General features: G+C 32.6%; 3 protein-coding genes across 3 annotated transcripts in view; 2 read left to right on the plus strand and 1 right to left on the minus strand.

Annotated features, from left to right (window-relative positions):
* The window catches only part of Elp4 (Elongator complex protein 4), a 9,414-nt gene extending 2,409 nt beyond the window's left edge, over nt 1-7,005 (plus strand). Inside the window, exons 3-4 of the mRNA XM_065512487.1 lie at nt 6,466-6,700; nt 6,825-7,005. Coding sequence (XP_065368559.1) covers nt 6,466-6,700; nt 6,825-6,928 — 339 coding nt within the window. The 3' untranslated portion in view covers nt 6,929-7,005. The remainder of the gene's footprint in view (nt 1-6,465; nt 6,701-6,824) is intronic.
* Nucleotides 7,006-26,931: 19,926 nt separating this feature from the next.
* Tsp68C (Tetraspanin 68C) lies at nt 26,932-39,146 on the plus strand. The gene is made up of 2 exons (XM_065511458.1): nt 26,932-27,052; nt 37,920-39,146. The coding sequence occupies exons 1-2, from the start codon at nt 26,996-26,998 to the stop codon at nt 38,943-38,945; spliced, it is 1,083 nt and encodes a 360-aa protein (XP_065367530.1). The 5' UTR covers nt 26,932-26,995; the 3' UTR covers nt 38,946-39,146.
* Nucleotides 39,147-45,343: 6,197 nt separating this feature from the next.
* Nucleotides 45,344-56,028, minus strand: Fancm (FA complementation group M). Its single transcript, XM_065513566.1, has 5 exons — nt 54,640-56,028; nt 52,843-52,954; nt 49,709-52,785; nt 45,990-46,210; nt 45,344-45,923 (listed from the first exon to the last, which is right to left on the minus strand). The coding sequence occupies exons 1-5, from the start codon at nt 55,996-55,998 to the stop codon at nt 45,599-45,601; spliced, it is 5,094 nt and encodes a 1,697-aa protein (XP_065369638.1). The 5' UTR covers nt 55,999-56,028; the 3' UTR covers nt 45,344-45,598.
* Nucleotides 56,029-72,089: the final 16,061 nt, after the last annotated feature.

Consider the following 72,089-nt stretch of genomic DNA (forward strand, 5'->3'; position numbering starts at 1 on the left):
TATGAAATACTTTTTCACTTACTATTCTTTATATCGCAAGTAGAAAGTGTTTTTCATTCGTTTTATAGATTGATAATGCAGATATTTACTGACAAACAGAAAATTTCGAAAATAAATTCGAATTTCCGAAATTATTTGAAAAATTATCTAGTATAACAAATAAATTAGAAAACATGTTCTGAAAATTATATTGTACAATGTCTGCATAAAGAAGTGGCCACTATACTTTTAAATGAAAGAACGTATGTTAACATTTTATACATGAAATTAATGGTAATTTATTAAGCTTTCAAAAAATATAACTGTAGGTTTATGTGTCTTTATTGCGAATAAACGTTCTGGATTTTCTTCTTATGCCTCCCATTAATAGCTGCACAACTTTTCTTCCCACTTCTTCCGTTATTCCAGCATATTTATTCCACTTTGTTCTCATCAAAATCTGGTTATTTACTGTACCTGCACTCTTTTTTACTTTACGTTTAACAATTGCCCAATATATCTCGATTGGACGAAGATTTGGGCAATTTGTTTAATTGATGTGTTTTGGTATAACATCAATATTATTCTCATTATACCCCTTCATAGTTGTATTTGAGTAATGACAACTTGTCATTGAGTAATGGCAACTTGACTAAAACTTTGTATCAGATGTGTGATATCTTATAAATGACAGCAATCGCTTTTCCAAACTCTATTTTTATATATAATTCTGAAAAACATGTCTGAAAAGCTTGGCTCTTAAAACCGCTGCTGCGGATTGCCTGCCAAATTAATATTTTTTTTTTTCAATTTTACGTATTCATATTTAACACAACCTCGAGCTACCGAGACGTAAAAATTTTGACCTGATATCTGCCGAAAATCAGATTTTGGCTATTTTTTAACCCGACAAGTCGTATTTTCTAGATATTTGTGCACAATTTTATCTCTAGCTTCATTTTCCATTGTTTCTACACTTTTTAAATCTAAACATAATGACATACAATTCATTGTAGAATAATGGTAGATTTGTTGTTAAAAACGTATGGAAATATTTTTCCGTTGTTATGATTACTAAAGTGCGTACGGATTTTAAGTGGCCACTTCTTTAGCAGGCTAACTTTAAAACTCTGTCATTATTCTTTGGCCAATTTGCCACATTATGTTGCATTTTATATATTTTTATACCCTACACCACCATAGTGGGGAGGGTATTATGCGTTTGTGCAGATGTTTGTAACGCCCAAAAATATTAATCTAACACCCACCTTAAAGTATACCTATCGACTTAGATAATTCCCAAACTTGAAAAATGAAATAACTACCAAAGGGTAAAATGAAATTACTTCCAATAATCGGCGGTTTCATAATTTTAAAAATATTACTCCCTAAAAAGCGAAATAACTCCCAATGAATTAAATCCCAATAGAAATGAAATAATTCCCAATCCGAAGCAAGCATTGCAGGCATATGGCGTAGCGCAAAGTTTTACTCCTCTGGGATGTGTCAAAAACTGGCTTCACTCAGAAAAGATTTTTGCATTGCAGGCCTTCAGCCGGGCGCTAAAGTTTTCTCCTCTGGGGTGTATCAAAACTGGCTTCGCTCTGAAAAGTTTTTTGCATTGCCGCCCTTCGGCCGGACTCTAAAGTTTTCTCCTCCGGGGTGTATCAAAATCTGGCTTCGCTCAGAAAAGATTTCTTTCATTGCAGAAAGGTTTTATAATATTTCAGAAAGCCGATTTTCATTTCGCACCAGATTAAGAAATCGTTGCAACCTGACAAAGGCCGGCAATGCAAAAAACTTTTCTGAGCGAAGCTAGTTTTTGATACACCCCAGAGGAGAAAACAAAACAGAGAAAACAAACAAAAATGAAATAACTCCCAATACGGTGAAATAACTCCTAATTCCCAAAATAAAATGAAATAAAACCCAACAAAAAATGCATTGGGAGTTGTTTCATTGGGAACTATTGCATTATTAAATAACTCCCAACAAAAAATTATGAAATAACTTCCTATGCGTTAGGAGTTGTTTCATAATGAAATAAGTCCTAAGTTGTATGAAAAATTTGTTGGGTGTTATTTCATCTTTTCGTGGGGAGTTATTTCATTTGGGAGCTATTTCACGGTACCGATTAAATATATCCCCTTGTTGTATCTATGTGGAAATGTTTTCTGTTAGTAGGATATAAATTTTGATTTTTCCGACTGAAAGGGATTATTATGTACTTCGATTCGAAAAATGTTCGAAATACAATGCATGTATTTAACACTCAAATTCGAATGATTTTCTTTTCGAAGTGAATTACAAAAAAGCCCCCAGTATTTTGTTCGAATAGTTTTACTGTTAAAATTTAATTAAGTCGGTCTTAATTCCATTTTTGTATACAAATTGTAAAAAAATCTTTTCAACTTTATTTGGTGAAAAAAATTGGATTCCAACTAGTTTTCTTTGTACTTGAAAATTTCAAGATGGAATCTGGCACTGGAGTTTATGTAGTAGATGAGGACATCAAAGTGTCATAAAGACACGGACTTGATAAGGGCTCCCGGGAATGAAGTAGTGAAAAATGGGCAAAATCCCCGGGAATGTTTTCATGAGAATTCCCGGGATATAAACCCTAAGTTAGTACTATAAGAAGTACACTTTCAATGGGATGTCCATAAGATCCATTGTGATAACCTTTAGAAATAGAACTAGATGTGAAGAGAAGAAATTAAATTGTAAATAAAAGACAGACGTAAAGTGTTATAAAGATAAACAAAGTGAGAACCTAGTCTATAAAAGGACAGGAAATAAGTATATACTGGGATTCTCAGAGTCCCGTTACCTAAAATAGCAACCCCTGAATAGGCTTACCTAGTAGATCATATATAGCTATATCCCCAGTTCATCATGGAATCTTTCCCCTAGCCATGTTTGCCTGAGACCCTGTAATCTAGTATAGTTACAAAGAATATATGAAACAAATTAATTTATTAATGAAGGCCCAATTGAGCAGTGACCGGTTATTACTCCTACTAAAGACGTGAGACTTTTCCTATCCAACCCAATTAATATTCTGGTTGTCTTTGCATCCAACTTTGAGAAAATAGCCCTGTGTATAGTTCCAATAACGCTTCTAGAGTCCTCTTACAGTTCAACTCTATGCTCGAGTTTACCATATGAGATTTCAAAACTGACTAGCTGCCTGACTAGCTACATAAATTGTAACTAAAGAGCCCTCTGTGACGTGTGCCCTTATTAAGTCCGCAGCTTGCCAGGGGCGAATTACCGCATTCGATATCGAGTAAATTCGATCGTAATTTTCTTATTTGAGATTACGGCATTCGATATCGAGCATGAAATTTAGTACATTTAGTTATAATTACGATATCGAAATTATTTTTCGATACTAATGTGGTAATTCGGCCCAGATCGCGAGGATCTCTGCCTCGGAGTCTCTATGATGCATTGATGTCCTCATCTACTACATAAACTCCGACTCCAGTGCAAGATTCCATCTTAGAGCCATCAGTGAAAACTTTAAACTGCTGCCGAAATCCAACCCATTTGTCCCTACTTGGAAACACAATTGGGGGTGAAATACCGAAATCTAAAGTAGGGATACTATCCTGACCAATTAGAACTACCTCATACAAAATTTTTGTGTGACCTACCCGCTGTGGTCTTACTATAGAAGACTCAGGGAGTCTAAGCAAGTTCCTAGCCGCACTTGCCATATAGTTTTCAATTTGCCTAAGGTGTGCTAAAAAAAACAGGTATTAAAAATAAAATTTCTAATATTGGTCTATAACTGCTGGATATTCTAGAATCCATTTCTCTTTTTTGTATAGCAAAAACTCTAGCAGAGTTTAAACACCCATAATAAACAATAAAAAAGTTTGGTATTTTTTCAAAAAAATTTTAAAAATTCCTTCGAAGCCCTCACCTCCATAAATTTAAGTTTTACTTCTAAAAAGTTATAAGAAATTCGCGGTTCGGACTTTCGATTATTAGAATTTGTAGATAATTAATTCGTCGATTGTTTTACTTACATTTTTCTCCATATTATACTTGATATTTGCTGTTATTTCTCCCACAATCATTTCAATAGTAAATTCACAAACTTAACCATTTAAAGATCGTTTTTATTTTATAGAACTGAGATAGTGATTTAAAAGACAACATTTTAGGTTAGTGGTTGAGAGAAACAGAAATTAAAATAACACAAGTAACAAAGACGAGTTATTTATATATTTTTAATGTAAAGCTCAGTTTTTAGTCTTTATTTGCGAACTTGAAAAATAAATGCCAAAAATTCATTTTCAATATTGGCTATCATAAGTAAATTCGTATGCACGCTTCTTTGTGGTGAATACAAAGTCAATAAAAATTTTGAAAACCTATAAGAGATTTAGTGCGAAATGTAATTCATGGCGACATGAAATAACACCTAATGAAATAAAGCCCAATTAGGAAAATGAAATAAGTCCCAATAAATTAAAACCCAAAAAAATTAAATAACTCCCATATGAAAAAAAATTGCCGCGATTTTTGTTACAAACTATTTCTCGTCTACGGCGCTATCCTTTTTTCCATTACAAAACTTGTCTCTGTAAAGTAGTAAAGCTTCTTTTCGTAGTACATGTAGAGCACTGTATTTCTGTATAATGATTTTTTAAGTATAATTGTTGTTCAGTAATAAAATACAACAATTTTCTATTTCTACGGCGACTACTCATAATTTCGTATTCCATTAATAAAAATTAGTTTGATGTCACGAGTTCAAAGGTTTTATTTTAAAAACAACAAAAACAAACTGCGAAGCGTTTTGCTTGTCTGCAGATACACCCAGAGTCTCAGGCGGGAATCGAACCCGCAACCATAGAATAAACAGATAGAACGGAAGGAGAGAGTAATATATATGGAAAAATTACTCTCTTTTCACACATACGGGTGATACAATAAGAAAATACATGCAATACATTCTCATGAATTAGGTTTTTGACAACAGACTAAGGTTTTTGGCTCTCAGTTACCTATCTAGTTGTTGTCTATGACCGTAACCCTCAGATTGATAGCCCAACACTCTATCGTCTAGTAGTCCAATTCTAATGCTATTAAGCTGCATCAAGAATATTTTAAGTCGATCCTAACGGTTTCTAGTTGTAACACAAGTTTTAAAACTCTTAAATCATTTTTATGAAAAAGAAATAAGGCCCAAATAAAATGAAATAAAGCCCAACAATTTTTTATATGAAGTAAACTCCAATTGTTTTTTCTTTTTGAATTTACTTCATTTGGGAGTTATTTCATAATGAAATAATTCCCAAATTAAAAATGAATTAATTCCCCAAAAAATGAAATAAAGCCCAATTTTAAATTTTTCCAATTTTATTGGAACTTATTTAATTTTCCTAATTGGGCGTTATTTCATGTCGCCGTAATTCATGGCCCTGAATAAACCGTGGATTCCAAACAAGAATAAAAGAAAATGTGGATCAACACAGTCCTCTAGAAAACATGTCGGTTTTAAATCTAAAAAAGTAACTTCATACCGGCTCCGCCGAATCTTATATACCCTTCACCAAATTATACTTCAAAATACAAATTTTAAATATTTTTGGGTAAACAAAATGTATTTTTTTTCCAAAGTTGTTTTTTCATTTTTTTGAAAATTATTTAAATTTTAAAATTTAAAAAAAAATTTAAAATTTAAAAAAAAAAAATTTTAATTTAAAAATTTTTTTTAATTTAAAAAAATAAAATTTTTTGGTGAAAAAAAATTCGGGTTAAAAAATATTTTTTCCGATTTTGACCCATTGTAGGTCCAACTTACTATGGTCTTATATACGTCGTTGCAAAAGGTCTTTGAAATATCTATCATTGGATATCCATATTTTCTATATTAATGACTTAGTAATCCAGATATAGGTCAAAAATAGGTAACAAATCGAGGTCCATTTGTGGACCAATTTTGCTGATTTTAAATAAGAAACTTCTCGAAAGCATGTCTGACAGAATTAATGAAGATTTGGATCCCGAAGATATCTGGGGTCTTCAGAAAATTGATTTCAATAGACAGACAGAAAGACAGAATCGACTCCGCTATCTATAAGGATCCAGAATATACATATTTACTTTATAGGGTCGAAAAATTATATTGTGGAAATTACAAACGGAATGACAAACTTATTCTCACGAAGGTGATAAAATAAAAAAATAAAAATAAATAGCGGTTTTCAATACAAATTTGAAATTCGAACATGAAATCTGTCTAAACTCAAAATTTTTAACAAAATCGCGTTAATCTAAATAAAAATAATTTTTTCTATACATATTTTAAATTCCCTGTAACAATAATATTCGAAAATATAGAGCAATAATTTAAAAAAATTCTAAATTCTTCAAATTATTTAAATAAATTACTGAAATTCATATATAAGAAATCTTATTATATAAACACTGCTATTTTTATAATTATTTAAAATTTCTTTATTATAGGATGATACATTGGTTGCGAAAATACGTAATTTAGTCGATTATGCCATTGAATTGGAATCATTTGCCGGTTCGGATAAAGAAACAAATCCAGCTTTCAAAGAATACAATGGCCTATTTCAATTGCGTAAAATTGCAGCCATTAATACACTAAGTGCCTACATGCCGGAAACAACTGATTTGGCATTTAAATTGAAACGCAAAAAGTTTGTCATTGAAAAATTACATTTGCCACCGGGTAAGTAGTGCACAAGCAAGCATTCTTTCTATATACACAATACATACTAGATATAAAATACAATAATTTATTACTTATTAGCATATAAATATAATTTAAACAATGTTTTTGTTTACTTATCTAGAATTACAAGATGATTCAAACGCTGCTGCTAAACAAGATGTGAAACCAACACTTAGTTGTGGCAGTAATACAAGTCCAAATTTGAATACTTCTTTGGATTTTTAAAACACCAATAACATTAAAAAAAAGTACAAGTTTTCAAAAAACAGTTAAATTTACACAAAACAAACAAACAAACAAACCAACAACAGTTAACATTTAATAACAATAGACAGTTTTCAATATTTTCTTTATATAAAATACAAAATAATTGAAATTAAAAACAAGTCGTCCTTACCAAAACCAACTACTTTAATTTACAAAATAAACTCAACTCTACAAATCTAGCAGCCAGGCAATAACAAGGAAAATTCTAACTCTAACATCTAAATATATCTTAGAATATTTTTTAAAAATAAATTCTAAATTTCTCTTTTTTTAAATTTTTTTATATTTATAATTTTCATTAGAGTTTAATTGAAAAAAAATAACGTTAAAATGTTTAATTATGCAAAACAATAAATATATCTATCAATTTTTTAATGTATGTATATTATAAAGTGTGTTCATACTATTAAAAAACCTTTAAAAATAAACAAAAAAAAATATTTGTACAAATTAGAAAAGCTGTATTTTATAGTTTTATTTTTATTAGTTATTATATGCCGAAAAATTGTGGTTTACTGGCTTAAAATGTTGGAATTTGTTTAAGGCTTTAAATTGTTATGGTTGAAAGATTTAAAGTGTTTAATTTGCTTGTTATTGTGTTGTTTATGGTCAATATTAAAAAAAAATCATGCTAAAAATTGTTGTTAACAAAAAAACTGACCATAAACAATACAAAATTTATTAGCCATTTTTATAAGCTATATGTTGTTATTTTTGAAATTAACGCAGGTTATTCCACCCTTAAATAATTAATTACAAAAAATTAATGGTTTCACTGTTGTTTTTTTTACAAAAAAATGAACTTTCTAGCCGAGTTTATGAATAATCATTGAAGTTTCAAATTCATAGAAACTTGTGTATTCATTAGAGGGATGAAATGTTTTTCGGATTATTGCAATTAAATCGAATAATGGGCCTTTTCGGAAATGCATCACTGCACTGCATTTGATGCGCATCTATGATTAGTTTGCGATGCTGATGCAAATCAGCTGATGCTGTTTCACAGACAATGCATCAGCAATTTTTGTGATGCTTGTTTGATGGTTTTTTTGCGCATCATCTGATTATCTGTTGCTTTTTAGAACTCAAGACATTTGCAGTGTTACCAACTTTTGCATTTTAGAACGTACTGCGCATCAGATGCAGCGCAGTGATGCATTTCCGAAAAGGCCCAATCTTAACACGGCTGTTAAATTTTGAAATGCTTTCTCAAAAAGACAATTTGCATTTCTACTTTGTTATGCTGAGTTTATGAATAAACATTGATGTAAGGGGCTATTTCAAATTCATAGAAACATTAGGGTGACGAAATGTTTTTCCGATTATTGCAACTTGATATAATAGTCCAACTCTGAAAATTTGAGTTAAATGGAATAATCTTAAGATGTGCCACATAAGATGTGCTTTGAAATTTTGATATGCTTTTACAAAAAGACAATTTGAATTTCGACTTCGTTATACTGATGTGTTTCGTTGCCGGTAAGATCTTCGTGTCCTCTTGAAGATTGTGCTGTGAGGAATTGATTCCTTTTTCATCATTCTAACAAAATTTCAAAGGCATGAATGGTTTATTGACTTCAACGTTCAGTTTCAGCCTTACTTTCTTCATTCAGGTGATAAAAGGGTGTATTATTTTGCAGGTGATTATTTCATATTACATGCAATGAATAAATTACATACAGTGGTCGACATAAGTCTACGTACGACCGCATTTTTGCCACTTTGTGAGAGAAAACCCAGTAAGTAAACTTGTAAAACTATTCATAAAAAACATTGACAAAAGTCTACATACGACCACATCATGTCCTGTTTTTATTTGAATAGTAACAGATAAGCAATGCAATTTATTAAGTCGACAGATCAAGAAATATTCAGTTACTTTGAAAACACTGGTACAGTTAAAAACAAGCCGCGAAGTGGTCGCCCAAAGAAACTACATCGTAGAGATGTAATCTTCATTTTGAAAGAAGTCAATAAAATCCCAAAAGTAAATACCACAAAATTGGCCGAAGAACTCGTAACAAGATCAGAAGATATTATTTATTCACGAACAATTCAAAGAACCTTAAATAATAATGGTAATTAAAGCAGAAATCCTCGTAAATTAGCGAACGGATCGCAAACTTCGTTTGGAATTCGCCCAAAATCACTTTGAAAAGGACATGGAATTCTGGAAGCGAGTTTTGTTCACTGATGAGTTGAAGTAGTTGGAAGTGTTGGGAGAGATAAAGTATGGCGCAAAACAAATACAGCAATGGATCCGAAAAACTTACTTGCTACAGTTAAGCATGGTGGTGGCAGTGTGATGGTTTGGGGTACTGTCGCTGCTTCTGGAGTGGGAAAGTTAGTGATTATTGAGGGTAATATGGATCGTTATCAGTACAAATCCATTTTGGAAAAAAATTTGATATTTTAACTCTTGGATAACGTTGGATATTTCAGCAAGATAACGATCCGAAACATACGTCTCAAACTGTCAAAGATTGGCTACTCTACCATGCCCCATGACAATTGTACACCCACCTCAAAGCCCGGACTTAAATGTTATTGAGCGCGTGTGGGAAATTCTACAACGGAAGATCCGGAAACATCTTATTTCTTGTGAACCAATGTTAAAGGAGAAGCTTACAGAAGAATGGCAAAATATAACGTCCGCAGAACTGGAAAATTTAGTTACTTCGATGCCCAGACGCTTGTATTAAATATTGAATTTAATGAAATAATGAATTTGTCAACATATTTTTTTAATTTTTTGTGAATAACAGTTTAAATTAATTATAAATTTAGCGATATTTTTTTGTTATATTAATAAAAATGCATTTGAAATTAAACTGCATCATTACTTTTTCTTATTATGGTTTAGAAATCCGAGAGTTACGAAAATAATGGTCGTATTTACTTCGATTTTATTTAATCCAATGAAAGTAGTCATGAGAGTTAAAATCAGGTTAACTTGCGGACCTATTAAAATCAACCAAAATTAGAAATTAATCGTTCGGACACAATCTTTTTATTAGATTTTCCGTCTAAACCGAATCTAATATTCGGTCAACAAATCATTATTTGGCCTAATCCAAAACAAACCGAAATTTTTCAAATGTTTTATTCAATGGAAATGTTTTTTAAAATAACAGTTTTTACAGAATGCTGGGCATTTTACAATAACATATAAGTTAGATTCAAATTATAATTTTATGGCGATTTTTTAAAACGAAAACATCAATATTCTATATTTTTTTTTGAGAATTTCTTATGATGGTGCTATTATTTTGACTGCACAAAATCTGGGTAATTTTCAAAAATACCATATAATTGATTGAAAGGTTAATATTTCTTAAAGAAAACTTTACTCATAGAAGAAATAGAGATTAATTAATGATCTTATACATATTATATTTAATTTAAATTACTATGGAAATAAAAATATTTCCCATGTTAATTGCTTTAAGGTTCTGTGGTGCTATTATTTTGACCGCCACTGTATGTATACGGAAGTCATGTCACGAAATGATCGGTACATAATTAGTCATAGCTTCCATATAAGGCCAACTTCCGGAAATCATTCACGAAAATAAATTATTGAAATTACTCAATCGGCCTTTACCGACCATACTTTCTTACTTGTTTTAGTATGTAACATCGCCATATTGCATTCCACAATTTTAAATTTGTTAATTTTTAATAAATTTTCAATTAATTTAATCAATTAGCAAATTCATTTCATTTTGTATGCGTTTTTTCGTATGACATGCCGCCATATTAGGTCGGCCATTTTGAATTTGCTAATTCTGATATCGAATTCGTAATCAGCGACCCAAAAACCCCCATATACCAATTTTTTGGTAATTTTCTACATTTTTCGACTTTTGGCCGCACAAAGGGACCTGCCATTGCACCCCACACAATCACCGAGTCACCACCGAATATAAAACAACGTTCAGATTATGCCAAAAAATATATATGTAAATAAATCAGACGACTTCTGGAAAACAGTTATTTTAACTGATGAAAGTAAATTTAATATTTTTGGGTCGGAAGGAAGACGTTTTGTGTGGCGAACAGAAAACACCGCGTTGAAATTGAAGCATCTAAAAGCACCAGTGAAACTTGGTGGTGGTTCGGTGATGGTGTAGGGTGCAATGGCAGCTGGAGGTGTGGGAAATCTCATGTTTGTGGAAACGACGATGGACAAATTTAGTTATTTGAATATTTTAAAATAAAATTTTTTAAGCTAGTACCACAAGACGACTATCATTTCTTGCACGACAATGGCCTGACCTCAAAGAAATATGGATCCATGATGTCGCCAACCCAAAATCCACACCAAACAGTAACTTTTTCGGGATGCATCATGTAGATTGTTATCGTCCCACATTCGACAATTTTGTTTATTTACGTACCTATTCAACAAGAAATGGTATTCATCGCTGAAGATGATTTTTTGTTGAAAAACGAACATTACAGCCATTTTGATAATACAATTTTATCATTTACACGTGTTGTTGAACTAAATATACGTCCATGGAGATTTGGACAAATAAGATAAATAAACGCCATTAATTGTCAAAGTTCGGAATTCCCTATTTTAAGACCTTTTATTATGAAGAAACTGGCTGGGAAAGGAGCATATGGATTGAAGAATAATGTTCTGAACTTGCTTGATCATCACTATAAAAAATATATTGAAATCCTTAAAAATTGCGATGGGTGTACGAGTACTTCCCTTAAAAAAACTTCAAATCAAACTTGTTAAGAAGCACAAATTTCTCTCGAATCCATATAAGGCAAAATTCACTTTTAAATTAAGTAATGACTAGACATGGACTCTGCATACACAAACATGCAATGTCTGTCCACAAAACAGCAACGGTATTTATTTCCTAAGAACAGTTTTAATTTCCAAAATGAGTCGTCATTATGTGCGGACACTGACGTTTGACACCAACACGAAGTGTGTGGGTGCATCATTAATGTACGACTAACGACTCCAACAACAAGCAATAACAATAACAAAATGCCCCATATCAAATAAATAAATAAAATAATAATACATAAAGAATATGTATGTTTTTGTTCATTAATTGTGTAAATGAAATTCTACTTCCGAATACTTTTTCTATAATCGTGCACAAGCATTCGTACACTCTCTCCCCACATTACTACGATCATCTATTGTATCGGTTTGCAGTTTGTGTACTCAATTTTAAGTTGCATGTTCAGTTGTAGCTACGAGTTTAATTGTAACAAAAGACCGCTGCCAATGTTTGACCCCAATGATTGTTGTTTGGAGCATGGAGTGTATTCGTATCGCATAAAGTCAGATCGTTACGCTTTGACGGCGAACATTTCAGTTGTTGTTGAGTTGTAGGCGAAAAAATTAAACAAAAAGCACCTCATGAATCATGGAATTTAGAGCAAAACGATTTCATTTGTTCTTTTAATACACTTTAAATAAATATGTGTTTATTATTTATATTAAATTTAACAATCAGTCATCACGAAAGATGTTTAAAGGTCAAAGGTGAAATTCAAACAAAAGTTAAAGCCATCTCTCTTGGAATTATTTGAGAAGATGAAGAGAATAGGTTTCGTTTTCCACAAACTTATTTTGATAAATAAACTTTATAAATTCAGAGTCGTAGGAGAGGGGCTCGAATTGAAGGGGAAATTGTGATTTAAAACAATCATAACTTGTATTCGTCCATATTTCTTAAGTGTTTAAAAGTAGGTATAAGTCTCATTAGGATCGAAGTGATTTAAGCTTTTTTTTTACCGCAACTTGACATAAAAATTAAATCTGAAAATTTTCGTGCAATGACCTTCGTCTCGTACAGCTCGCTTGGGTCTAATGATCATTCCCTTTGAGGTACCTGAAGAGAATATGAAAACAGAAAGAAAAGAGAAATAGAAGTAGAAGATAAGGGAAGTCTACATATTGAGTCAGAGTGAAATTTGCCAGAGAAGAGTATAAATGGGAGGAGAGTGAGAAGAAGAGGTTAAGAATGAAGTTCGGTTTTATCAACCACCTGCTTTCCCTAATAAAGGCATCTATGCAGCTTTGTTCCTTCACAGATAACCCGGAGAGGGTACTAAAGGCTCGCTCTCCTAAAAGACTGGCACGTAACGTAGATCACCCAGTACCGGACAATTACAAAAGCGGTGTAGGATGGTCTCTTCCTCTTCCTCAATCTGACAACTTCTGAAGTAACCCAAGTCTTGCAGCATGGGAACCGAAAGTGCAATGCCCGGTGATCATCGCCACCATATTGCTAAGTCGTATTCGTTGTAGTCGAAGTAGATACGACGTTCGTTTACAGTCCAACACAGGCCATATCATCCCGTTTCTTGCAAATTGACAACGGAATCAGCAATATAATTGCCTTCATTGTCCCTGTGTTCACGTACCAATGTGAGAACAACTATCGAATGTCTGGCCATCTCATTTAAGCATGTCCGGCATTCCTGGACCATATCCGATGTTGTATAAACATGGAGATACGTATATCTCTACCAGATACACTGTAATATCTGAGCCAGTTGGCCGCAGTAGCCGGTAACACACGTCCTGGTTGGCTGAATTTAATTTATATCATCTCAATATCGTGGAGGTGAAGTCAGTTTTTCGGAGTCATCGATATTGTTTAAAATTTCTTGACATTAACATGAAATCTTGTTGATTAGCCGGTATCGATTGGTTCAAAGAAATTTAAGATTTTAATTGGCGATGATCCTGGATCTATATAAAGAGTGGTTCTGATAGAAGTGCAAACATTTGTATTTAAATATGTAATAAAATCAATAAAACTCTATTCTATTCTATTCCAGTAAGCACCAAAGTCCCAAAAATTCAAGCACTTTGTTGGAATTTGTCTTGAATGCAAAAGTAATTATACTTTAAACATGAAAAATATTTGAAAATTTATTTATTTTTCAAACAAAAAACATATGGCTTGAATTTATGTTTCCTTTTTACTGGAGAATGCTATTGAAATAAAGTGTAATACAACTGTAATTCAATTGCTTGACTATAATTCAAGGCTTCAATTACACTTGCTTTCAACTTGAATTCCAGTAAAAATGCTTATTGGGATTTGATGTATTATCCCAATAAGCACACAAAAACCTAAAATTCAAGTGGTTAAATTTTTACTGGAATTCAATTTTAATTTCAGCTCTTTTTTCAAGTATTTTTCAAGTAACATATGTTTGAAAATTTTTTTCAAACTTTTTTTTTATTGTCAATACATATAATAAAATATAAATATGAATATGTAAATTCAATTTTAATACTAATTTTAATAATAGTAAAAAAGGACCAAAATATAATAAAAAGAGGACCAAAATAATAAATAATAAGTGTTCTAGATATAAAGTTAAAGTAAGTTCATAATAAAATGGTGAAAAAAGCTAAATCAGACTCCAAAAAAATTGTTGCATTGTTTACTCAACATACGGAATACAACCAATCAATACAGCAGTCAACGGTTCCAGAAAACGTGAGTAGTACATCAACAGATAAATCTTATAATCAGGAAAGCAATTATCATGAAAAGATTGACAATGAAAGTAGTCAAAGTAATGAGGAACTGAAAAATAAATTGGCTAAATGGGCAATTTCTTTCAATATACCCAATAGTGCTCTTAATTATCTTCTAAATATTTTAAGAGATCACATTGATGGGTTGCCCTTGGACTCACGCTCCTACGGAGATTTGGGTTCGTATAGTGCTTTCCCATTTGAAAACTTTTTGCAACAAATAAAAAAAAATTGAGAAAACATCATCAAATTGGCAGCCAATTATATAAAAGAATCGTAGAAGAAAGTGTATGCCATTTAAACCAAGATCTTACAACACCAAAAAAAATTACAAAATCCAAAACAAGTAAAAAATACATAAACAAAGACGGCTTGTTATTTTCCTCAGATCGACCAAACAATATATACAGCATTGGAGAAAAATTGTGGATACATTCCATAAATAAGGAGTATACACATGTTGTAAAATCTCACGAGATTATTAACCTTAAAAATTACTTTAATCATCCAATAGCATCTAGCCTCATAAATATAAAATCTAGTGACAATTTTACAGTAAACAATGCAATGGTTGAACACTGCTGGACATCTATTGAAAATAAAATTGTTATGTTCGAAAATCTTGAAAAAAACTCATTAATTTTTATTCCACTTATTAACACAATAGATGGATTTTAATAATCAATTTTCACGAATAACTGAGAATCATATTGTAGAACTTGCAACAAAGAAAGGTAAAGTACATATATACGTGTCGATTAAGAAAAATTATGATTTTATTATTGTTCTTTTGTTATAGATATTCAAGATCTTAAAGAAAAAATAGAAACCAATAATAGACTAATGCAGAGATTGTTAGAGGAAATAAAACTTTTGCAAAATAATTCTACACCAATACATTCAAATAAAACAAAAATGTTACCGAAAACTCCATATGAAAGAAAGGAAGATTTTATTATTTTTGAAAAACAAATTCAAGAATCAGAAGAAAATTTTGTAAAACTGGTATGCCAAATTCCATGTTATTATTTGGCATACCAGTTATATTTTGTACATTATTATTTTTACCTTTTACAGGTAAATGAGCTCAAAGAAAAAATAAATGGAAATTCCATTAAATTTATAAAAAATTGTTGGCGGTTAATACTAAAAGATGAAGTAGCAAAAGAGTTTTGTTGGCAAGGTTCCAAGGATAAAACTGAAATAAAGAATTTTTCAACGATGTTAGTAATTAAATGTATGCTATTAAATACATATAAACTTTAAAAATTTTTACTCGTTACTTAACTAAGTTTTAAAAATATTTCGGTTGCATATGTAGAAAAATTTGCCGATCACAATGAATCTGAATTCGAAAAAGCAGTTATAATGCATTTCCAACAGGCAAAAAATCGACACAGTAAAAAACTAATAAGCAACAATTTTAATATCTTGTAATTAGTCTTTAAACACAGATAAATCTTCCATTACTTAAATATTTTACATTTGTTATGATAATGTAATTTTCTACGTTAATTTACAACATATTTTATCATTTTGGTTTATTTAGACTTTGTTACTATTAATAATTTGAATTATCTATATGGGGCATTTCATGTCAAGTGAACCAACTTTTGAAATCGATGTCTTCCGATCGGGATGAAATTTGCACCAAGGTTAGCTCTATTGGATAGTAACTCAGACACAATTTTTCAACAACATCGGTCGAGAACTCTCTGAGTTATAGGGGGTAAAATTTTGACAATTTGGTCAAACAGGGGTTTTTTCTTATCCATGTAACTTATTACCTATTGTTCTTAGCAAAATGTGTCCCAAATAGTATAGATAGCTATTTCTTCGATCTTTCGAAAAAAAATATTTAAAAAAAAAAATAAAAAATTTTTAATATTTTTTTTCCGAAATCAAAAACTTTTTTGACTTTTTTTTAAAATACGCTATTTTTTTTTATTTTTTTTTTTTTCTTAAAATAAAGTTTAGATATTTTCCTTGAACACCTACTTGGTCGCTTAGTGGGATGCGAGTGGGATATCTATCAAAATAAATATTTTGTAACTCAAAACATAAAATTTTTGACTTTTTTTGCAAAATCAAAAACTTTGTTGACTTTTTTTTTTCAAAATGGACCCTTTTTTAATCTTTTTTTTTAGGTCAAACAAAAGCTTAGATATTATCCTTGAAGACCCTTTTGGTCGCTTAGTGGGATGCGAGTGGGATATCTATCAAAATAAATATTTTTTAACTCAAGACTTACAATTTTTGACTTTTTTTTTTGCAAATACGATTTTTTTTCCAAATGGGCCCTTTTTTTAAAATTTTTTTTTGTAGTCAAAAGAAAGCTTAGGTCCATTCCTTTAAGATATTTTTAGTCCCTTAGTGGGATGCGAGTAGGATATCTATCAAAATAAATATTTTGTAACGCAAGACATACAATTTTTTAATTTTTTTTTGCAAAATCAAAATTTTTTTCCAATATGGGACTTTTTTTTAAAAAATTTTTTTGCTCAAAAGAAAGCTTAGGTCTTTTCCTTTAAGACCTATTTTGTCACTTAGGAAGATGTGAGTAGGATATCTATTAAAATAAAAATGTTGTAACTCAAGACATTCAATTATTGACTTTTTTTTTGCAAATTCGAATTTTTTTTCAAAATGGGCCCTTTTTTAAAAATTTTTTTTTAGTCAAAAGAAAGCTTAGGTCCATTCCTTTAAGATATTTTAGGTCCCTTAGTGGGATACGAGTGGGATATCTATCAAAATAAATATTTTGTAACTCAAGATATACAATTTTTGATTTTTTGGCAAAATCAAAAACTTTTTTGACTTTTTTTTAAAATGGGCCCTTTTTGTAATTTTTTTTTTTGCTATAAAGAAAGCTTAGGCCTATTCCTTTAAGATGGTTTTGATCGCTTAGTGGGATGCGAGTGGGATATATATCAAAATAAATGTTTTGTAACTCAAGACATACAATTTTTGTGTTAAAACATTTATTTTGATAGATATCCCACTCGCATCCCACTAAGGGACTAAAAATATCTTAAAGGAATGGACCTAGGCTTTCTTTTGAGCAAAAAAAAAAATTAAAAAAGGGCCCATATTGGAAAAAAATTTTGATTTTGCAAAAAAAAATTAAAAAATTGTATGTCTTGCGTTACAAAATATTTATTTTGATAGATATCCTACTCGCATCCCACTAAGGGACTAAAAATATCTTAAAGGAATGGACCTAAGCTTTCTTTTGACTACAAAAAAAATTTTAAAAAAAGGGCCCATTTGGAAAAAAAATCGTATTTGCAAAAAAAAAAGTCAAAAATTGTAAGTCTTGAGTTAAAAAATATTTATTTTGATAGATATCCCACTCGCATCCCACTAAGCGACCAAAAGGGTCTTCAAGGATAATATCTAAGCTTTTGTTTGACCTAAAAAAAAAGATTAAAAAAGGGTCCATTTTGAAAAAAAAAAGTCAACAAAGTTTTTGATTTTGCAAAAAAAGTCAAAAATTTTATGTTTTGAGTTACAAAATATTTATTTTGATAGATATCCCACTCGCATCCCACTAAGCGACCAAGTAGGTGTTCAAGGAAAATATCTAAACTTTATTTTAAGAAAAAAAAAAAAATAAAAAAAAATAGCGTATTTTAAAAAAAAGTCAAAAAAGTTTTTGATTTCGGAAAAAAAATATTAAAAATTTTTTATTTTTTTTTTTAAATATTTTTTTTCGAAAGATCGAAGAAATAGCTATCTATACTATTTGGGACACATTTTGCTAAGAACAATAGGTAATAAGTTACATGGATAAGAAAAAACCCCTGTTTGACCAAATTGTCAAAATTTTACCCCCTATAACTCAGAGAGTTCTCGACCGATGTTGTTGAAAAATTGTGTCTGAGTTACTATCCAATAGAGCTAACCTTGGTGCAAATTTCATCCCGATCGGAAGACATCGATTTCAAAAGTTGGTTCACTTGACATGAAATGCCCCATATATATAAAAGAGTAACGTTACTGACTGACTGACTGACTGACTGACTGATTCATCATCGCACAGCCCAAACGGCTGAAGCTAGAATCACGAAATTTTAACTGTGGGTTCCTCCCTCCCCAAAACGATCCGATAAGAAGGGATTTTTGGAAATTCGAACGTTTAGGGGGTAAAAAGGGGTAAAAACGGGTAAATTCGGTAACCTTATATCTTCAAAACTAATAAAGATATAAAAAAACTTAAAATAGCATGTTACTCCATTTAAAAAATAAGCTGACAGGTGTTTCGTACTTTTTGGAAATTCGAAACTTTTAGGGGAGAAAACGGGTAAAAACTGTATTTTGGTACTTTTTTTGCACCCTATGTATCTTTTAAACCAATAAACATAGAAACAAATTTTAAATCGTATTCTTTAATTAACAAAAAATAAAAAATATAAGTTTGGTACTTTTTGGAAATTCGAACCTTTAAGGGATAAAAATTGTGTTAATTTTTTGGTACTTTTTCATAAAATATGTTTTTCTATAATTTGACATAGACATACGAATATTTTATTATGATCTCCCACCACGTTACAGAAATTTATTTCAATGAAATTGTACCACCTCAATGGGGATAAAAAAGGTACCAAAAAGGGGATAAAATCGGGAAAATACATTATATTTGAAATTATTAAGCCAATTTTGATAATTTTTTTTAATGTTGGTTCCTGGATTCATATAAAAATTAACTAAGAGGGTGTTATTTGGAACTCGAGTACCAAGGTGTATATTGGGCCAAATCCGGGTAAACAGTTTGGTACTTTTTTTAAAACATATTTATTCTTGGGCACATTAACACAGATTTTAATATTTTGATACATGCCTGTAGCATAAACAATTTTGGCAAAATGGAATATTTTTAAATTTCAAACTTGACGGGAAAGAAAAGGGAAATTGGTACTTTTCTCCTAATGGTACTTTTTTAAAATTTAAATTATTTCAGTTATCGACATTAAAGTTAGCTGATATGTATTTGAGTGAAGTTAGTGTTAGGAATAGGGGATAATATTTAGGTACCAAAATGTGTGAACTGTACTATAGGTACTTTTTTGTTCATCTAATGGTACTTTTTGAAATTTCTATAATAATGGACTTAGAAACATGAAATTGAACATATATGGTCCTAAGTGAGTGAGAATTCTAGGGGGAGACTTTTTGGTACTTTTTCTTTATTCGATTGGTACTTTTTGTAATTTCTTCACCAATGAACCTAGAAACATGAAATAAAGCTTATATGGAACCGAGTGAGTGGGAAACCACAAGTGTGGGCTTTTTGGTCCTTTTTCTATATTCGAATGGTACTTTTTGAATTTTCTGTAATAATGGACATAGAAAAATGAAGTTAAGCATATATGGTCCTAAGTGAGTGAGAATTCTAGGGGGAGACTTTTTGGTACTTTTTGTTTATTCTAATAGTACTTTTTTGAATTTTCTATAACAATGAACTTAAAAACATGAAATTAAGCATATATGGTCCTAAGTAAGTGAGAATTCTATGGGGACACTTTGTGGTACTTTTTCTTTATTCGATTGGTACTTTTTGTAATTTCATCACCAATGAACCTAGAAACATGAAATAAAGCTTATATGGAACCGAGTGAGTGGGAAACTACAAGTGGGTGCTTTTTGGTACTTTTTCTATATTCTAATGGTACTTTTTGAATTTTCTATAATATAATGGACCTAGAAATATGAAATTAAGCGTATATGGTCCTAAGTGATTGAAAATTCAAGCGGATACTTCATGGTACTTTTTGTTTATTCTAATGATACTTTTTTAATTTTCTATAGCAATGGACTTAAAAACATGAAATTAAGCATACATGGTCCTAAGTGAGTTAGAATTCTAGGGGGAGACTTTTTGGTACTTTTTCTTTATTCGAATGGTGCTTTTTGTAATTTCTTCACCAATGAACCTTGAAATATGAAATAAAGGTTATATGGACCAGAGTGAGTGGGAATCCGCAAGTGGCTGCTTTTTGGTACTTTTTCTATATTCTAATGGTACTTTTTTGAATTTTCTATAACAATGGACTTAGAAACACGAAATTAAACATATATGGTCCTAAGTGAGTGAGAAGTCTAGGGGGAAACTTTTTGATACTTATTCTTTATTCAAATGGTACTTTTTGTAATTTCTTCACCAATGAACCTAGAAACATTAAATAAAGGTTATACGGACCCGAGTGGGTGAGCAACTACAAGTGGGTGCTTTTTGGTACTTTTTGTATATTCTAATGGTACTTTTTGAATTTTCTATAACATAATGGACCTAGAAATATGAAATTGAGCGTATATGGTCCTAAGTGATTGAAAATTCAAGCGGATACCTCATGGTACCTTTTGTTTATTCTAATGGTACTTTTTTTAATTTTCTATAGCAATGGACTTAAAACATGAAATTAAGCATACTACATGGTCCTAAGTGAGTTAGAATTCAAGGGGAGACTTTTTGGTACTTTTTCTTTATTCGAATGGTACTTTTTGTAATTTCTACACCAATGAACCTAAAGCCATGAAATTAAGCTTATATGGACCCGAGTGAGTGGGAAACCACAAGTGGGGGATTTTTGGTACTTTTTATATATTCTAATGGTACTTTTTTGAATTTTCTATAATAATGGACCTAGAGTTTCCAAAAAATCGAAGAATTTCAAAACCGCGGTTTCGGTTTTAAAAAATTAAAACGGTTTTGTGATAATTTATTAAATCTTAAGTATTATAGAAACAAAATTAGTTGATAATATAGGAAATGATATAAAATCTAAAATTCAAACTTGACGGGTTATGGTTTAGTGAATGCGAATTTAAAAGTGATAATCAGTGGTACTATTTCCTTATTGCAATGGTACTTTTTGAATATTTTATAATAATAAACATAAAAATTTAAAATTAGGAACACATTTTGCATTTTCTATAATAACGGACCCAGAAATATGAAATTAGACATTTACAATTAGATTCACAAACGGAGACTTAATAGTACTATTTCTTTCTTCTAATTGGGGTGGCGAAGCGCACCGGGTCTGCTAGTAATATCTAACTATAATGTACTTCTTTTAATTTATTAATACATTTAGTTTTCTGTTTCTTCATAATTTAACATTAATATTTCATGTATAATTTTAATCTTTTGAAAAAATAAAAATTTTAAAAAATAAAGTTTTTTTAATTTAAAATTAGTAAGAAAAATATTAATAAGAGCTTGAATCTAATTATTTTGTTCGACTTGAATTGCATTATAATTCAAGGTTTGAAATAAACTGTAATTCAAAGTTTGAAGTTAAGTACTTTTTCTACCAGAAGTACACTTGAAATCAAGGCTTGAATTAAACTGTAAAAATGCTATAATGTTTGACTTGAATTCAAGGTGCCTTTTCACTGGAGAATGGTATTGAATTAAAGTGTGATACAAGTGTATTTCAACCCTTGAAATTTGAATGTATGACTGGAATTAAATTTGCTTTACACTTGAATTCCAGCAAAAATGCTTATTGGGATGGCTTTCGTAAAATTCTCATATGAATAGTATATCGTTTCTAGATATTCCTCAAATCGAAACTCCGAGGCTTGACATCTGATAACACTATTACTGGACTATGTGCAACATCCAGCAGATACCAAAGATCCATGCCAACCAAAAGTATGTAACGATCACCGTAGACAAAAGTATAGGGCGCATCAGGTTCGAACCGTACGACGAAGGAGACCATGAACGTTGTCCACTAGCCAGTTCCTGGAACTTTTTGCTGAAACAGCTCGCAGGATGGCAGAGTTTGGCCAACATGGCAAACACTTTGAAAATAAGTCTTAAATATTTACCAACGTTATTTAAAAGTAAAACGACTCATTTTGTTACGCGAAACAGGAGCATGTGTCTTTCAAAATAAGCTATCATTTCTGTTCGCGTACCAACCACTTCGATCAGTATTTGTGTTAGAGGACTATAAGAGCTCTCTCAAACAAGCGATTTTCATGTCTTAGGATAACCCTACATATACATTCGAGACGAAGTTAATCTAACACAACTTGTTAGCTTACGCAGTTCATCGGAATCCAAATTGGATTACTATCCACCATGACAATGGGAGCTCAAGAAACCGTCGATGTGTTTATTTCTGCGATAATCCTAATATTAGAACCAAATTTATTGCCTCCAATTCAGACTAGAAAACAGAATATAATCAGGACAGTCTAAATTTATAGAGCATTGAGGATTAGTCAAATTTGTAACAAAATTCGTGATATTTCAAAATGGCGAATATATCTTGGAAGCGAGCAATTCGTTATGAATATCATCATATTTTGCACTTTTCCTCGGCTCGGACTAGTTCTGGGTTTCGAATTTTAATTATACTAATGTCATGAACACTGTTAAATGTTTCATCAGTACTACTTTAGTATTCACACCCGAATGCTGCCTGAAATACTATTACTTTCAGACTCAGTCTCCGAATTGTAAAAATTTCAATCTATTGGTTTTATCGAACGATACTTCGAGCATCATCCAACTTATCTCAATGTAATATTTGTATAATATTAAAACCTCCTATATACAATCATATACTGGTTCAAAGGAAAGACTCCTTAAATATTCATCTTCATAAGTGTCTCCTAGTTAGGTTAGGTTAAGTAGAGGGGTGGTTAAATGGCCAATACACATATGTATAACATTTCGGTATATTGTGAGCTGTTAGGAAAGTGTTACTCTCCATAATCATAAGCCTATAAAATAAGTCGGCTAAGTTAAAAACTAAATTATATTTAGAATTCCTAAGACATTCCAAGTTTGGCTCTACAAATCGTATCGTTGAATATACTAATACGAACCAGATGAGTCTTTGGCTATGTATGTCCAGTTAATACATTAACTAGTCTTCCGTGTGTTTATTTTCAGGAATCTCCTTTTTATTCTCTTGGTTTGGATTTCCCCATTGAATATCGGTCGTTCTGTCGACTGTAAAATTCCACCAGTTTCTGATATTTTCATTTATTTCTCATTCTTTAAGTTCATTGTTAAACATTGGAGTTTGTTCTTAAACAGCATGGATGTCAGCATGATCCTACTTTGGTTAGTTTTTTTTGGACTAAAAATTTACAAAAATGACACCAAACGCGAATGGGAATCACGTCTTCAGGAATATCGGAAAAGGGCATCAACGTCTAGAGCCACTGAAACGGAAAGAGAACGCGAATAACGGCTTCAGCAAATATGTCGCAGTGCATCTTCATCGAGAGCTGCAGAGACACCCCAAAAGCATATCGAAAGACTAGAAGTAAATCGCTCGCGAATGGCTCGATAAAGAGAAAGAATCAATTTAAAGTTGGGGGCATTTCATTACAATAAGGATGATGACTACAGTAATCACAAGGACGTACTGATTGAATGAACAAACTTTTTCCAAGCTCCTTTTCAATTGCTCCCGTCAACAAGCTCAATTAGCAAATTCAATTGAAACTGACTGACGAAGCAATGTAATACAAATCGATTGACGCAGTAATGAACGACGAATAATTCAATTGTCCTACTAAATTTTTCAATTCATTGGAACCAGTAGGAATGCCTCCAGATGTATTAACATTGTAGGTTGGATCACCGATAATGCTTCTCCGCAACTTAAACGCGTTAATTGAGGAAACAATCATCGGTGGCAGATTTAAAGATGAAGACGTAGTGATTCCATGCATACCAATGATTTCCAACGACTTTGACCATTTAAATTCAAGCGGCTCCAGTTCCCTTTTCGTCTTTCCTTTGATATAACCATTAACAAAGCACAAGGCCAATCGTTGACTATTCATGTTTTTCACACGGTCAATTGTATTTCCGAGTTGCTCCCGAGTTGGTACATCAAATTATTTATTTTTACTCCACCTTTAGGTGAATTCATAATATCCCATTTGCTTTAAATAAATTAGTTTTTTTTAAGAGCATAGCCGTCATCTGGCTTTAGTTTTGTCCGACACTGTATATTAAAATCGAGATCGATATGCAATAAATTTAAAATTAAACATAAAGCAGATGTTTTCTAACGTCTAGCAACGCGGACCGGGTTCAGCTAGTTTAATAATAATATCTAGAGATCTAAATAAATATTTCAGACGTGTAAATGAACTCAAAACGTTGACCGATTCAACCTTATTAAACTTAGTCAACTATGAAGATAGTAATGATACTAAAAAATTCAGAGAGATTGGATCAATTGGTGATGCTAAATACACTGATTGTCTTAAAATTACTGGTGCTCGATATCTCTACATTATGACAGATTTCTTTCTAAATTGGGTGATATTTCTGTAGACGACAGGTGGTTTCAAGAAGACTGTAGCACACGCCAAATAGTCGGTGAATCAATTCAACTACTGCATGATACATTTCGTGTACTCGATCGCTTGGAAGATCAGAATTGGTTCCCTAGATCAAGTAATTTAATACGATTGAATTTCTTGTTATGGGATTATTTGATATCAAAGGTCAAAGGCATCAACAAAATTCAGCTGTATTTATGCATAATGGCCAAGGAAAGTATGTGCCAGAAAAGCAGTGAAGGCAATTGCCCGATATATAGGGTGTATGACTTAAAAATGCGGGATTTACAATAGTTGTTTTTTAATAACTTATATGATATTTTGAAGTTATTGAACATTATAGGGTAAAGAACTAAGTTTTTTATTATGCTTCGAAAATGCAGGAAGTTTAGCTTTACTTCTTTAATTTGCCGAAGCTTATGGTGAATGTGTTTCAAAGATTGAGAGATGGTTTGTGCGGTTCAGAAGTGGTGATTTTGACAAGGAAGACACAAAGTTTAATGACCAAGAATTGGAGGTCATTACTCCATGAATATTGTTTTTGCACCGAATCATTACATGCGATGAAAAATGGATCCATTACGATAACCCGAAGCATAAGAGATCATATGTGAAGTCCGGTCAACCAGACGAATCGACACCAAAGTCAAAAATCCATGCCTTAGGGTAATGCTCTGTATTTGGTGAGAACAAAAGGGTCCTATCTATTATGAACTGCTGAAATATGGCCAGACCATTATCGCAGGGAACCAGTACCGAACGCAGCTGATTCGTTCGAAGCGAGCATTGTCCGAAAATCGCCCAGAATATGCGGACAGACTAGGCCACATGTTGCAATACCTGTTAAAAACTATTTAGAAAAAAGTGATTGGGAAGTTTTGCCTCATCCGCATTATAGTCCAGACCTTGCCCATTCCGACTATTATTTGTTTCGATCGATGCAGAACGCTCTTTTTGAGGTGCGCTACATTTCAGATCAGAGTATCCGAGATTGGCTTGAGTCCGAATTGTCCTCAAGCTGTTCATATGGCGCGGAATCCATATGTTACCAGAAACATTGAAAAATATCATAGGTAACAATGGCCAATACTATGAATAAATTTCTAATGTATAAATGTTTCCAAATAAAAGATAAAAATTTTGAGAAAACCCTGCATTTTTAAGTCATACACCCAATAATATTTCATATATAACCCTAATCTGTATAAAAAACTGGATTTTAAATTTTGGATCACTCTTTAGAATAAACCCTACCTAAATAAATCTACGCCTCTAATGTTACCCCACATTGTTTCATCCTCTGCTCATAATTATCAACGATTTTCCGATTGTTTTGATTAAAACTGTTTGCCACACGTTCGTATTTATTTTATTTTGTTTTAAACACTTGTTCGCAGGTTAATTCCAATCTCCATAAACACTCTATCAAATACGAAAACAAAATAATATGAGAACAACTACCTAAGATAGTTTTTGTTTATCGACAGACAGAATGAATGTTTGTTTGTTTATATTTTGACTTTTGTTATTGTTTAGCATTAAGGTTCCATTTGGTTAGGCACTAAAATGAGCCCTATCAGCATTCTTTCCCCCTTTAATACCTCTCTTTTTTCATAAATAAAACATAATTGTTTATGTGGGTGAGTGAGTGAGTGTGAAGAGAGTAAGAGTGATAAACTGTTGGGAAGAGTACTTATTTTGTTTTGGTGTTGAGGAGAGAAGAGAGCTTATGTATATGTTAAACATTATTACAAATGGATCATCATCGTCATAGGCATTGAACTCTATAGTGTTGCCACAAAATGTGGCTCAGTTAGTTGTAATAGTTTAACCATTCACTACATAACGTAATATAATGTAACGGTTATAAGCTAAATGGAAAAAATATAGAAAAAATAAAACTAAATACTACTAATTGATAAAAGAAAAACTGTGCATATGAAGATAGATACAAAAGAAAATATTATAAAAGAAATATTATCTGAAAAAAGTGATTTTGTAAGAAAAAAAATAATAATAAAAGAAAATTAATCTATATAAAATGTAAACTAAATAGTAGTACTACAAGAAGTATATTTTAATCTTTAGGAAATAGTAATAAACTTTGGCTTTAAAATTAAATTATACACAAAAATTCGTTGGAAATTATCATTTTAAACAATATGGCTGGATTTTTTAATCATAAACTTTTGCTCAATTGCTGTAATTTCTTATTTTTGGTAAGTATTATTTAGTTTTAAATGGACAAATTTAGATGTACATTGTATTAAAAGAATTTATTTTTAATTAAAAAATTTAACTCTAGTTTATTTTGAATTAGTTTTGGTAAATTTTTATTAAAGTTTCGATGGTTTCGATGGTTTCGATGGTTTCGATGAGTCTGATTTAAGAAACATTAAAGTTATACAAGAGTAAACAAAATTGGACAGTTGATCCATTTATTTCTAAGAAATGTGTTTTCAAAGAAATCCACAATGAAATCAATTTTATTTTCTTAATAATTCTTAAGGTATTTACAGATAACAATACTGACTATTAATATTTGTCAATGTATCATTCAAATAACAAATTTCGATGCCATTATGCAGTGATTGACAAAACAATGGAAACTTTTCCAAATATTTCATTAGTGGCCTAAAATCTGAAATAATTTTTTAAAAAATTTTAACATTTTTGTAGTATTTTATTTGCATACTTTTATTAATTTAATTTAACAAAAAAACAAAGGACATAATTAATTAAATTCTAAAAATGAGAAAACAAAATTAAAAGATTTCTTTATTACGGCATTGACAAAACAATGGAAACTTTGGTATTATTTTAAAAAATATGGTCTAAACTTTGCAATAACTCAATATTTTGTTGGGTATCCCTTATTTTTTTTAACTGCTACACATCGACGATGCATTGAACCAATTAAAGAGTCAATGGTCTCCTTTGAAATATTTTGCCATTCCCTTATAACCGCCTCCGATAAATCTTCCTTCCTGGTGAAATTTTGAGTCCTTATTTTACGATCTACAATTTCCCATAGATTTTCTATGGGATTGAGATCTGGCGATTGGGCAGGCCACTTCAAAACACGTACCTCGTTGAATTGTAACCACTCGGTTACAACCCTAGAGGTGTGTTTCGGGTCGTTGTCGTGTTGGAAACTCCAAACTAGGGGCATATTTTCCTCAGCGTATAACATCGTTTAATATGGTTCTGTATCCTATACCTGTCATGGTATCTTTTATAATATGAATTGGGCCCATACCTTGCCCTGAAAAACATCCCCATACCATAATATTGCCACCGCCAAACTTTATAGTCTTATTTGTGTACTTTTTATCTAATCTTTTTCCCTTTGGTCGTCTTACAAATGTTCTCCCATCACTGCCTCTTAAATTGTATTTGGATTCGTCGGAAAAGAGGACAGTATTCCATTTCTGTATCGACCAGTTTAAATGATCCCTGGCAAATTGTAGACGAGCAGAACGGTTCTTTTTAGAAATGAGTGGTTTTTCACAGGACGATAGCAACCAAGACCAGCCCCTCATTTGCCCAGCGACTAACTGTTCGGGTACTTATTTCTAATTTTAGGCTATTAACAACCTCTCGAGGAGTTATTTTTGGGAATTTCTTGAACTCTCTCGCTATTAAATTATCATGTCTAGGAGTAGTCTTACGAGGTCTTCCACCTAAATGTTGAGTTTTTACAGAACCGGTCTCACGAAACTTCTTTATAATTTTTGAAACTGCTGATTTATTTATTGAATATTTGTCATAGATACTTTTTTATTTTAAACCAGCTTTAAAATCGTTAATTATTTTATTTTTTAAGTCTTCACAAATCTTAACTTTAGCCATTTTCGTTAACTTTGAAAAAAAGCAATTATGTGAAAAACTTAGAAAAAGAAATTGTGAAAAATTACCAGAATTTAAAAATAAAATATGTAACTAGGATGCTTTTTACATCGTTCTTTTAAATATTATTTACGTTTTACACTTCTTTCTTGCAGAAGTTTAAAAGTTTCCATTGTTTTGTCAGTAGCGAAATAGTGAATATTTTTAATTTTGTTCCCTTTTTTCAGAATATAATTAATTATGTTGTTTGTTTTTCAGTTAATTTATATAAATAAAACTATACAAGTAAAATACTAAAAAAATGTTATTTTAAAAAAATATTTTAAATATTTGGAAAAGTTTCCATTGTTTTGTCAACCACTGTATATGGAATATAACATCGTGTAAATGTCCGCAACGGCTTCGCTGGATGGCCGATGGCATGGGTTAGTTGGTTTTCGGTTGGTTGTCCGCTTTGGTTTGTGGCTTATTCTCATAGACATAAGATTAAGAAATTCCTACAAAAATCTTCACGGGAGATAACCATCCCCTTAAATCGCTCTTGAAAAATGTGCAATGTCACAAGAGCGCCGTCCTATTGAAACCATATGTCGTTGGTATCCATATCATCAAATTCAGGCGAAAAGTTTGATTATCATCGAAATATAGCGCTAGGCGTTGACGCCGATGGCTAGACCAACGTCGTTTTCAAAGAAATATGGACCGATGATCTACACCAAACAGTAAATTTTGGGATGCATTGTATGCTATTGGAAATCGAATGGATTGGCATCGTCCCAAATTCGAAAAATTTTATTGTTGACGTACCCATTTATCCAGAAATTCCCACCGAAAAATGGGCGAAGAGTGAGGAATGTTGTCCGAACAGAACACATATTTTGATAAAACAATTTCAAAACAAACTGAATAAATTACAACCAATTCGACAGATCTAGCTTCAACTGCCAGATTTCGGAAGTCCATATTGGAAGACACTTTATATGAAAAACTTTGTTGGGACCACTATACATATTTTGATCCCGATAACGTTTAAATGCAAGAATCTAGCAAAGTGAAATTTACCACTGATATTTTCTAGTAATTCAACATAAACATAAAACTAACCGAATCGGGTAAATCAGATAAATGTTTTTATAAACAAATACAGAACAATCGATGCCCGTATCATACTCGGTATATAAGATTCGACACTGTCGATTATAACACTCTTTAGTGCACCATCTTACGGAATGCTTTCTCATACCCAAGTGATCATTCAAAATTTAAATCACTGAGATTATGTGAGATGCCTATGGCTTCGGCCGATACCAAATGGGTATAGAAACCGTGATTGTATGGCCACAACGAAATTTAGTGAACCACATTTTTACCATATATATCAAGCTTAGCCTTGGTTTGAGTGATGTTTTTTCCGCAAAAAACAATGCTTAATTAGCACACGAAATTCACTTTTTTCCATTTTCTCTTCAAGTTACGCTGTAGTCTGCTATCAATGACTGACAAACACAAACTAAATGAAACAACTTGTTCAAATTTTTAAAGGAGTCAACTGACAGAAGCCTGTTGACAGGAGCAGTGTTGCCTTTTATTGATAAGAAAATTATGACCGCGGTTTTGGTTTTAAAAATTTAAATCGAAATGTTGCGGTTATTTAAGGTTTTGGACAGATTACTTTATCAGAAGCTATCAATCTAGGAGACTGTCCCGAACTAGTGATTTTACTTATCACTTAGGATGACAATTAGTTACATAACTAGCTACGTTGACCCTTTTAGATTACAATTAGACTTTCTGTTAGCTGGTATAAAGTAGTCAACGCATTGGATTCTCATACCGGCTACAGAGTTATTTTAACATGTATGGGTGCTAATTGACCTTAAATAGTCAGTTAAAAAGATAAACAGTCCAATAACCAATTGCTTGAAAACAAACCTTCCTATGACAACTCTCTAATAGATTACTTCTGGTAGGTAACAACAATTGTTTCTAAAGTGCATCTCTGGATTACTTAGGGTGCATCTCTGGGTTGAATTATGAATATTTTGTCTGATCTGTATATCAGTTACTATTACTTGTTTCAAAACATGCATATATGTCTTCAAAAAATTTTACTTTCACAGTTAATTAAGTGGTAAAGTATAATTAGAAGAGTATTGTGAATAAATTCCCAGTTCTAAAATAGAAATTTCCTTATAATCAGGTATGTTCTGCAAATCACATTTTATAAAAGTGGTTTGAAATCACATAAAAGGTGTTCTGAGCACATAATTTTGTGATTTTAAAACGTTCAACAAAGTCACTAATGTTTTCAAATCACTTGGTTATTTCTGCGGCTATTGCATGGAAAATATTAAAATAAATTATTTAAATAAATTAAACAATATGTCCTTTATTAATTTTCTTATAGAATTACTTGTTTTATTAAAAAAACACTTAAAATTTAATAAAAATCTAGAGACACCTTTTCTGCTGTAAAAAGTTTATTTGCTTTTGTGATTTCTTTTGTGGTTTCAGGTTTGTTTTCAGTTGCCAGCTGTTTATGATTTTCGAAAATACATGGAAGCTTGCCAGACTAAAATTTTTTAATGTCTGTCTAAAATATGTTCAATATCTTTAAATTAATTATAGAATTCGTCATAAAATTTATAATATTTGTTAGATTATATTATAAGTTATCAATATGCGTTAAGTTTTTTGCGCAAATTGGAAAAAAAAATGCAACAAAGTTGAAGCAAGTGGTAACCAAAAGCAATTGTGTACTGTGGCAGCTTTGCTGTTTTGTTTTCTTTTTGACATAGTGGTTGAGCTTGCGCCATAGTTTTTGCAAAATGTTTATAAAATGTAATTCCATTCTTTTTAATTCAATTAAAGATATAACAGAAGCTCCAGGCATTTTTTTATTTTCACTTTAATATTTCTACAAAATTATTTGCAAAACAAAACATTTAAAATAAACGAATCAGCTGTTTTCTTGTGCTTTCGAAAATTTAAAATCACACCGAAAAATACAATAACAGTGTGATTTACAGAACAGGCACAAATCACACGTGTGATTTTAAAACGGTATGTGATTTGAAATCACGTGGATTACAGAACATACCTGAATATAACTAGATTGTTTTCAAGTCAATAAGTTGAATAATTTTTGGTTTTGAGTCATGAAAATCGGCGAATTTGGTTTCGGTTAAAACCGAACACGGAATCAATCATATCCACACATCTTAGATAGCTATATCTCAGATGCTATTTGTTGGTTTTCGTGCTAGCCAATAATATTGGTATCATCACCAACCAAAATTGCCTCATATGGAGTGAAACTAATCCACAACAGACCCTACAGACTATATTACATCCAGCAAAATGCACCGTTTTTTAGTTTTACATGCTGATAGCATCATCGGACCTTATTTCTTCAAAAATGAAGCCGGAGCTCGTGTTGCGGCCAATGGAGATCATTATCGCTCCATGATAAATGATCGTTACCGCACCATGATCAATGATTTGACACCTCTTGATTATTCTCTGTGGTTCCACATGAAGAAACTGGTTTATGCTGATAAACCAGCAACAATTAACGACATGTAGGCCAACATTTTCAAGTTATATCGGGTTTAAAAAAAAACATCCTTTGCTTTCCGGCAGGTGATCCATTATATTCTCACTCTCTTTTTAATTTTATTCTTTCGAAAAGAAGTCGTTCAATAACAGAATTAGATACGGGATAAAAATGCAGTAAAGAGACCTTCATAAAGGCCCAATTTTGCAAACACAAGTACACACAGGCCTTGCATACACCCCAGCAAAAAATGGTGCTTCCTCGGAAGCAGGATTGTAAGGCAGAGAGCACTTGTATACTGCTACCACTTCGCATGAAAGATTACATGATTTTTATATGGGATTCCTCGCGTAGAGGCTCTGCATAAGGAATCCAAAATAAGCATATTTCACAGCTTTAAAATTAATCTGATTTCATCGAATTAAATATGTGCAAACAATTGTGCACATAGATTTTAGAGCTGCTGAGAAGCAATAAAATCTTACAGTGATTGCCAAGAAGCGCTGATTTTTTCTAAGTTCTTCATCACCTGTACGAATAGCTTAATGTATGCCTTCCAAAATCATCTTTGTAAGGTAATAATTTTAAGATGCAATTAATGTAGCAGTAGAAGATGCAGTACTCATATTTATTGCTTCCAAATCCAGAATATTTTTTGCTGGGCGTACTCTTCTGTTAGAGAGCTGATAGAAGGCATATTATATGGTCTTCCATTGAAAGCCTGTAAGGAGACCAGCCACGTAATGCCTCATAGGAACTTTTATTAAAAGGCCTGAAAATGAAGGCGTAATCCAGTATAAACCTAAAGAATGGTCTTTAACGTATCACATGTGTAGTTTTATATATAAAAAACTATTTCACGAGAATTTTACAATATTAAATATTATAAAAGACTAACCCCCACTTTCATAATCTCTGGTTATTTTTTATCGAGACGATATACAGTTCTCATACAAAAGTTATATTAATTGGAATTATGTATATCGTTACGAAAAACGATAACCAGAGATTGAGAAAATGGGAGTAAATTTTTTATAAAATTTTGTAACTTTATCTGGCAGCGAAATAAATTTTATTATATAGCAATGATGGCCAGCCCATACCACAATTGTGGAAAATCAAATCACATGTATACTGGTGAGAGTAAGTGTATTGGTGAGAGAATATATTTTTGCGCATCTCTGTTATAGAGAGACATCATATAGGAATAATTGTAAAACCAATCATATTTGAATTTGCAATACAATTTTGAATATGTATGAACTTTTTTAGAAGGAAACAAACCCTTCTAGAACACCTTCTGTGAGAAGGCAGAATGGAATGAGTATCGTTTTTTTAGAATAGCTAAACAGGTATTTTAGAAGACTTAGCTTTTTTTCCCGGGGTTATAATCTTTAGATATGAATGATTTAGAATCAAAACAATTAATTGAACAAAGAATGAATTATTTTTTAATAAAAGGCTTTAAATAATACCTAAAGAATTAGTTTCCTCGGAAAAGTTTTATGGAAGGAAATGCGACAATTTGTAAATTCTGAATTAAGATTTTGGTGAATTCGGTTCATTGGCAGGTCGGTAGTAGATTGCATTACTGTCAGATACAAAGGGGATGTGGTATTCATTACCTGCCCGCCTATATCATGTTCAGAATGTAATCTATAATTCTGTTGTTCAAAATTTTGTATCGTGGAGAAATCTATACTTTTTTAAAATATGTTGTTGTTTAGATGTTTTGCATTTACATACATATGTATGTACATAATAATATGTATGAATGTATTTTACATTTATTTATGCTCGGCTGATCATTTTCGTTTTATTTTTTCCATTATTTTTTTTCACTTAATATTAAACAATGAATCAACCTCATCGTATGCCACACGCTCTTTTGTTATTTAGAAGTTTTTATTTATTATTGTCGGTGGTATTATGATACATATGCTGCTGCTGTTTTGTTTGTTGATAATGATAATAATGTTTTTTGATGAGTGTGTAATAATTGTTTCACTTTCTATGCACAACGCTAGTCAGTCAGTCATTCACTCAATCAGCCTGGCTGTCTGTCAGACAGTTTGTCTTGTATGGAAATAAAACAAAACAAAATCATTAAATCATCAATTTACTGGAATATTTGAAAGAAGCTTTACAAGTTTACTATGACTGAGTCAAACAATTTCGATTACACATTTGGAGGAAGTGTAGATTGATGTGTGGTTTATATGTTTTGAGATTATTTTCAGGGTTTGAAATATTGTTTTTTTTTTGCATTTTTAGATGATTAGGCTTTGGGTGATTTTTAAACATTTTGATAACATGATAACACAGGTCAACAAATAATTAAAAGAAGTAAGATAGCTATATTCGGCTGTGCCGAATCTTATATACCTTTCACCAAATTATACTTCAAAATACAAATATATTATATGGGGGATTTCATGTCAAGTGAACCAATTTTTAAAATCGATGTCTTCCGATCGGGATGAGGTAAGGTTAGACCTATTGGATAGTAATTCAAACACAATTTTTCAACAAGATCGGTCAAGAACTCTCTGAGTTATAGGGGATCAAAATTTTACATTTTGGCCAAACATGTATTTTTTGTCATCCATGTAACTTATTACCAGGGAAACCAAAATATGCAAATGCATGTTTTTTCTGGTGAGTCTAATGAGCACATGGATAAGATATTTACACGTTTCAGAACTATTTAAGAATTTTGGCATCGATTTGTTAGTGCATATTTTTGCATATTTTACCCTTAAATGCATATTTTTGCATATATTTGTTTTAAGAGCATATTTATGTCATATTTTTGCGTTTTTAGAGCATATTTTACTGTTTAATAGCATATTTTGACTTTATCAAAAACAAATTTTGTCTTACTTATTTTTCGCTGTTGTGTTTTTTCTTCCTTTATTTAAAATTCAAAATTGAAAAATATATGTTTTTTTTTATTTTTAAATAAGCACTATTTTAATAATAACGTCATCTAAATATCAATTTTTAGTTCTAATTCAAACTTAACCGTTCTAAGTGTTAAAGAAATATTGTCAATTGATGTCGAAAGAACATTTTCTATGTATAAAAATGTTTTCAGATTTTTATTTGAAAATTTAAGTCAATATTTTGTAATTTATTGCAATAATAACCTTAATTGAAGAAGTGACTTTATATTTATATAAAATATCATCAAAAATACCTCTCGAGGCCTTTTCATAGCTTAAGTTCCTATTGCTTTTATGTTGTATTTATTTTTTGTTATACTTGTTTTAGTATATGTTATTTTTGTTTATTTTATGTTACTTTACCTTTTTAGAAATGAATTATATTGATTTTTTTAAATAAAAGTATATTTTTTGGTTAAAAATTATGTAAAAGTTTGTTTTTTAAGAGCATATTTTTTAAATTTTAAGAGCATATTTTAAAGTTTTGACTGCATATTTAAAGCGCTTAAAACGCTTTTTTTAGAGCATATTTCGGGTTTCCCTGCTTATTACCTATTGTTCTTAGCAAAATGTGTCCCAAATAATTTAGATAGCTATTTCTTCAATCTTTCGAAAACAAATGTTTAAAAAAAAAATAAAAAAATTTTAATATTTTTTTCAGAAATCAAAGACTTTTTTTCAAATGGGCCCTTTTTTTCTTAAAAGAAAGCTTAGATATTTTCCTTGAAGACCTATTTGGTCGCTTAGTGGGATACGAGTTCGATATCTATCAAAATAAATGTTTTGTAACTCAAAACAAGCTATTTTTGACTTTTTTTTGCAAAATCAAAAACTTTGTTGACATTCTTTTTTTTTCAAATGGGCCCTTCTTTTAATTTTTTTTTGCTCAAAAGAAAGCTTAGGTCTTTTCCTTGAAGACCTTTTTAGTCGCTTAGTGTGATGCGAGTGGGATATCTATCACAATAAATATTTTGTAACTCAAGACATAAAATTTTTGAATTTTTTTTTGCAAAATCTAACTTTGTTTCCAAAATGGGCCCTTTTTTATTTATTTTTTCGCTCGAAAGAAAGCTTAGGTCCATTCCTTTAAGAGCGTTTTAGTCGCTTAGTGCGATGCGAGTGGGATATATATCAAAATAAATGTTTTGTAACTCAAGATATAAAATTTTTGTTTTTTTTTTTGGCAAAATCAAAAACTTTTTTGACTTTTTTCCAAAATGGGCCCTTTTTTTATTTTTTGCTCAAAAGAAAGCTTGTTTTTGGTCTCGTAGTGGTATTCGAGTGGGATATATATCAAAATAAATGTTTTAACTCAAAAATTGTATGTCTTGAGTTTCAGGAGATGGTTTGTAAAGAAAAATAATTCCAAAATTACAGGTAAAACTCGGAAATTTTTTTTTGAGTCCAATCAACTGTAATAAAAAGCTCCCTAAAGTATGCAGTACAAATTTAGATATTTTATTTGCAAATAAATAAGAACAGGTAGGTGTACGTGGGTTGGAGAAACTTGAAGAACTAACATTAGTAAATGCTACCGGACGAAGCCGGTCAACTAGTTTTAAATATTTTTAGGTAAACAAAAGTTAATTTTTTTCCAAAGTAGTTTTTTTTATTTTTTGTAAAAAATTTTTTTTCGAATTGTTATTTTAAATTTTTTTTTTTAATTTAAAAGTTTTTATTTTAAATTTTAAAAATTGTAGGTCCAACTTATTTACGTCGGTGCAAAGGTCTTTAAAATATCTAACATTGATATCCATATTGTTTATATTAATGACTTCGTAATCCAGATATAGGTCAAAAACCGAGGTTGTCCTGGTTTTTTCTTCATATCTCAGACCGATTTTGCTGATTTTAAATAGACAGGCGGAAAGACAGACAGACAGACAGACGGACATGGCTTAATCGACTCCGCTATATATAAGGATCCAGAATATACATATATACTTTATAGGGTCGGAAAATTATATTGTGGAAATTACAAACGGAATGACAAACTTATATATACCCTTCTCACGAAGGTGAAGGGTATAAAAATGTTAGTGCCGAGATAATCAGCCCAATTATGAATAAAAATTCACCGGGAGTTTTTCCCCTTTTCTCATTTTTCCTATTCAAATTCAATGGGAAATGGACTGAATGTATTTTTAAGCCCGTTCAAACTTACTTACTAGATTGACGCTTGAACGATGCTACCAAATTATCCAAATTTTCTTTGAAATTTTGTCATCGATTAACGCAACTTACGACGACTGTTTTATCGCAAAATTGTGTTCAGCGATGGGTCTAATTTTTGGCTTAAAGAGTTTGTTAATAAACTAAATTGCCGCATATGGACCTACAGGCTCCATTACATCCAGAAAAATTCACCGTTTGGTATTATTTACACTCTGGTGGCATCATCGGGCGTTATTTCTTCAAAAATGTAGCCGGATCTCGAGTTACATTGATCCGGGGGAGATGCGATAACTTGATTTCGAGAAGTGGACCTGTCAATTGTCCTCCAAGGTCGTGCGACCTTTTTAACAAAAAAAAAATTCCGGGAATTTCATCAATACCGATCCATTTTTATCAGTTTTCCTTCTAGTATCTCAATAACTTTTAAATTAAATTTAATTTAGGAAAAATTTAGACAAACGGCTGACTTAATCTTACATTTCTTAAAAACCTTATTTTAATTCTTAAGTATTATCCAATATAAAACCTCTAAACTAATTCCCTATTTTCTTCATCTTACAGATCTGCGGAACTATATTATTATTATCCGGCTTTTATCTCTTCAGCGATACAAAACGAATATTACTCTCAAGACTTTTAGCAGCCACCAGCGAACAACTCAATGATTTGCCACAACCGTTATTTTACTACATCTCAGTGGGCCTCGCTGTGGCCGGACTAATAGCAGTTTTGGCCGCAATGATGGGATTTTGGGCATCTTGTCTTAATACCTATTGTTGCCTAAGTTTCTACTTCCTGACGGTGGTAGTGCTACTGCTAGCCGAATCTGTTGTATGTTTGGCCATTACCCTATGGCCCCATTGTTTGGGCATCAGTTTGGATGAAACTAAAATGGTTAAAGCTTTACAGGGCAACTATGGAGTGCCGGGCCGAGAACAGTTTACCATAGCCATGGACTTGGCTCAGGCTAAATTTGGTTGTTGTGCTATGAACAGTGACATAAATTACGATACCTCCATGTGGAAGCTGCAGGGTTATGGCCAACGTGATTGGGTGGTGCCCTTAACCTGCTGTATCTTAGAAAATCCAGCCGACAGACAATCGTATTTAGATCCTAAACCGGCCAATGAAACCCTATGTCAATCCCTAGAGAAAAAAGACTACAATCAATATCGCTTTACCACACCCTGCCTAAACTTTTTGGACAATTGGTATCGCGAACAATACGCGGTTTTCTTGGCGGCCAGTTTAATTTTAGCAGTAGTAGAATTTTGTGTTCTACTCAGCATTACCCTGGCCTGTACGAAAATTTCAAGTAAAAAACTGAAAGTGGAAAGTTTTATGGAGATGCGTAAAAGAGCGAAATCGCGACAAATGCTGGTGGAGAATATTTACGAACCCGAAGTGGAATTGAGGTCAGTGGAGGAAACGGCCCGAGGTGCTATACATGGTGTACCCAGTGATATTTCGGAGGATTTTAAAGAGGTTTATATACAACCCAGAGATTTGTATAAACAACGATTTAATACGACCTTCAAGCCGATAGCAAGTGATTACAGTGTACCACAAAGAAGTTATTTAGTTTAATTTGGGAATAATACGATAATTATTATAATGTACTGATTTTAGTATTTTTTTTATACATACCTATTTATAATTTAAATTTATTTTACGCATTTTTATTGTATTTACATATAGGACTGTAATATTAATTTTATATGTTGCCTTTTTTTATAGTTTAAATGAAAACAAAAAAGTATATTAAAAGAAACCAAAGAAATTTAAAAACGAAATGTTTTTTAAAAGCTTTTATTTAACTTGCTGTGTTAGTTTGGTTGTTTGTGAGTTTCGGTCAAAATTTTTAAATAAATTTTGACTCGGTCTTCGTAGCCCGAATAGGCTGAAATTTGGCATTCATGCATTATGTTCGAATTTTTTTTTAAAACTTTTAAAATAATTTCTAGATCATGCACAAACATGCAATATTATGTTCGAATATTCGTACTTAAGTTCGAAATTTTTTTAAGCTGTTAAATTTCGAACTGTATTTTAAATTAAAGTATTTTCAATTAGGTATCAAAATATTAGAAGCTTTTTAAAATATGATCGAAAATTCGAAATATTCAAGGAGCTCTAAAATGTAGTTTTTATCTAAGTGCTTCAAAAAGAAGAAAATAAACTTTAATTTAAATCAAACTTATGTTCGAAAATTCGAATTTAAGTTCAAAATATTCAAGGAGCTCAAAAAGAAGCCTTTATTTAAATGTTCTTAAAAGAAGAAAATAAAATTTCATTTAAATCAAACGTTTTATTACATTATACAATTTATATAATAGCGAAAATTCGAACTTAACTTCGAAAAATTTTTTAAGCTGTTAAAATAATCTCTAAGTCATGAGGATTCTTACAGAAATACGTTTAGAATTATTTGAGGTCAAATTGCTACATTTTCCAATTTCAATCTTAAACATTTTGAAAAAAAATCAAAATGTTCATGAATTTCGCAGTATTTTCAATAAGCATCAGAATATTATAAGCTTTTTAAATTATGTTCGAAAATTCGAAATATTCAAGGAGCCCTAAAAAGTAGTTTTTATCTAAATGCTCTAAAGAAGAAGAAAATAAACTTTAATTTAAATCAAACTTATGTTCAAAAATTCGAATTTAAGTTCAAAATATTGAAGGAGCTCAAAAAGAAGCTTTTATTTAAATGTTCTAAAAAGAGGAAAATAAACTTTCATTTTAATAAAACTTTTTATTACATTATACAATTTATATGAAAATTCGAAAATTCGAACATAAGTTCGAAAATTTTTTTAAGCTGTTAAAATAATCTCTAAATCATGAGGAATTTTATAGAAAAACTTTTAGATTTATTTGAGGTCAATTTCATACATTTTCAAATTTCGAAATTAAAAATTTTGAAAAAAAAAATTTTAAGTATTTTCAATATAGTATCAGAATATTATAAGCTTTTTAAAATATGTTCGAAATATTCAAGGAGCTCTAAAAAGTAGTTTTTATCTAAATGCTCTAAAAAGAAGAAAATAGACTTTAATTTAAATCAAACATATGTACATATGTTCAAAAATTCGAATTTAAGTTCAAAATATTCAAGGAGCTCAAAAAGAAGCTTTTATTTAAATGTTCTAGAAAGAAGAAAATAAACTTTCATTTAAATCAAACTTTTTATTACATTATACAATTTATATGTTATAAATAAAAGCTCGTAGCGAAAATTCGAACTTATGTTCGAAAAATTGTTTATGCTGTTAAAATAATCTCCAAATCATGAGGATTCTTATAGAAATACTTTTAGATTTATTTGAGGTCATTTTTAAATTTCGATCTTAAAAATTTTTAAAGAAAAATCTAAATGTTCATGAGTTTTAAAGTATCAGAATATTATAAGCTTTTTAAAATATGTTCGAAAATTGGAAATATTCAATATTATCTAAATGCTCTAAAAAGAGGAGAATAAACTTTCATTTCAATCAACTTTTTATTACATTATACAATTTATATGATATAAAAGCTCGTAGCGACAAGCCTAGTATCAGGAAACATCGCGACAAGTTTTTATATTGTTACAAAATTGCATTAACGATTTGAATTTTACGGTCTGTAACGGCTGCTTGCAACATTCAGCATGTTTATAAACATTTCCAGTGGTCTACTTATCAACAATGTTGATAACACACTGTTATTAACATTGTAAGTATAACAAATTTAACATAGCTGCTAAAAGCTCTTGAAATAGAATATTCTAGTTTTGTCCGTTAAATAGATAATTCATGAACCTAATAAAAAGTGTATATAAATAGTAGCAGTCAGTCAGTTTATAATAGGCGCTGTTAGAATTAAAAGCAACTGATTTACCGCTGCACAGTGGGGCAGAATCGAAATTTTTTGGAAATAAATCTGGCATTTCTAAACGGCTGGTCCGATCGGGATACAATTACATGGGAGTAGCCAAGGAGAATTCGAGTTTAAGTTAATAAAATGGGCCATACAAATGCTCCAGGGGCGTCGATATGGAGGCTCAAAGTAGGGTGCCTTCGTCATGTAAAATTTTTAAACGCGTGCCATTTTTTTGTTTCCCATCCGATTTCAAAGATTTTAACATTTTTGAAAAGCGCTGCTTGTGTGTGCTATTTATTTTTCTAATTTTCGAGTTATAGGCATTTAAAAATTGAAATTTTAAAATTTGACCATACCTTGGCCCGCTATTTTAAAAATTTTGGACCGAATGGACTCGAATTTTTTTTGTTAGACAAATAAATTAGCAATACTATACAAAAGATTTGAGGTCAATATCTATTATGGATCCAAAAATAAACGATTTTCAATTTAAATATTAAAAAAATAGTAGATTTTTGCTGTTTTTTGGGCGAAAAGGTGACTTAACTCTTTTTTTATTAAAAAAAAACTTTATTTAAGAACATATAACAATTTTATGTTTTTCTGTAAGGTATCTTTACGGAGAACATTTTGGTATAAAAAACATGTCAAAATTTTCAAATATGTCGCCCTTCGGAATTTGACCTATTTTTTTATCAAAAATTCAAATTTGTGCCACATGTTCTAATATCCCAAAGCTGGGATCAAAAAACAAAAAGTAGCTTTGGAAACCTTGATGTGTTGCCTATTTATCGCCAAAGTATTTTCCCAGCCCCGAAGGAAATGTGGACCCTATAGGCAAAATTGTAAAAAATACCATTTTTGGGGTTTTCGCCCCAATTTTTGGGAATTGCGGGATTCCCTTTGACCTTTTGACTAGGATTGCAAATATTAGGAACAATTTGATCCACATTTATTCGGAGCTATATTTTTTAGTTTAGATAATTAATTTTTTAATTAATTATTTATTTTTATTTAATTAATTAATTTTTGGTCTTACAAAAAAAAATTTCAAGTCAATATCTCAATTATATTCAAAAATATGCCACTTTAAAACTCCATCCTTCAAAAATATTGCACTTTTTCATACTAAATTTTTTTTATAAATTTTCTTAATATTTTATTCAACACAAGTTAGGGCTTAGGCCGGGTAACTTATCAAAATTTTAAACATAGTTAAGTCTTAATCAATGTTTAAATATATTTTTTTCATACAAATTAAATAAATTATATCTCTGAGTATGTTTAAAATTCAATATGTTACCCGGCCTTAATAAACCACTTTTTACTTTTATAATCGTTTTTGAATATGGTGTTTAAAGTTTAATTTAATTTTTAAATGAAGGGTTAGTATTTTCAGTTTTTGTAAAGGGTTTTTTGTAAACGTTTTCTATGATTATTCTCAGGCTTTCAATACGAACGCTACTGATGTGTGAAATTAATAATAGGGTTGTGTTTCGTGAACCGCAACGAATAAATACTTTTTTTGAAATTAAACGGAGGGAACATTCGAGCAAAAATTACAGGCATTATTTCAAAACTTGAAAATATTAAGTTCCTTGATCTAAAGGCTCTTTTTATACTTATAAAGATGAATATAATATTCTTTATGATTTCGATACTGACCTTAGTTCTGCATGCTAGTAATTCCTACAAATATGGAATTCTAAGATGATTTGTTTACTGACCTTAGGACTGCTCTTTGCTAACTGGGACAACATAATTCATCATTGTTAGTAATCATCTTATAATAGGTTTCAATCCAGGCTTCTTTATCCATGTACAAGGTGGCGCAAAAGTAAACTTCCGATGTTATTTGGCTGTAATTAAAAAAAAAAAAAAACTTTGATTCTTCTTGTGGATTATTTTTATTTGGTCTTTTCATTTTGTTTACATCAAGTCGAGAATATGATGTCATGTAAATGGCCGCCGCCACAGTTGATTGTCCTTTGAGCCCTTTTTATGTCATTTTTTTTGTTGACATAAACCCGCGACTTCAAAAAGCCCCACAAAAAGAAGTCTGGAGCGGTCAAATCAGGCGATCTTGCTGGCCAGTGCAAATCGCCAAAACAGGAGATTAGGCGCCCGGGAAATGTATCCTTCAGCATATCGGTTGTGGCACGTGCAGTGTATGCCGTTGCACCGTCCTGTTGGAACCACATGTTTTCCAATCCCAATTCATCAAGTTGCGGCAAAAAGAACTCGTTGATCATTGCTCTGTAGCGCTCAACATTCACAGTAACCGTTTGGCCCGCGACGTCTTCGAAGGAAAAAGGTCCGATGACTCCTCCAGCGAAAACAGCACACCATACAGTAACTTTGAGCGGGTGTAATGGCTCTTCGTGGGTTACATGCGGATTTTAAGTGCCCCAGAAGCGTAGATTTTGCTTATTTACGTACCCGCTAAGATGGAAATGGGCCTCATCACTCATGATTATTTTTGATGAAAGTCACCGACCAATTATTGGTCAAATAAATAGTCAGTAATATTCCGCGTTCTGGAGCAGTGTAGCGTAACATTGTTTATTAACGTTTATTTCGCATGAGTTTAGTACACAAATGTCAAAACAGAACTGACATTAGGGGCCAATCGCAAAATTTATAGCATTTTCTGATAGGAGGATTACTTTTGCTACACCTTGTATGTACTTAAAGTTGTCTTTGCCGATTTCGGTATACAAAAAGTCTGGGAAATTAGGAACCCTAGCATGAAACAGCGCACAATGGGGGAACTGAAAAAAATGGAAATAAATCTGTAACTTCTAAACGGATAGTTCGATTTTTAATAAGAGGAGGTCTTGATAAGTTTAAGCTTTCAATTAAAACACCAAGGAGGGCCCCAGCCACAATGCTCCAAAGTGGGACACTTCTATTTGAAAGATTTTTATATATGTATGTTACTTATAGTTTACGATTTATTCGCATTTGAAAATTAAAATTTTAGTTTTTTTCTTTTCCAATTTTCTTGAAATGTATTTTTTTGAATTAACAATAAATTTGTTAATATTCGTTGGAAAGAATGGTTTAAAAACCTGTGCTGAGTCAAAAGTTATGTTTTTTCGCCATTTAAAATCGGGCTATCCATTTAGAAGTTACATATTTATTTACACTTTTTTCAGTTTCCCCACTGTGCAGCGTTAGGTCACATTGTGGTGATGTTCAACATAATAAAGGCCAAGATGTAACGCCACTTCAACTGGATGTATCCATAGGACGGAGTGAGGTGGAGTTGGCCGAACAGTCAAAAAGACATATATTGGGGACGTGCCAGAACTACTGTTGTTGTGTCGCGGCAGCGTTGGTTAAGTTTCTGCAATAGGCGGTAGGCGACCTCCGAATCTTTGTGAGATTATGTAGATATCTGCCTGTGAACCACAACTTTTTTCCACTCCTGCGCTTAATTTGCAGTTATTAAAATTAGCAATCCATCGTTTTCGTTTGTTTCTCATTGACAAACCCGGATGATTTCACTGTTCCGATGAGCAATCTGTGAGTTTATAGGGTCGGTACTGCTGATATTGTAACTTTGGTCTGCTAATACAGCTACATCAGCTGGGAAGTGCGGACGTATAACTGGGATTAGTTCAGTAGGTATAAAGCGACAGTGTAGACATCCGAGGGTTCCGGATGATCATTGAAGATGCTGTAAGTGAAATTTCTGAAGCCACTCCAATCATATTTATCTCAAACGTTGTTTTGATCTTCACAGCATCACTCCCAGTGAAGTCTCTTGGTCTTCTCTGGATAATGTATGTGTGGCGTTCAGAAACCATAAATCGTCGATCGAGGAATATAATTATGTGAAGGTGGTCTGATCCAAGTGAAACAATTTTTATTTAGAGCCCTCATCATTCAATATTCCACCTCAAGATTTTTGTGGATCAGTATGAAAGTTGAGATGGCTGGTCAGCTGATGATTACAATGGGTTCTGGCAGACTATGCAGATCTTAATTGGAGATTTTGTGACAGCTATAATAGAATATTTGGTATAGCTTCTGCTGTGTAGACAGTCGGAATATGTAAGGAATAGTTCGATTATATCATTTATAATTCAATGAATATTATTCACAATCAACACACAACCTTCAAGTTCCAAAAATATTTTTATTATTCATATAATACTAACATACCGAAAGCATTAAAAATTAGCAATTTGCTATAGTAAAAAAATATCGCACAATTAAAACTTATACATACATATAATAGTAGGAAACAAAATATATATTATTAAGTATAGCACAGTTTGCATTTAAAATAAAACTATAAAACAATCAAGTTACAAAATAAACATACTACAATACAATACATATATATTTTTAGACTAACTAATTACAAATAACTATTCAAAATCATCATCTGAACTATCATTGATTATTTGAATTCTCTTTTTTGTATTTCCAGTTTTCTTTTTAACACAGTTCTCTGGTTCTAAAAGTCCTAGTTTTTTGGCCCTTCGTCTTTCTTTTAGTATTTTTTCTGCCCTTTCCAAAGGACACATAGAAACTTCAGTTACATCCGCATCATCTTCCTCGACAACAAATGAATCAGGTAGATACTGGGAATAGGTATCATCGGGTAATACAGCCTGAGAGAATATGCGTGAATGATCATTGTAGACACGTGGGGCGGGTATTTTAAAAGTTCCTCTTCTTTGTTGCGGACTCCTGGAGATTGTTTTATATATAACATATTTCTATTTGTAATTAGTTAGTTACTTTAGCTTTACTTACTTTAGGGATTGCAAATACATAGCCTGCATATGTGAGGTAGATGCTTGATCGGGATCCTCGTCATCACTGGGCACTACAACAGAGTCGTGTATATAACAACCAATAGTATGATCAGCTTCATCTTCACTTTGTTCGGAACCGCTTACGCCTGCTTCTTGGTCTATGAAGGAGTTGAAACGCCGACGTTTTTTTCTTTGCTGAATGATGCTACTCTCGTCAATCTGGAAATTGTTAATCGTAGTAAATATAAATCGGACAAGCAGGCACATTTTGAAAAAAACATTTAAGAGAAGCTATTGTATAAGCTGAACTCCAACATGATAAACAATTTAAAATCGTTAGATCAGTTTTCGAGATATTTTCAACTTTAGGTTTTCACGAATGAAACCGCCAAATGTTCTAAATGAAATTAGTCCCCTCACGAAGGGAACCAAACCCCCAAAGATAAAATGAATAAGTCCCTAATTTTTAAATTGTTTGTTGTATAAAAACTGGCTTCGCTCAGTAAAGATTGCTTGCGTTGATTGCCTTGCAAATGTTTTCTCATCTGGGTTGTATCAAAAACCGTCTTCGTCCCGTAAAGATTTCTAAGGATATGTTTCGATAAACTCTCAGATCGCCAACGTCCTCAATCATCTGTGTTCGTGTCAAGGTATTGGGTACAGAGCCCAAAAATCTAAATATCGAAAAAAATGTAGTTATCAATTCCGAACATCATGGTGTTAATTTTCACTTCGTAGACAAAGGAAATTAGAACAGTACTCAACATCTCTGTGAGGTTCAGAACCTACCTTCACTGTTTCAAATAGAAGTGAGGTACTTGACTTAACACTTGTGAGTGCTGAGCACCACAGCATGATTAATAATTGGGCTGTCTCTGAGGACTGCTCTTTTTCTGATCACCAATATATTGATTTCAATTAGTGTAACGTATAGGAGTGATAACATCATTCTAAATAGGAGAAAGATCAATTGGGAGATGCAGATCGGTCTTTACCAAACCCGCCCCCCATTGAAAGTAGGGAAGATATTGAGGTAGCAGTTGAGACACTTACAGAAGCGTTCCAATCAGCTACTAATTTGGCCTGTAAGCCGAACATCCGCAGGGGTAGGAATAAGCCTCCCTGGTGGAATCCTGAGATTGCACAAGCCAGAAGGACGTGTGGTAAACTGTTCAAAGAGGCTGGGTAACTGGCCGGCATATAAGTGAATCACTTTAAGAACCTTACGAGGAATGCGAAAAGGAAAGCCTGGAGGGACTTCTGTAGCGGCGTGGAAGGATCTTCTGAGATTAACCGATTACGTAAAATTTTATAAACCTCACCAGTGGTAACAAGTTATATCCAGAAACCCTGTGGTAGATGGACTCTGGACACTCATTTTCCAGGCTGCCTCCCAGTCGATGACGCGACTGTGACTAGGGCTACCGATTCTGTTGCTCCGTGTGATAACTCTGTTCCGATGAACAGGGAAAGAATCCAGTGGGCAATCAAAAGCTTCGACCCGTTTAAATCTCCTGGGCCGGATGGCATTATTCCTGCAGATCTTCAAAAGAACGAAGAAATAGTTGTACCATGGCTCATTAATATATACACAGCGTGTATTAGATGAACTTATATCCCCACATGGTGGACGAGGTATAGAGTAGTCTTCATTCCTAAAGGAGGTAAGGTGGAAACAGCTCTACACTCGCTAGTTGGCTCCATTGAATAGTCGCTATTACATAAGGAGTATTCACTTGTGGTACAAGTGTTTCAAAAGTAGCCAATCGTGGAACCCCACAGGGTGGTGTATTATCTCCACTTCTGTGGAACCTGGCTATGAATACCCTGTTGGTCAGGATGGACAACAGAAGGATCAAGACAGTCGCATATGCTGACGATGTTGCAGTTTTTATATCTGGTAAATTTCTGGATACAATATCTAGTTGTATGGAATCAGCATTAAGTACACTGAGTAAGTGGAGTATTTTGAGTGGACTTAGTGTGAACCCACAAAAAACGGAATTGGTTCTCTTCACTAGGAGGTATAAGATCGATGAATTCAGACCACCTAGACTTAAGGGAATCAGTCTCGAGATCAGAGATAATGCAAAGTACCTTGGCATTATTCTGGATAAAAGATTATCCTGGAATTTGAATATTCAAAACAGGATTAATAAGGCATATGTGGCCATCTATTCCTGTAAAAGGGCAATCAATTGGATCTTCAAAGCAGTTGTTAAACCCATCTTGTTCTATGTAGTGGTGGTGTGGTGGCATGCCTAAGATAATGCTACTCACCGGAAGGCTGTGGAACGAGTTAACAGGACTATCGCGATACTGATTACAGGCGCTATAAGGACTACCCCCTCTAAGGCACTTTTTACTATCCTAAACTGGTTACCAGTTGATTTGAGCATTTGAGCATTTAGTCTTTGTGAGACTGAATGCTGGATGCTCGTGGTTTGGAAAAGACCATGGGCACTCAAAGATACTGAATTATTATGGGCACTTACATAGTAATGTCGATTACTGCATCGCAAAACCTTTTTTCGATAGGCAGTTCCATATTTTGATTCCGAATAGGGATTTATGGCAGCGCGGACTCTTCCCCCCTGACGATGTCATAAGGGTCGGTGGTGTTTTCTTCATTGATAACTATGGGATTAAATCCTACTTCAGGCTACCTAACTTCTGTACGACTCTTCAGGCGGAAGTTACGGCCATTAAAAGTGCATCCAACTGGCTGAGGTTTTATCGAATATCTGGTGATATATGCATATTTACTGATAGCAAGGCTGCCGTTAACTGAATAGCGGGTGTCTTCACGACATCTAGGTTAACCGAGGAATGCCGGGTATCCCTTAATGAGATAGCGAGACATTCTAGGATAACGCTTATATGGGTCCCTGGTCACGATGGAAATTGTATAGCAGACGAACTGGCCAAAAGGGGTGCGATGATGGATGATGAAGAGATCGACCCCTTTTCTGGTATTTCCCTTGTTAATTGCAAGATGGCTGTTCAGCGGATACTATATGAACCTGCACAAAGCAGGTGGACCAATGAGTCTTCCTGTGTTATAACGAGGTCTACTTGGCCCGTATATGATGCCAGCAGGACGAATCTACTTATAGAATTTCGTCGTGAGCAAATAAGGCTAATTGTTTCTTTCATTACAGGACACTGTATAATTCTGACACATGCTAGGAGATTGGGCCTACGGTACAATGACTACTGTAGGAGCTGTCACAATGAAGAAGAGGTGGAGACGGTGTCCCACCTATTCTGCCAATGCCCGGCTCTGGTAAACCTGAGGGAACGCATCCTCGGACTACCATTCCTATAATGCTTAGATGAGCTATCAAGGTTGAGTCTTAGACGAATCTACTCTTTCATCAGAGAATCTGGTTGGTTTAGCCTGGAAACGATGGACGTATAATTAATACCCAGACGTTTACACCTTGGGTATCACAATGGGATCAGTTTTTAATGGACCCAAGTGAGCTGCTCGAAGAGTCGCTACCCACGGAAGCTAACCTAACCTATCTCTGTGGAAGGCATACTTATCCCTACGGTTCAAAATTTAATAGTTCTAGGAGTAGTCTTCAGAAGTCTCCCTTTTAATTTCAACCAATACGTTAGAAATATAGTATATAACGGACTAACAGCTCTCGCTGCACCTCTTAAGATTTACAAATAACTTGAATATTTTTTATAATTAAGCATAAAACTTACCCCTTGTGTAGCTGCAACTTCTTCAAAGTCACTTTCATCATCATCTTCTTCCGCTACTCTAGTCTTTAGTACACTCACACCATGCTCAACATCGGCCTCATGGTCCGAATCGCTGTCAAATATTTTTCGCTTTGAAGCTTTACCACTTCTACTTCTAATCACAATTAAACTTTCATTTTGCTGTGATGCTGCAATAATCGGTGAATCCTTTGCGGATGCACTAACATTATTTGGCATGCTCACCGATGCGGATAACTTTGAGGTATTGGCCAAAGATTTAGGTACTTTGCCTTTGCCCTTGGTATTCTTCATATACATATCAAAAATACTAGGAGATTTTTCATATTTTTGCTTGTCAGTGGGTAAACGTGCAGAAGGAGATTTTAACAATTGGCCAGCGTTTTGTGTGCTAAATAAGGGCTTTTGTGGAGAGTTTAGAGAGTTAGTGGGATTTAAAGAGGATTGACACTTTTGTATGTTTATTTTAGAGGATAATGTTGAGGCTAAAGAAGATTTTTTACGCACTATGGGTTTTCTAATGAGCGGTCGTGTGTGTTCGTCGGCAAAAAGATCAGGAGATTCCCTTATTATAGTTGAGGCGGTAATATTTTCCTTGAAACTTTCTCGTCTAAAAGCAGACAGATTAGTTTTGATTAGTTCCTGTTCTTCTGGAAAAGGTTCCATAAATGCTTCCATATCTAAATCTAATTCTTGGCGCAATGCAACTGATGGCGGCCTTGGCAGTTTTGAGGTTAAGAACGGTTTTTCAGGTTTTATTATATTACTATGACTGAAATCTAAATCCGGTGTGGAATTTAAGGAGGGTGGTGTTAGTTTGTCTTCATTATTATTACCTAACTTATCATTGATTAAATTAGGTAAATCAGGTGTTTTATTTGGATCCTGCAGTGATAATCTAGAGTCTTTTTTGCTAGCGTTTGATTGATTTTGAGAAAATTTCAATTCAGCTTCAACAGCGGCCATTATTAGATCATCTTCATCGGGTATATTCAGATCTTCAAAATTTGTTGTGGATGACAACTTTGCCTCTGTCTGTAGTTTGCGCTTTTCGTATTCATTTCTTTTAGCATTGAAGGTAATTTGCAATTCATCCAAGTCATCTTGAGCTGATTGATGGTCCATTTCTTTAAAGGAATTTTTAGTTGAAGATAATTTCGCTTCATTTTGCTGTTTCAGGCGCTTTTCATAAGCTTGTCTATTTGTTTTATATATGGTTTCCAATTCATCTAATTCATCCGTTACCGTTTCATTTAAAGAATGTACCATTAATTTGTCTGCTAACATTTCTAAAGCATTTTGTATTTGTTTGGAATTGGCACTAGTATTTGGCATATCATTTTTATCTTCAGTTGTTTCTTGCTCTTCTTTAGTCTCCTCCAGTTTACTTAACAAGGAAGTCTTTCTAACGTTTTCCCCTCTCTTGGGAGGCCTGCTTAGAGGTCCTTGTAGAGGCGTAGATTTGAATGCTATATCTTTTTTATTAAACTCTTGCCATTGGCTGCTATATTTCGACTCCGTTATGGAGTAATCATCAAAGTTGTTCATTGAGTTTTCATGTTCTGGCTCTGCAATAGTTTCATAGACCATGGACTCCTGTACATCGTTTGGTGTTTTAGTTCTCGTTAAGTCCTTATAGTATCTAGTTTCTTTAAGACGCTGCTGAATCCAGTCATAATTATCATGCCGCTTGCCATCACCCAGGCCCTCTAAAATACTGTCTAAATTCTTTTGAAATTTATCCATATCCTCTGGATCTTCTTCCTCAGACTCCGTGTCGCTGTCTAAACATTTCTGCTTAAACTTCTCGGCTTCCAAATCTTTCAGAAATTCTTCCACTTTGTCCAAACCCCCAAAGAGATCTAAAATTATGGTATTGATTTCTCTTATAGATTTTTCTTCCTCGCTAAAGCAGGAATTGTCATCATTATCATATAAAGCCTTTAAAACCTGCATTTGTTCAAGATTTTCTTTGATATATTCAGGTTTCCGCGTAAGGAATAGAGTTTTCATTTCCCTGGACAATTCTTTCGATTTCAAATGATAACCCAAATCATTAATTTCAGCTCTTTTTAAAACCTCCGGTGTGGTACAAGTCATATTAAGAAATTTCTCCAAATTACGCCGACGTTCGGGGTCTATTTGTTCGATAAAGGGTTTATTAGCATTCACAACATCTGTATGATCTTTATCCATGTCTTCATCACATAAATCTATAGTGGATTCATTTAAGTCTTTAACAGAAGCCTGACTACCATTTAATGTTTGACTTGAATTCTCCGTAGTTTTGTTTGCTCCATTAGGTTGTTTAAAGAAATCTTTAATAGAACCCTGACTGTTGTTTAACTTGGTATGAGAGTTTGTAGGAGCTTTTTGCGTCTGTGTTGCCATAGGCGTTTGTAAATCTTTAAACAGATTTTTCATTTTATCCAATTTATTGACAATTCTTTGTTGCGTTTGTACACCCGGCTTAAGCTGTGACATGTTCTCTTCATTTTCAAAAAATTCCATATCTTCTTTATCAAGTTCTTTGGGTTTCTTTTGGAAAAACTTACGCAAATCCTGAGCACCCTTCTCGGGAGTCTTAAGTTTACTGTTCTTTAGCTTTTTCATCTTGGGACTGGACAGTTCTTCATCATCTGAGGGCGGTTTTACATAAGTTTGTATACATTTGGGTTTAAATTCCGTGGGCACTAAGCGTGGCGCATGTTTATACAAAGACTGCTGTACTACAGTTGAACGTAAAAGCTTTTTATTGATTTGATCCTTATTGGCCAATACCTCACGCATCAATTGCTGTTCTCTGCCTTCCGTAACCATCATTATAACATGACCATTTTTCTTACGTCCCGTACGACCAATACGCTGCACAAACCTGGTGGGATTGGAAGTGCTTATATCGAAGCATACTATTAATTCTACTTCACCCACATCAATGCCTTCTTCGCCTATTGAGGTGGCAATTAGTATGTTACTTTTACCCGAACGAAAATCATTCATTATTTGTATTTGTTGTTTCTGGGTTAAGGCTCTAAGCGCGCCGCTACTGCCGCCTTGTCCTGTAAAGAAATTGATCAAATGTAAAACTGCAAATATATTTATGTTTTATTACTTGCCCACAAAACATCTTGGCTTTAGAAGAGGTACATGTTGTAGTAACATGCGATAGATCAACATAACCGATTCGCGATATTCACAAAAAACTATGGCGCGAGAATCTTCATTATTCTGAAAATAAAAAGAAGTTGAACGAATTTAAATATTTTGAGTTTTTATATAAAAAATCGATTTTTGGACAGAAATATGAGGGATCACAAATCGAGTTCCTTTTCTTGATTAAACGCTTATTTGCTAAGTTATTAGCAAATTTTTACTTCCTTTGTTTAAAATTCAAAATTGAAAAATAGAAGGCTTTTCACCAAAAAAAAAAATTTAAAAAACAGAAATTTTTTTTTTAAATTTAAAATAACAATTCGAAAAATGTTTTTATCCAAAAAATGAAAAAACTGAAAAAAAATTTTTGTTCACCTAAAAATATTTAAATTTTTTATTTTGAAATATAATTTTTTATTTTGAAGTATAATTAGGTGAAGGGTATATAAGATTCGGCACAGCCGAATATAGCTCTCTTACTTGTTTTAATATAAAATAAGCACTATTTTAATAATAGCTCCATCTAAATATCAAATTTTAGTTATAATTCAAACTTAACCGTTCTAAGTGTTAAAGAAATATTGTCTTTTAAATTTGCTCCTGTAACATCAGAATTTAGATATTTTTAATTTTTATATAAAAAATCGATTTTTGGTCAAAAATATGAGTGATCACAGATCGAGGTCCTTTTCTTGATTAAACGCTTATTGGCCAAGTTATTAGCGAATTTAGATATTTTGAGTTTTTATATAAAAAATCGATTTTTGGTCAGCAATATGAGTGATCACAGATCGAGCTCCTTTTCTGGATTAAACGCTAATTGGCCAAGTTATTAGCGAATTTAGATAATTTGAGTTTTTATATAAAAAATCTATTTTTGTTAAGAAATATAAGTGATCACAGATTGAGCTCCTTTTCTTGATTAAACGCTTATTGGCCAAGTTATTAGCGAATTTAGATATTTTGAGTTTTTATATAAAAAATCGATTTTTATTAAGAAATATGAGTGATCACAGATCGAGCTCTTTTTCTTGATTAAACGCTTATTAGCCAAGTTATTAGCGAATTTAGATTTTTGAGTTTTTATATTAAAAATTCGATTTTTGGTCAGAAATATGAGTGATCACAGATCGAGCTCCTTTCAGTCAAAACTTAAATTGGATTACTATGATCATTTAAACAAAAAATTAGCCAAATCGGTGTAGCCTTTTTCCGATTTTAGATAAATCGAAAAAAAGTGGGCGTGGTGGGCGAAAAAACCTAAGTTGTGCTATGACCAAAATTAAAAAAAAAATTGTCTAAATCAGTCCGGCCGTTCTCTACTGATGCAATTACTAGGGACAAATGTTGCCCGATTTTCGCCATACTTTTCAGTATAATTTCAAAGTACATAGAATTAGTTTGTTATTTATGACTGTTCAAACAGTATTCCGGGGGGACATTTGTATGGTAGCTAGGCGAAATCATTTACAGCCAGATATCTCTTTTGGTTTGGGCCCTATCGTGTTTTGGAATTCCATAGCTTTTTATCATCTTATTAGGACCCAGAATATATATACTTTTGTGGGTCTATGATGAATATTTCGATGTGTTAGAAATCTTTTTGGATATGTATTAGAATATAGTTTTAATAGATTGGAAATATTAACAATGTAACATCAAAAAGTCATTTTCGTGAAAATCAAAGATAGTTTTGAATATAGTCCCTCGATATATATAATCTATCTGTTACAGTAAATCTATCCCAAAACAATACTCACCTCAAAATGTCTCAACAAACACTCTCGAGTCTTCTCAAATTTTGGATGACCGAAATCTAAATCCTTTGGTATCTCTGCAATTTTACCATTTGTCATAGGGGCGGCCGAAAACTCAAATGGATTGGGACCCATTTGTTTTTTAACTCTCTCCACCAGCTCACTTAGACGACGATCCATTTGCAAAACAAATTTACCTTTGCCCTCTTCATCTTCTTCGAAATTATTTAGAAATACCCTTAAGCCATGACGTTCCAACAACTCTAGAGCATGATATAAACTAATGCATATGGCAAAATTACTGGCAATGGCGGAATGTTGCGGATGACGACCCGCATGGAAGGAACGATCACGAAAACGTTTTTGTTCATATAAAAGGAAATTACGATTAATATTTGTTAAAGAGCCCGATAAAACCTCAGCTTCGGTTAACTGCCTCAAATAAGGATCCACAATAAGTAAAAGTTGTTCGCGAATTTCTTTGATTTTGTCACCCATTGTAACCACAATGGTATCCATGGTTCTTTTGTGTATATAGGGCAATACATCGATAGAAGTATCCCAGCGTACTTCTAAATGTGATATAAAAAGATTACGACAGACATCCGCCACATCATCCAAAGTGCGGCCGGGAGTGGCAGACAAGGCTAAAACGCGGAAATATTTTGTATTTCTAGCTATGGCCTGGGTAACTTCTGTGTAGGCATATTTGCCTTTGGCCTTATGGGCTTCATCGATTACAATGAGTTTTACTAAATCAAAAGGAAAATCCGTGTTATTTACTTGCTCGCCATCTTGGTAAGAAGCTTCGTCTATACTCTCCCCTGCTTGAGGGCGGCCACCAAATATATCCGACTGCACCACTTGAGGTGTGGCAAAGAATACCCTTTTGGTTTTCCACATTTCAGTACGCTTCGCCCTAGGCAATTTTCCTGTCAATTCAACTGTGTCTCTATTGGGAAATGGCATGATTTTTTGACAAGCCTCAATTTGTTGATTCACCAAAGGCCTAGTGGGCGCCATAAATATAATTTTTCCTCGAGGATACCATCTATAGATGTTGTACATGACCACAGCAGCTATAAACGTTTTACCTAAACCTGTGGGCAATACCACCAAGGTATTGTGATACAAAGCTTTCTGCACTATACTCATTTGATAGGAACGACTTGGCAAATTGTTGGGATATATCCAGGACTCGCCCATGGTATTGTCAAATCCCACATGCTGTTCACCATCACGCAGCCGTGAGGTGTCTGGCGAATCTAAAGGATTGTCCAACAGACTCTGTAGGGCCGAGTCATCTAAATTGAGATCTTCCCAAGCCTCATCATCTTCTATAGTGTTTGCTGTTTTAGACATGGCACTCAAAACATTCTTATTTGAAAACAAAACAACAATTTAATATTTGTAAACAAAAAATAGCACAATTTGGCACGATAACAAAAAAACAATTTTATCGAACAGCTGATGGTCGGACGATCGTTCGGCAATAAACTATCTTAAAGGCGATGAAATTTTTAACGGCGTTGCTGTTTTTACTCAGAGTTGTATTTTAAATATGATTTGAAATTGGTTATTAATTATTTATTTCAAATGTTTATTTATATAGCTATAGAATATTTATTCGATTTATTTTTATTAAATAGTAGTCTGCTTTGTTATATTATTGTGTTTAATTATCGGGACACTTAATTAAAAAAGTAAGACCCCTTTTACAATGCAGAAATTGTAAGGCAGACTGACGAAGTTTGTTGGCGAGGGGTTGAAGAGGTAGAGTGTGTTTTATACAGGTTTAGGTTAGTTCAAAAGAGAATGAGAAAAAGGTCTGCCTTTCAATTTCTGCATTGTAAAAGGGGACTAATTTGAAATCAAGAAATCAACTTTACATAAAATACCTTAAATGAAAAAAAATGTTGATACCGAGGGCACCTGGTCCATTCAATAAACGCCTATTTTTTATGTAAAATTCAACTTTAGGGCAAAGTGTGTAAACATCTTACAACACTACTGGGGTTGTGTAAAACAACTTATTTTGTTATATTTGATGAAAACTGTATGATGGCGTTTGATCAAACAAAAAATATACATGTGACATGTTTGTGTGTAGCCTGTTGTTTGAATCACACAAAACAGTAAGTGGCAACACAGGTCAGACGATGTTGCGGCTGACATCAGCAAACCTATTTTTTTATACCCTACAACACCATAGTGGGGAGGGTATAATGCGTTTGTGCAGATGTTTGTAACGCCCAAAAATATTAGTCTAACACCCACAAAAATATTAGTCTATACCGATCGACTTAGAATCACTTTCTGAGTCGATTAATTGATGTCCGTCCGTCTGGCTGGCTGGCTGTCCATGTAAACCTTGTGCGCAGAGTACTTCGATAAAATTTGGTATATATACAAAATTCATGTTACGATCGGTAAATAATTAGTCATAGCTCTCATGTAGACCCGCTTCCGAAAATCACTTTAACGTGCATAAATCGCTTAAAAATGTTGGTATACACAAAAAATTCAACATAGTTAACTTTAATATAGACATAATCACACGACCTAATTTCACGGTAATCGCTCCATAATTGGTCATAGCTTCCATATAAGGCCCATTTCCGAAAATCACTTAAAAATATAAATTATTGAAAGAAAAATGTTTTTGCTCTTTTACTTAGTGTAGGGTATTATAACGGTCAAGCCCGACCATACTTTCTTACTTGTTTTATATGAAGTTTTTACGAGCTAAATTTGGGTGGTCATGAGCCAATTGGTCCCCATAAGAAATGCACGGTGTGTGTGTGTACTCATGTTGATGTCAGCCGGAGAGTTCCCGGAGTATAAAGTTGAACTCTGTTATGATAAAGTGTACAGATCTGGCAGCACTTTATTTTTACAAAGTAAACACACACACACACAAAAACACACTGAACATACGAAAAGAAATCTACACGAAGAAAAAAAAACGTAAAACAAATGAATACCCCCAAACATTTAGTTCGTTGGAAAAATGTCTAAGCGTAACATGTGTGACGGACAACGACAGCAGCAACAACAACGACGACGGTTCATTTTTTAAAAACGTTCTTTTATTATTTGATATTCCAACCTCTACTTTGAGTGTTTGTGTTTTTTTTCTCTTCTACTACTTTTATATTTGTAATCAAAGAAAAAATTGTGTGTGTCAGTGTTTTTGGATGGGAAAATCTATTTTGTTGTTGTTTTGTTTGAGAAACTAACGCGCGGTGTTTTGAAACAAACAAAAACAACACATTTTCGTTTTGTAAAATCAAAATACATAAGTGAAAGAAGAAGCATCCTAAACAAATAGAATGTAAAGAAGCAACAACAAAGCGGCGTTGAAAAATAGAAGTGAGTTTGACACAAAACAAAAAAAAATGATAAACAAATTATATTTGTAATGAAAAATGTGTAAAAGAAATTGGCGCGTTATACAAAACAAATTGTAAATATGTATGTAATTTACATACCCATGTATTTTATTAAACAAAAAAATCATAACAAAGTTTAATTCGCTTCTAGTGTGTATAAGTTTTAAAAGATTTCCGCTACAGCTTTCGCTGTGAAAAGATTATACAAAAAAGTGATTGTAAAAAGTGTGTGCTAGTGTCAAAAATAAGGCTAGAAAAAAGAAAATTGTTTCCTTAATAAAAATATCTACTAGCTAATCTGTTTTAAAAATTCCTAATTGCAATAAATTCTATGCTGCTCAAAGTGCAACAATAGTATTTTGCATTCCGAAAATAATGTAAGTTTTTGCTATTTTTTTCTTTTTATTTATTTGTGTTAAATATTTCTTTGAAAATTTATTGTTAATGTCACAGAAACAACAACAATATCCACATAAATCCTAAATAAAACTTTTTTTTTCTTAAATCGATGTTCAATTTAATGTCTGTTGTTCTCTTATTATAAGCAACAGGGTTGCCAAATTTTGTACATTGCTGTTGTTGTATTGTACAATGTGTGGAATTGTTGAAATATAAACAGTTGGGAATGTTTTGTTAGACCCTATTCACATTAGGCAATTAGTTGTGCAAGTCTTCTGCGCAATTTTTGTGTTTGTGGATGTCAGAGATAAGGTCGGGTTTGTACACGACAAGTTGGTTTTTTTTTCCATTCATGTTTTTGTAAATGAAAAACAGACTTGTGCAACTAAATTGCCTAGTGTAAAAGGAGTCTTACTATGATTTTGTGTTTTTGATATCAAGTGAATATGTTAAGTTATGAATTAGGATTGAAGAGAAAATAGCTTTAAGACAGAATTAGTCTATACTTTCCGTTGCTGTTGCGATCTGTTTCTTTCTGTTTTTTACTTATGGCAGTTAGTTGGCAGTAACAGAACGTAGATACTAATTCTGTCTTTATTTGTACGATATGTGTCACGCCCACTAATCCAATCCCGACCATTTTCAGCCAAATTATGTAAAACTAGCTGACCCGGTGCGCTTCGCCACTCCAATTAGAAGAAATAAATAGTACTATTAAGTCTTCCTTTGTGAATCTAATTGTAAATGTATAATTTCATATTTCTGGGTCCATTATTATAGAAAACGCACCTTTTGTGAATTCAAATTCATTCCGAATTTTAAATTTTTAGGTTTATTATTATAAAATATTCAAAAAGTACCATTAATTATCACTTTTGAATTCGCGTTCACTAAACCATAACCCGTCATGTTTCAATTTTAAATTTGTATAGCATTTAAAATATCAACTAATTTTATTTCTATAACACTTAATAAATTATCACAAAACCGAAATAGAAATATGAAACCGCCTAATTTCATATTTCTATGTCCATTATTACAGAAAATACAAAAAGTACCATTTGAATAGGTATATAAAAAGTATTATAAAGCCCCCAGTTGTGGTTTCCCATTCACTCGGTACCATATAAGCTTAATTTCATGATTTTAGGTTCATTGGTGAAGAAATTACAAAAAGTACCATTCGATTAAAGAAAAAGTACCAAAAAGTCTACCCCTAAAATTCACACTCACTTAGGACCATATATGCTTAATTTCATGTTTCTAAGTCCATTGTCATATAAAATTCAAAAAGTACCATTAGATGAATAAAAAAGTACTATAGTTCAGTTCTCACATTTTGGTACCTAAATATTGTACCCTATGCCTAGCACTAACTTCACTCAGATACAAATCAGCTTACTTTAATGTCGATAAGTGAAATAATTTAAAATATTAAAAAAGTACCATTAGGAGAAAAGTACCAATTTCCCTTTTCTTCCTCGACACCCCTCAAGTTCGAACTTTAAAAATATTCCATTTTGCCAAAATTGTTTATGCTACAGACATGTATCAAAATATTAAAATCTGTGTTAATGTGCCCAAGAAAAAATATGTTTTAAAAAAAGTACCAAACTGTTTACCCGGATTAGACCCAATATACACCTTGGCACTCGAGTTCCAAATAACACTCTGTCAGTTAATTTTTGTATGAATCCAGGAGCCAATGTTAAAACAATTATCAAAATTGGCTTAATAATTTCAAATAAAATTTATTTTCCCGATTTTATGCCCTTTTTGGTACCTTTTTCATCTCCATTGCGGTGGTAAAATTTTATACAAATAAAAATCTGCATTGTGGTGGGAGTTCATAATAAAATATTCGTATGTCTATATCAAATTATAGAAAAACATATTTTATGAAAAAGTACCAAAAATAAATACAATTTTTATCCCTTAATGGTTCGAATTTCCAAAAAGTACCAAACTTATATTTTTTTATTTTTTGATAATTAAAGAATACGGTTTAAAATTTGTTTCTATGTTTATTGGTTTAAAAAATACATAGGGTGCCAAAAAAGTACCAAAATACAGTTTTTACCCGTTTTCTCCCCTAAAATGTTCGAATTTCCAAAAAGTACGAAACACCTGTTAGCTTATTTTTTAAATGGAGTAACATGAAATTTTAAGTTTTTTTGGTATCTTTATAAGTTTTGAAGACATAAGGTTACCGTATTTAACCGTTTTTACCCCCTAAACGTTCGAATTTAAAAAAATCCCTTCTTATCGGATCGTTTTGGGGAGGTTAAAATTTCATGATTCTAACATCAGTCGTTTGGGCTATGCGATGATGAATCAGTAAGTCAGTGAGTCAGTAACGTTACTCTTTTATATAAATAGATAAGTAAGAGAGCTATAAATTTTGGAAAGTCTGTCCTGAAATGTCGGAAAATTGGAAAAATCGAGTTTTTGCATGAAATTTTGAAATTATTATTCCTTAATGGCTTTCCAAATCAAACAATAGAAAGTTCTTAGTGTAAATCATGAAAAATTGCGGAAAATGCGAAATGTTGTATTATTAATCTAAAGTTTGTCAGAAGGCTTAAAATTTGGGCGAGGCGAAGTTCGCCCGGTCCGCTAGTAAAAGATAAAAAGCTTATTTTCTGAAAAAGCGTTCTGAAAATCGAAACCAATTGTAGTCGGTCGGCGCAAGGGTTGGTCTATAAGGCAGGTGAGGCAAAACATCCCAACCACTTCTTTCTAAATAGTTTATAACACGTATTATAACATGCAGCATTGCGTTGTCATGATGGAATATTAAGATTTCATTTCTGTCCGCATATTCTGGAAGTTTTTTACAGGTGATGGTCTGGCCAGATTTCAGCAGCTCATAATAGATAGGACCCTTTTGGTCCCACCAAATATAGAGCATTACCCTAGAAACATGAATATTTGGTATTGGTGTCGTATTGGCTGGTTGGCGGCACAAGTATTTTAAACCCTGCAGGCAGGTCGAAATAGGAGTAGGCGACAAAAAAATTTAATGCCAGTAGCAGTACCTCTCGCGACAGATATGGTAATGTTGGTTGACTTTTTCTTGCATGTCTTATTGCCAAATTATAGGCGCACATTTCTATGACTTAATATAATTAAAGTTTTGATGATTTTGTAAAGCACTGACATATTTGGTATTAAATGCTCCATATTTTCCAAATTGATTTCGGATTTGAGTTATCTACACCAAAATAAAAAAATCTCTATCTTAATGATATACTAGGATTTTGATATCAGTTAGAGTTGTGAAGTGTAGTATTTTTAATGATTACATAATAGTCAAATTTTTGTTAGGGAATTTTAAAAAATCCCGAAAATATTTGAGTTTAAAAAAAAAATCCGGGACCCATTTGTGATTTACGGCCTACAATCTACACTAGATAATTTTTTTGTATTACCTTTTTACAAATATTAATAAATCTATTAATTATTAAAGTCTTATCTATCAGTTTTACCCAATTCCCTTATTAAAATACAATTTTATATCCCAATAACTACAACAACAAACATTTACAACTTGTTGCCTATAAGTAATAACTGGGTAATTTTCACAAATTTTGTGTAATTTCTCAACAATCGCTACTGATTTCAATATTCTAACTATTGGGCAACTCTACACACAGATTCTCGTTGTCTTAATGTGTTATTTACCTCTCCTCTCCTCTTTAATCTTAATTTATGAATTTATTTATGTTTTAATTTCTTTTCTAAATAATACTTAATTAAGTATTTATTCACGTGTTAAAAATATCTAAATTTAACTAATTATGTTTTTATTCACGTGATGCTTAATAAAAATCCATTTATTTACAAGAATTTTGTTTAATAATGAATTAAATGTTATTTTGTTTGTCACATAGACATTTTATAATTTAGAAATTTTAACATTTTGTTATGCTGTTCTTGGGTGATGTTTCAGTTAAATTGATAAATTTTTTTGTTTTGATTTTGCTAATTTATTTTGTAGACTTGAAAACAAACAAAAAAACACTATAAATTTAGATAGAGAGAAATGTGTAAAAGAGTATTTACAGTAGTTGCTCTTTATAATGTTTTGTATATACTATATCCGTCTCTTTCTTTCATGTAAGGAAAATAAAAGCATACAAATTTTTGTCATGTTTGTTTTCTTTTTTAGCTCTCTTTCTTTGTTGTTGTTTTGTTCTCTTTCATTTTTAGCAGATCATTGAATTTTGTGTGTTTTTTTATTATTATACATTTTGTTGTTATGTTGTTGGTGTTGTTTGTGTAAATGTATGGGAGCGTGTGTTTTTGTTATTGTGCTTGCAATTTTCTTTAAGTACAATAATAAATCATGTTAAAATTTAGCTGCAACAGAAATTTTAATGTTTATTAAATATTTTATTAATAATATTGTTGCCGTTTGTGATTTATTTACATTTTATCAAGCTTGTTTTCATGTCTTCGAAGATTATTATATGTAAAGTTTTGTCGTCATGTTGTTATTTTTAAGGAAATACTTGTTTAATTTTTGTTTTTCTTTCTTTATTAATATAATACAATTTTAGTGTTAATTGCTTTATTTTCGTTGGCTTGTTGTTAATTGCAATTTAATGATTACTTTGTTATTGTTTTTTTTTTATTTATAATTTATAAATAATTATTACTTACATTGAACTCTTTCTCCAATTGGAATTTGATTATAAGTTCCTTTGGTTACATAGTTTGTTATTACTGTAAAAATTTGGAAGCCAGTAGGAAAATTTTAAAGAAAATTAACTGATTTTCAATGACAAAACTCTTTGAAATCTTATATACTGACAAATGATTTGGGTCCTTCGGATTAACATATAAATAAAAGTCCTGTATTATATCTCCCCAACGTACCTAGGTATTTTTAATTTTTTTCAAAACTTATAACGAAGATTATTCAGCAATGCTCCCTCCCATTTTTTTGTCTTCAAATATTTTTCCATCAACCAAAATATGTATAGATGAAACAGTTCTCAACCTCCTTTCTTTTTTGGCAAAATTTCCTATTGGCCTTTTGTTGCAACTGTTCTTTTTCAATTCATACTAATTACATTAGAATGACGTAAATACCAACAACTATAGTATTTTAATTTTTTTTTATACATATTTCATTGGTCTAATGAAATAATTTCTATTTTATTTGCTGTTTTCTCTCGTGTTTTAATTATAGTCGTTTTTTAAGCGAATAAAAATAATTTTTTACGATTTAAATTTTGTTGCACGTGCGGGTAATTAATGAAAGTGTTGCTATTTTTAAGGAAATCTATGAATTAACAAGTCGTATTTTATAAAAATAGTAGTAAAACAATTACTAGCAAAAAAATAAAATTGTGGCAAGATATTGCACGAATTTTGTGGCACGAAGGGTATTTTGGGTAAATATAAACTCATACAAACTATAAATAAAAGGGGTCTTTAAATTTAGCAAAGTACAGGCAAACATTTTGATTAAATGTAATTATTTTTTTAGTATAAAACAAGAGGAAGAATTTATAGAATTGTAAAGATTTAATTTAGATTTAAAATCATACTACACTGATTGGATTTTGACAACTAAACTTTAATTTAAGTAAAACGTTTTAAATCAGATCAATTAAATTTGATTAATTGCACCTTAATTTAATTATTTCTATGTAAGTTTACAGTAATTACAAAGCTGTATGTGGTACATAAATCAACTCAAAATGAACAATTTGAAATGGTAAAGGATCATCTTCCGGCCCCTCAAATTAGGACTTCTACATGTCCGTGTGCGATTCTGTAACGAACGAAACTGAATCACGAATAAATGAATCCATTCTTCGAATATTCATCCACGATATTCTTGGACATGGAGTAATCAAAGTACAATGTCTCCATCAAGACTGTGTAATGCAACTAGGATACTGAGTCCTCATCGTTGAACGAATCCAAGCTCTTCACAATGTTCATGTTAATTTAACAAAGTTCATCAAAGACATTAGATCCCAAGAATAAATTTATTTCCTCCTTAAGGGCTTGCCTTGTATCCGAAGCCCCAATAGAAGCTTGGTTATCACAGACAAGACATCAGCAACCAGATATCATCGAAGTCATCGCATGTCATGATGAAGTAAGTCCTATGTTAAGATATAGCAACAGTTTGCTGGCAATCCGCGATTGATTACTTTCCCTGTAATCCAACAAAGAATGTTGGACTGTGGTCCTATGAACAAAACTACTTATTATAACTACTTATGTATATACGGTTCAACGACTACTGCAGAAGTTATTATGATGAGGATGATAAGGAGTCTGTTTATCACCTATTCTGTCAATGTTCGTCTTGGCCATTATGAGAGAGCTTATATTTGGTGCCTTTACATCTAATGGTTGGACGAGCTGTCAAGGATGGATCTTAGTTACATTACTCATTATTATTTATCACTGGATTGTGTTCAAATTTACCTACAACATTGATATTTCCCATCAGTTTTGGCCACTGTTTTAGAAACGTCTTAAGGAACTGGCAATCCCTGTAATATTCGACAACTCTTTAGACTTACTTCAATATTTAAGTTAGCAGGAGAGCCCATCAGGTGGGAGACAGCGTCTTTTGGAAGTACACAGTCATACAAGCTTAATCGCCTTTATATTCCCCGTTATGTTCCTGTGCACGAGGACCCAAATGATCCCAAAAATTAATGGCATTCAAGGACTAGTTTCTTTTTCTCACAAGAATAACGATGACTACAATCTCTCAACGGTGGAACAACTCTCAGAATTCACGGCATAAAATTCTGAAAAATACTGCAGTGATCTTGATCTATAGGGCATACTCCATAATCTACATGATCGTGCTCTTTGAATCCATCTATGTAACAGTTATCGACCAAAAGTACAATTTTGTTAAACAATATATTTTTCCATGAGTTCCAGCCGCTATCTTCAAAACGCCTTAAACAACTGGCAATCCCTCTTCTATTTGCCAAAAATCAATAATCTAAGGCACAATCTAAGTTTACTGTGAAGCCAAATCAGGCGGAACTTGTCGTCTTGTGTTTAAATATTCTCATGGACTATGGAAGAACAGTTTTTGTTCTCACGAGGCTAACGAATATTCCAAACTCGCAATGGATATTCCAACCGAGTCACTGAACAAGAACTTCTGTCTGAAAAATACTGCAGTGACCTTGGTCTCTGGGTTATACTCCATAATCTACTTGATCGTGCACTTTGAATCGATCTATGTAACAGTTATAGACCCTCTTCCTTCCAGGAGGAGCATTTCTCCAAAGTATTAGAGTCATGACGTTCGTGCATCACAACATGGAAGGTGTAAATTCAAACAGCTCTACTCCACTGTGGAGTCGATTGTAGTATCTGACGTTGCGACAATATCAGCTCAGATGGGATATTGAAACGAAAAATTTACTAACATTTCATCAATAATCTGAGTTGCTGTTGTTGTAACAGCTAATTTTATTGGTCCAGGCCAAGGACTAATAGCCATTAGGCCTGATGCTTCATCTCGACTTTAGTTGTTCTGCAAATACTTTGTTTTTTGCGCCAGGATCTTCTTTTGCGGAACTAATAATGTTGCTATGAATGTCATTCTACGCTGCCATGTACCAGCTGTGATCCCATGGATCAAACATAAACATATCTGAAACATAAACATAAAACATTCGGCTTCGCTGAGTGGCGCCCATTCGAAATGTTAAATTTTCCATGAAATCAGGCTGAAGTTGACCGATGTTGGCTTTGGGGACCACTGTGGTTTTTGGCATATTTGCATAGCCCTGCGACTTAAGAAAACCCCATAAGAAAAAGTCTAACGAGATCAAATTGAATGATTTCCTTTGCCAGTTCATATCACATCCACGTGAGATGATAATGAACTCAAATCGCTCGTGCAGATTGTCCAATGCGGCTTGAGCTGTGTGGCACGTAGCGCCGTCCTGTTGAAACCACATGTCACCCTATTCAGGCAATAAGAAGTTGGCATCATTAACCTAAAGCGATCTTCGTTGACGGTGATATCCAATGTCGTTTTCAAAGAAATATGGACCGATGATCCATATGAGCCTAAAATCTCCAGTTACTTTGTATCTCATGTGGATTGATATCGTCCAAAATTCGGCAATTAGTTTGTTGACGTATCCATTCATCCAGAATTGGACCTCGGAAAGCATTGGACGCTCTTGGATCTCATGTGGATTGGTATTGCCCCAAATTCGACAATTTGTTTGTTTGTATCCATTGATCCACAATTGGGCCTTACAGTAAAATGGGCGAATCGCTCGGAACGTTGCCAGAACAGAACTCTTTGATAAAACTATTTTATCATTAGCACGTGTTGTTGAACGCTACATACGCCAATGGTGATTTGGCAAAACAAACTGAATAAATTAAATCCAATTCGACAGATATAGCTTCAACAATATGGCCGCTATCAACTGTCAAAGTTCGGAAGCCCCTATTGGAAGACCCTTTATGTAAATCTCTTCGTACATATGAAGGGCTTTTCTGACACGTCTCTGGTGACCAACAAAATTTAAGCGTGATTCCCAGTTGAAATTAGGGCTCTCTCCCTCTAATGATTGATCTTCCTATCCTTCTTCTAGATGGTAATGAGGTTATATAAACAGATACTGTTTGGTGTTTCTTAGGTTAAGATACCTGCAATTTTAAATATTTCAGAATATCACATTGACTTGGTAACTTCGGAAGAAATGTTAATAAATAATTGCCGATTGACGGTTGCTGATGTAATTGGAGCTAACCAGATGAGTATCCAGAGCATCCTTTGTAATACAGCAAATAGATATAAGTACAACTTATGCCCCACATTTCATCTAATTAAAAAATATTAGAACCGAAATATACCCTGAAAACAATAAAAATGTTTGATCGCGAATGCCCAACAATTCTACATTATTTGGAATATTTGTTTCATAAATGTTTATTCATTGTAATTATATGCCACTAAGACGCCTCCGAATGCAATCTTCCATGAAGCATGACATGTCAATTGGACATGCTTGTGCAAAAGTAAGGAAAGAAAACTTTGCATATTATACAAAATTCATCTGATGGTAATAAATTATTTATTATAATTGGCTCATTGAATGGCATTTCCCCAGAAGATATACATATAATTCAGTTAGTCAGTCAGTTAATGTTGCGCCAAGTTCTTCGACATGTGTTAAATACTTTTGTATGGATTGTATGTACCAGTTTTAAACATTTTAGAATTAAAAAATACTCCTGTGTTAAGTTTCAATAACCCTAAAGTCAAATAGCATTTGTTAAACAACATTTATAACATTTCATTCATATCAACTACAGACATTTATTACAAATATGTATAAGCACAAGTAAGTATTCATTCCTCTAAAGCTACATAAATTATTTATGTATATCTCTAGCTCTTTCCTTCAATGCTGCTGTTTCATTCTCTAACCCAGCATAATCGTTGGTCGTTGGCTGTCTTGGCTTAATCTGTTATCAATTAAATGATGTCCAAGAAATCTAATGACTCATAGTTGAAATATTCTAAATTCCAAGGAACTTTTAACGATCAACAAATATTCCACACTAAAGAGTCCACGGATGTTTGTTGTGTCTCCGATGGATATAAAAACGACAATTTTAAACAAAATTGTTGTATAAAACTCTTATATTTTCTAGTTGTATGTGTTGCGTTTTGTTTTGTAAATGACGCGGTGCGAAAAGTTCAATAATAAATATATACAAAAAATTAAAAACAAAAAAAAAAAAAAACATCCACATTTATTATCCAGTCGAGGTGGTGTACTTCAACTCATACCCGTTCCATATGCATCTCAAACTAAAAATACCAAACAAAGCATACACTCGGTCGGTCGTTCGTTAGCTCGCTGGCTGGCTGACTGGCTCGTTCATTCAGTCAGTCAGTCAGTCACTCACTCTCTATACACACTTCAGACACATTCAGGCTGAATGGCAAAGCAGATACATACAACAAAAACAACATTAAGAAATAATAAATGAACTGAACTTACATACGTACGAATATTGCGTACACTGAACAAAAGTATTCAATTCGTATCACCGATGTCAAATTTTGGGAGATAATCAAAAAATAGTATCTGCTGAGACGGGTAATGTCTTTCTAATGAAAATATCGGCCGAACTTCGTAAGAAGTTCAGGTTGCCTCGATAGACTAGACAAGTGTGCTGTATTATGAAACTGAGGGTTGCGGGTTCGATTCCCGATTCCCTCTGGATGTATCTGCAGACAAGAAAAACGCTTCGCAGTTTGTGTTTCTTTTTAAAAAAAAACCTGAGAGCTCTGATCAGCAATACCTCTATGAGACAGTTCACATCATGATATTTTAATCTGCCAGGATATCTCTGTTCTGTTCTCCTGTTTATGGGGGTAGACACTTGAAAGTGTGGCACTTTTTGTTCTTCCTCTTCATCCAATCATCCTATGTGCAATCAGTAAGTATACCTATAAGAATCGAACTGAGTGCCTAGGTTGCTGCAAAACTCTCCACATGGATATCATCTCTAGATTGAATTTTTAAATAATGAGATGGCTGATGTCTTTCTTAAGAAAATATCTGCCGAACTTCTGAGACAGTTCACATCATGATATTCTGCCAGGATATCTGTTTATCGGGGTGGTCACTTAGAAATTGTTGCAGTTATTTTTTCCTCTTGATCCAATCATCCTATGTCCTATCAGAGCCTTTCCTTTCCTAGTCCCTACTGAGAGCCTTTCCTTTGCCAAAGAGGCCCAGAGAATTCTGGATATTGTTACCATCGAGGTAACAATATCCAGAATTCTAGTGGTGTCAAATCTGGATAAGGGAATGTATACAATTCATTTCAACTTCACGTTCGAACTGAAAGCCTAGGTTGCTGCAAAACTCTCCACATGGATATCATACTCGAAGCAGACTAAGAGATACCCGAAGATCAAGATAATCAAAGAAAACATCCAGGAACAGTGTCCGTTTTCTTCATTGAACCATCAATATAGATTGGGATGGCATAATCCCTAAGGACAGAGTCTACGTTCAAGTCTACAATTCTCAAATTCCAGGACCAGTGTCCCTTTTCTTCTTTGAACCAACAGAATAGGTTGTTCTCCAAAGCTTATGGTGAATGTTTTTCATCGATTTCAACGTGCGGGAGATGGTTTTTTCGGTTCACAGAAGACAAAGGTCGTCCAGGCCAGCCAAAGAAGTTTGAAGACCCAGAATTGGAGGCATAACCCCATGAAGATTGTTGTTAAACTCATCAAGAGCTTGCAAAATCATTGGGAGCTACTCAAGCAGCAATTTCAAAACGTTTACGAGCAGTAGGATTCATCCAAAAGCAGGGAAATTGGATACCATACGAATTGAAGCGAGAGACCATGAAATACGATTTTGCATGTCCGAAATGAAGATGGAACGTTTTAAAAGAAACTCATTTTTGCACCGAATCATTATTTGCGATGGAAAATGGATCCATTACGATAACCCGAAGCGTAATAGATCGTATGTGAAGCCGGGCCAACCAGTCGTATCGACACCAATGTCAAATATCAAAAAAATATCAAACGTGCCCCGCCCGACTACTATTTATTAGATCGATGCCTAACGCTCTCTCTGGGATACGCTTCACTTTGGAACAGTGTATCCGATATTCGCTTGATTCGTTCTTGATGAGCAGTTCTTTTGACTCGGAATCCATCTATTGCCAGAAAGATGGGATAACAATGGCCAATACTTTGAATAAATTTAACATGCACAAATGTTTCAAAATAAAAGCTAAAAATTGGGAAAAAAAATCCTCATTTTTAAGTCATACACCCAATTGCTCGGTTAAGTGTTTCGATTTATGTTGAGAGATGAAGAAAATTGTACTTATTTCACATCATATTCCCCGATCTTTTATTGGTCTTTAAATGTTTACCTAAAGACGAGAGATTTTCTTAAACACAATCAGCCATTATACGAAAATTATAGCAATCCAATTGAAACTAACCAAGTTATATCCGAAACTCATAGGAAGCCAATTGAAACTTTGCAACAATTCCTTGTTATTTGTGGATATTTCGATAAGGTTTTTTCTTTAAGTGTATCTACTTAATTTGAACGAAATGTCTACGATAACTTTGAACTGTGTCTGCTGTTATTGTTGTTGTAGTCATGCTGCTGCCGTCATTGTTGGCAGGGCATGCAGAATGGAAAACATACAGATGCCAGGAATGGAAGATGCAGTAACTTAGCTGCAATCAATCCTTCAAAAAATTTTAGCCACTAACTTGCCGGGAGTTGCGGGTTCGATCCAGACTCTCGGCTATTTCACCACAACCGACCGTTTACGGTTTCGATTCAGACTTCTCGTCTGATGGATATAGTAACGATTTCGGAATATTATGTTGAAATATAAATGAAAACGTTGCTTGTGGAATAATATTATACATGATCTTATAATCCTATAAACCTAGTAAACAGGGAACAGTTATCTAATTATCTATAGTTACTTCTTAATTTTCCCATAAACTACAAAACTATTTAAACTCCTTTGGAAAAGTTTTATTTTGGCAAGATTTCAATAATGTTCGATATTATAATTTCTCCATCCCTGTTATACCTACAAGAGAACTCTGATATACAGAGAGCGACAAATAAAAAATAAAAACCTGTTTTACATTTAGGAAAAAAAAACGTACAACCACACATCACAATCACCTCACCTCAGCCAACACACACAGCTCATTTTCAACACACTACAATTCGAGTACAATACAGAACGAAAAAATTTAAAAAATAAATAATCAAAAATTATAAAGCCCGTAATAATCGTACGTGTAGCAAAGAGCAACTAAAATCGGAAAACAAATAAAAGTTGTAGCATTTAATTCCAAAACAAACTACATACAGAAATGATTGTACAATCTAATATGACAACTATAAAATATTAAACGCAAATAGTTGGCCATTGTAGATCAATTTCTTTTATTGTTGAACGAGTTAGGCTTTATAAAGTTAATATACGAAATGAAATGTTAAGAATCTCACAAAATTATAAACATGTACAAATTTTTAATAAAGTTGAATGACACCTTAACTCTAATTTAGATTGTTAAATAAATAGTGGGTGGATTTTTTTGTTAAATACTTTTAATTAGACGATATTAATCCATGTGAGAATGTTATCTTGATAAATTCCTTAATTGGAGTGATATTTTGGTTACTTCACTTTCTCTCGTTAGATGAAATTTCGAAGTAGAGGTTTCTACACTTGCACAGAGAAAACAGATTCGTGATAGCAACCGAATTTGTTGCCAATGGAAAGATTCTACCTTAGTGACTGAATTTTAGAGTTATGGCTACCAAATTTTAAAAGGGGTAACAAAAGTTTGGTTGCTTTAACCGAAATTCTTCTTTGTCAACTGACTTTCTGTTGATAAAACCGAAAAATGCTATGTGTGCAACCGAATCATTCGATTGGCAACAAATTCGGTTGCTATCACGAATCTGTTTTCTCTGTGTGCACAATACCATTTTATTCAAACTATTGACCATTGTTAGCTATGACTTTTTCCCATCTTTCTGGCAAACATATAAATTCCGAGCCTAAACAACTGCTCATCTTTTGAGGCCAAGAACGAATCTAGCAAATTTCGGATGC

Source organism: Calliphora vicina, chromosome 5 (assembly GCF_958450345.1).
Source record: "Calliphora vicina chromosome 5, idCalVici1.1, whole genome shotgun sequence".
Classification (NCBI taxonomy): Eukaryota; Metazoa; Arthropoda; class Insecta; order Diptera; family Calliphoridae; genus Calliphora; species Calliphora vicina.

Excerpts from the sequence above, each read along its gene's own strand:
- Tsp68C (XM_065511458.1), top strand. The coding sequence starts at position 26,996 with ATGGCTGGATTTTTTAATCATAAACTTTTGCTCAATTGCTGTAATTTC. Across the intron at positions 27,053-37,919 it reads GCTGTAATTTCTTATTTTTG|ATCTGCGGAACTATATTATT; the intron begins GTAAGTATTATT and ends TTCATCTTACAG.
- Fancm (XM_065513566.1), bottom strand. The coding sequence starts at position 55,998 with ATGTCTAAAACAGCAAACACTATAGAAGATGATGAGGCTTGGGAAGAT. Across the intron at positions 52,955-54,639 it reads GTTTGTTGAGACATTTTGAG|AATAATGAAGATTCTCGCGC; the intron begins GTGAGTATTGTT and ends TTTTATTTTCAG. Across the intron at positions 45,924-45,989 it reads ATGTATTTGCAATCCCTAAA|GAGTCCGCAACAAAGAAGAG; the intron begins GTAAGTAAAGCT and ends AACAATCTCCAG.